Source organism: Manis javanica, chromosome 4, assembly GCF_040802235.1.
Source record: "Manis javanica isolate MJ-LG chromosome 4, MJ_LKY, whole genome shotgun sequence".
Classification (NCBI taxonomy): Eukaryota; Metazoa; Chordata; class Mammalia; order Pholidota; family Manidae; genus Manis; species Manis javanica.
In genome coordinates this window covers 13352204-13424004 of record NC_133159.1, presented here as the reverse complement: position 1 = coordinate 13424004, position 71801 = coordinate 13352204, and the positions used below count along the sequence as shown (strand labels likewise).

General features: G+C 46.7%; 1 protein-coding gene across 1 annotated transcript; it reads right to left on the bottom strand.

Moving 5' to 3' along the window:
* Positions 1 to 45511: 45511 nt before the first annotated feature.
* Positions 45512 to 49914, bottom strand: KLHDC7A (kelch domain containing 7A). The gene has a single exon (XM_017664024.3). The coding sequence runs from the start codon at positions 49694 to 49696 to the stop codon at positions 47327 to 47329; it is 2370 nt and encodes a 789-aa protein (XP_017519513.3). The 5' UTR covers positions 49697 to 49914; the 3' UTR covers positions 45512 to 47326.
* Positions 49915 to 71801: the final 21887 nt, after the last annotated feature.

The following is a 71801-nucleotide window of genomic DNA, read 5'->3' as shown; positions in this document are numbered from 1 at the left end:
GGCTCAGGAGGACCAGCGTCTGCCCAGCCCCTCTGCTGGCCCTGCCCACTCAGGGAGGGTGGCCTGGGGCCTTTTCAGACAGCATTAGGACCTGATCTTTGGGTGGTCTTTATCCTGTCGAGTGCATTGTATGGGGATTATGCTCAAACCAGATCAGGTTGTGTCTTGGGGCTCCTTTCTGCATCCCCCAAAACCTTGGCTAAATCCAGTGCATGCTTGATAAACACATCTCAGGACCAGAGACACTATGCTGTTGTTACCCCACCTTCCCCTCCTCTCTGCTCTTTCTTTTCCTCTTCCTTCTCCTTTTCCTCTTCTTCTCTGAGGGACTATTTTGTTTTTCCCTTCGTGAGCCCTGGGAATCTGGTTAATGAATACATGTGTCCTTCTTGCTTTGGCCACTAGGAAGCTCCAACCCAGGAAGAGCCCAACTCAAGTAGACTGTACAGGACATGACATTTTATAACTTAACTTCACTCCCTGTTTTATTTCCTACTCTCACTTTTCTTTGTCTTGACTGCACATCTATTTATTGTATCTGGTTACATGTATTTGAAAATTGTCTCAAGACTTTTTTTTTTGGTGGAGTGAAATGGTATTTATAAACAAATCAACAAAATCAATAGAACAAACATTTGTGGATTGATTTAGAAATAGAATGTTTCTGTATCGCATTGGTATTGAAAAGGAGTGGGCTGTTTGGAGGGTTTTGTGGTTAATCTTCCTGCAAGGGAAAGAGTTGTTCCTTAATTTATCTGTTGACTGAGTCTGGATTTTGGTCCAGAGCTTAGCAAATCAGCCAGATGTGTTTTGAGGACATACATTGAAAGATCCCATAAAAGGGTCTAAGTTGAACAAGTACATTATGGATACCAGCCCAGGCAGGGGTCAGAGCTGTGAGTGAGAAGCAAGTGGGGAACCGCATCTGCTGGCGTGGATGGTCCCCACTCTCCCAATTAGCTGGGGAAAGCCTTAAAGAGTTCAGGGCTAGGGTTGAAGCTGGGGTTGGCATCAGACCTTTGGGGATTGGGTCTACAGGCCCAGCTGTCAATCAGCCAGGATGTGCAGAGAGCGGACTGGGCACGCTGGCTGCATGACTGGGCTGCTGCCGCTCTGCTCATTAGTTGTCTCAGTGAGCAAATGCTCTCTCTGCTCATCTCTCCAGCTTTGCCACCATCTATCAGCTTTTCCTGGCTGGGCCCTGGCCGGGCCTTTGCATATGCTCCCAGCACGGGGAATGCCTGTTAGCATGGTGTAGAGGTAGAGAGCCCAGAAGCCAGAACCAGTTCTTGGCTCCAGCACCTACTGTCTCTATCACCTTAGGCAAGTTCTTTCCCCTCTCTATGCCTCAGTTTCCTGTCTGTAAAATGGGGATGGTGGGTGTACGTAGCTGGTTGGTTGGCTTTGAGTCCTGGTGAGTTAACCTGAGTAGTGCTTAGAAAAGTGCCCAGCATGGTGTTTGCTGCCACTGTCCTTCTCTCCTGGATGCTTCACCTGGCTGCTCTCTGTCCGTCTGCCAGCGCCCAGGGTCTCCCAAAGCCTTCCCTCACCACTCCCTCCCCAGGCCAGATAAGGGGCCCTCCTCCAGGCCTCTAAAGCCAGTCTTGCAGACGTCTGTCTTCTTTGGTTGTTTCTGCATCCTCCCCTCGACCTGGAGCCCTTCAGGGACTGAGGGTGAGTCTGGAACATCTCTGCAGGTGTCTGGTGTCCAGCCCAGGGCCTGCAGCAGCAAGGTGCTGGGAAGGGACGGAGGACCAGCAGCATGGCCTGGGGATGCAGGATGCCAACAACAACGGATGAAGAAGCAGTACTGCCAAGAGCTGGCATCACTCGGGCCCCTGCCATTCTGCCCACCTGGAGGTAAACGGTGGGGCATCTCCCTTCTCCCAGGGGCTGGGAGAGCAGAGGTTGATGAAGCCTGGCCTACTGCTCCTCTTGGTGGGAATATTTCCAAAACCAGGTCCATCGGGATATCCTCCAGATGAACGGCATCTGCCATATGGGGACCATGAGTAGGAAAGATGTTTTACTCTGTCTGGGCGAGGCAGTGTAGCACAAGGGTCAGAGCTCAGGCTCCAGAGCCAGGGGATGGGGTTCAAGTTCCTTATTGCCCCATGTCTCAGTTTCTTCAACTGATAAATGGAGTTAATAATAGTAGCTGTCTGCTAGGATTTTCTATGAGGATTGAAGAGTTATTATTTGCGAGTTCTGGCATAGTGCCAGGTACATAGACATCCTTCAATAAACAGCAGCCATTATAATCATTCCTGCTATCATCCTTCCATGTGTTTCGGTGAGGGCCTTCAGGAGCTCGTTTGGTCCTTTCTCCCCAGTCATTTGCTGCTATGTCACATGACAAAGCTGCTGATGACCACGTACACATATTTGCCAACTTCACGCTGTCTTCACACCATTGTCATCAGTTCTTATCTATTGAATGACAGTACATCCTGTGCCTTTTCTGTTATTAAGTCTTCATGGCCACTCTGCAGTGACAAAAGTGAGGCCCAGAGAGGTGAAGTGACTTGCCTGGGGTCACACAGCTTGAAAAGGTAGGAATCAAAAACCATTTGGTCTTGCTCCAAAGCCCGTACTCTTTCCACCAGCTCATGCTGGCTCGACGCCTGCCACGGTGGGTGATGCATAGCAGCACTTGGGAAAGAATGCATGTTGAAAGAACAGATTCACTGTGTTGGACACTGAGAATAGAAAGGGGACTTGGACATGGATCAATGGCCTTACAGTCCAGTAGGTTTGAATGTGTTGGCCATTCAGAGTCCAGTGGGCATTATGTCTGAAGGATGCTGTGGCACACTGTGGTGGCTGCATGCCCTAAAGCTATCACTGCCTTTTTCCTTTGATAATAGAACTGCCCTGCCTGTCTAGTGCTGGCTTATGAGGTGGAAGGGGAAGCCTGTTGGGGGAGGGAGCTTCCTCCTTGACAAGAGAGGGATAAACCAGGGAAAAACTCAGCCTCTGCCTGCGTGCTGCCTTTAACGTGTTCATGGCGGGTGGAGGGGTCTTATGCCTGAATAGCTTGACACCTTGTGATCCTGAGAGCGAGGTCAAAATATTGCAGAGGCTCCCTGTGTCTTGATCATCAGTGGACCCCTGACCCAGTCCCACAATGCCTCACCTCCAGGCTTCTGAGCAAATATAAGAGGATGCATGAGAAAAATACACCTGTATTTTTCTGCCCCTCTTAGTTGGGGGATTCTGTTACCTGCAACCAAAAGCATTCTCAATAGATACAGAAGCCCACTGAAGTGGGAAGAGTGGGGACTCTGACATCAGAAGACATGGCTGGACCCTCGTCACTGTTACGTAGCCAGCATTTTGGACTAGCCACGTAAGTGATGTGCCTCTTAGCTTGCTGTGAGGCTGCGGGGAGCCTAACACGAGTGAGTCACGTAAAAGGGAGTCACGTAAAAGGGCTTTTAAAAAGCAAAATGACCCATGAGAGCCACAGGCAGGGCCATCTTCCTGCAGCAGTGCTGGGGCAGGAGACTCATCAGCCATGGGGCACAGGGCAGCATGGCTGCACTAGAGTTTAGAGGAGTGAGAAGATGGCTTGGGTGAAAAGACCAGGGCAAAGCTCAGGTCAGGAGAAATCTGAGAAACAGCAGCAATAAAAGGATCATGAAGGAGTCGTAAGCAAAATGGGATATAAGGACGAAAGCTGGATGACGGGAGCACTTCTCAGGGTGTGGGCCCAGAACCAGCAGTGTCAGCATCATCTGGGGACTTGCCAGGAATGCAGGTTCCTGGGCCCAGACCGGCTGAATCATAAACCCGGAGGGTGGGCCCCAGAGTCTAGGCCTCAACAGGCCTTGCTGGTGATCTGCATGAACACACATTTGAGACCAGCGGGGGCTGTTCATGACTTGGTCTGTGATCAACCGGTAGGTACCCCACTGCCCCCTTGGCAAAGTGCCTGACCTCTGCTGGGGGGGACAGTGGGGAAGGGTTTAAGGAAGCCACACCAGGATGCTTATGGGGGGGTATTAAGTTAATTTGTAGAATGGGGCACAGGAAGTGCACATCCCGTGTTCTTTCTGCTGTGTGGGAGCCAAGTCCAGGGCTTTGGGTTAGAATGTAAAGTACTGAATGCTGTTCCAGCTTTCTAAGAAAGAACAGGAGAAAAGAATGTGGCCCGTGTGTGTGCCTACGTGTGTGTGTGTGTGTGTGTGTGTGTAGAGGTAGCTGGAGAGACTTGCTGACATCCTGCCACAGCTTGAGGCAGCTCTGTACCAGGATCCATTTCTCTTTCTCTCCAGCGCTGGCTCAGCTCAGTGGAGAAGCCACACACTGACAGCAGCCAGTGGTCTGGACCGTGTTCCCCCTCCAGCTGAGGTGCAGGCTCTATGCGGGGCATCGATGCCAACTGGGCAGGCTGCCCGCTGATGAGTGAAGATGTAAGGAACATCCTTACTGGGAGCCAGCTCCCTGCCTTCTGCCAAGCTCTGGGGTTCCTGAATGCCTGTGTCCCTGCTCTGGGGCGGAGGACTCTCCCGGGGACTCATTTAGCAGCCATGGGCTTGAAACGGAGCATGTTCCTAAATGCTTAACTCTTCAGGATGCTGGGTTCCCAGCGGGGCAGTTCCATTGGAGGGATGAGGAAGCAGCTCCATTTAGGCTGTAAATGGCCCCATTTAGCTTCCTTCTGTCTGTCTTCATTTATATTGCACGCGGTGCAGGAGGCAGAGAAGAGTCTGGTGGGAGGCAGAGGGAGTTCTCTGGGTGCTGGGCCTCTGCTCCTTCCCCACCTCCCCTCCATCCTCATACTTCCATTAGGACTGTCTGTGTTCACTCCAGTCCTGGCTCCCCAACCTTTTTCTCCCCTGCCCCAGCTTTTCCATGACCTTGGTGACAGGCATCAGTACCCGCCTGGTGACTGTTGTGATGTCTCCTGCATGGCTTCCTGTCTGTGGTCCCCAGGGCTGACTTCTCCATTAGCCACAGTAGGCATGCCTTGGGTCCACCATACTTCTGGGGGGCCCATGCAGATACTTTAATTTCTTTCAAAATCAGAAGGAAAAAAAACTGTTAGATCAAAGAAAATGTTTTAATATATAATATTAATAGACTTGCCTTTATACCAACTAAATACCAATTCAAATAGAATTTTTAATTTTTTTAGTGGAGGAAAGGGCCCACGAAGGCAAGCGTGCCTAGGGCATGAAAGTCATAATGTGGCCCTGTCCCCTTAGCCCCAGCCCATGTTTTACTTGATGCTAGGCTTTAAAAATTCAAGGCTGGCCATGTCCCCTTTGCCACTTGTAATGTGATGAGCAGAATGACCAAAGTGACATGGCAACAATCTGGAATGGCTGGACAGTGAGCCAGAGAGGACTGAGTTCTTCCCACCCCACTCTTCCCAGTGAGGGGCCTGCATCCAAGCTCACCTTCCCACGGGACTAGGGACTTTCTCTTCCTTGGTGGAGGGGCTGCAATACCCCCTGGATGTTGACGTCTCTAGTCACTGGACAGCTAGTGTTCCTGCGCAACTCCTGCAAGCTACTGGTCCCCCATATCTGGTTACCTGGCATCAAGTGGTCTGTTGTATCCCCCACTGACATGGTTCCTCAAACTGGCACTTTAAGAAGGGTGAGTGGCCAGGGAAGGGTCCCTCCACAGGAATGGCAGACCCACCTTAACGCATTCCATGTGGTGTGGAATTTGTTCTAAGTCTTGGTGCACGGTCCTAGGCCAAAGGGCCCCACCTTGAGGGATACTTAGCTCTGAGTCCCCAGTGCCCATAGATCAGGTCTGAGATCTTAGCTTGGCTCTGCAGTGATCTGGCCCTGGCAACTTTTCCTGTCTCCCTTCTCCAGATCTCCGTGCCCATCTTCATTCCTGGATAGGCATGCCATTTTAGGTTTCCGGGCTTTGGCGCACACTCTTCTCCCAGCCTAGAATGTCTTCCCTCCACCTTTCTCCCCAGTCCGCAAAGGGGAGTTTCTGTTCATCCATCAAAATTCCATTTAAGTATTACCTCCACAAGAAGGCTTTCTGGAGTCTCATCACCCTTGTTCCAAAGTATATGAAACAAGAGTTCAGAAACGATAGATTAGTTTTAGCTTTCCACTCTCCCACCCCAAGGAAGGAGAGACAATAATTAAAAATAATAAACATTAATTTATTAAATAATAAATTTAATTTATTTACTATTAGAAAAAAAATGAAGGAAAGGGAAGGAGGAGGCTTCCTCTACCTACCTGTCTGAGTGCATCAATGTTAACCTTTGTCCTCCGTGATTATATCCTTCTGTAAAATAAGAAACTTTGCAAATGACTAGTAAAGCTGGAGTCCCTTTGTCCCCCCTGCCCCAGTTCCCCTTCCTCATTGCATAGAGGCAGGTATGATCATGAATTTTAGTTCTTTCTGTTCATGACTTTACATTTTTACTCTGTGTGTTTGTACTTATCAACAATATGTAGTGACTTTGGCTTGTTTAGGCATTTTGTGTAAATAACACATCGTGTCTAACCTTCTGCAGTTTACTTTATTGATCCAACCCTACGTGTGTGAACTCCATCTGTGCTGGTGCTCGTAGGTCTAGTTCATTCATTTTAATAGTCCATCACAGCTTTATAACACATTTAAAAATGCTCCAATATGGAAGGGCATTTAGACTGTTTCCTTTTCTTTGCAAATACAATCAATGCTGTGCCTGAGTTTTGCTAGACTTAAACATACGTAACAGTAGATGTGCTGGCTCATAGAACAGACACATAGAATAGAATGTTTACCTGTCTAGATACCACAGAACTGTCTTCCAGGGTGACAATCCCAATCCCAACACCTGGAGAGATACTGCTGGGACAAGGATGGGAGGTAAAGTTTTTTTTTTTTTTTTGGCCCATGTGATCTGTATGCAGTAGATTTCAATTTTTCTTTTGAATTTCCTTGGTATTTTCTTTTATTCAGTTTTTTGGTTAGGTTACTTGTCTTTTCCTTTTTGAGTGACAGGAGTATTGTGTATTCTAAATAGTACTTCCATACTGTTTTGACAATCTTCTCCAAATGTGTTCTTCATACTTCATTTCATGATGGTTTTAACATACAGAAATTTGAATATTTGATGAAGTCAGATTAAAATTTTTTCCATTACATTTGTATCTTCTACTGTTTAGGAAATCTTTATCTGGCTTAGTTTCGTGAAGATATTCAATTACATATCCTTATAATATTTTAAAGTTTTGTTTGTGATCCACCTGGAATTTATTTATATGTGTGGTATGAGGTAGGGATTCCAATAAAAACATCCCTATAGAGGTACCAATTATCCTACACCATTTGTTGAATAATCATCCTTCGTTTGCTGATGCCTAAAGCCGCCTCTGACATATACCGAGTCCTCAGAAATACATGGGACTGCTTCTGAGCTCTCTGGTCTGTTCCACTGATAGATTGTCTATCCTGAATGCTTATCTCATTATTTTAATTTCACATGGCTTTATAGTTAGTCTTTATATCAGGTTGGGAGAGTCCCTTCTCCATGTTCTTTCATCTTGGCTCTCCTTTGCCCTTAACCGTTTCAAATGAATGTTAGAACAAGTTTGTCAAGCTCTATGAAGAGCTCTGCAGGGAATTGGATTGGAATTGCAATGAATTTATAGATTAATTTGGGGGAGAACCGACATCTGTATAGTACTGCATCTTCCCATGCATGAACATGTTATATTTCTCCATTTTTTTTCAGGTCTTCTCTTATGCCCTTCAGTAACTTTTCATAATTTTCTCCATAAAGGTCTCTCACATCTTGTGTTAGATTTATTCTCAAGTAATTTACAATTTTTCTTGCTTTTATGGCTGGGAACTTTCTTTCAGTTACATTTTTTAATAGATTGTTGCAGGCATGTTGGAACACTATTGAGTTGTGTGTCCAGAAACCTCTGCTGGCCTTTACGCTAGTTCTAATTATTTGTTGATTATCTTGGATTTCCTATGTAAACAATCACAGCACCCACCATCACCAATTTCTTCCTTCTTTCCTTCCTTTTTATTCCTTATCTGATTTTTTCTTCTTTTATATTGCTAGCTAGGTTCTCTAGTGTATTGCTACTGCTGCATAAACAGGTATATCAAACATGTTTTATTTTTGACTTTATAATACTTTTACAGTTTTGTCACTGCATATAATGTTTACTTTAGGTTAAATAACATAAAATGTAAGTAGATACATTTTATCAAGTTAAGGAATTTTGCTCTATTTGTAGTTTACTATTTAAAAAAAATACTAGCTTTATTGAGATAAAATTCATATATTTAAAATCCATCATTTAAAGAGTACAATGCAGTGGTATTTCAGTAGATTCCCAGGGCTGTACAGCTATCACCAATATGTAATCTTAGAACAGTTTCATTACCCTGAAAAGAAATTCCATAGCTCCCCTCTCTTCAGACCCTGACAGCCACTGATTTACTTTGTCTTTATGGAGTTGCGTGCAAATGGAATCGTACATTATGTGTGGTCCCTGTGTTCAGCTTCTTTCATTCACTGCAGTGTGTGTTAAGCTTCATCTACTGGTGTAGCATGTATCAGCACTTCATTCCTTTTTAATGCTGAATAATATGCATCTTTGGCTACATCACAGTTTGATCACCTGTTGATTGTTTCCGCTTTTTGGTTTTTGTGAATAATGCTGCCATGAACATTTGTGTACAAGTTTTTGTGTAAACATATGCTTTCAATTACCTCGGGTATATGCCTCAAGGGGAATTTCTGGGTCATATGTTAACTCGGTGTTGACGTTTTGGATAACTGCCAAACTGTTGTCCAAAATGGCTGCACTATTTTACATTCCCATAGCAGTATAGGAAGGTTCCAATTTCCCCACATCCTTGCCGATACTTGTTTTTGTCTTAAAAAAATATTATAGCCATCCTAGTGGGTGTGAAGTGATATCTCAGGTGGTTTTGATTTGCATTCCCCTAATGACTAATGATGTGAAATACGTTTTCATATTCCTATTGGCCACATTTCTATCTTTTTTATTTTTTGAGAAATGTCTATTCGAATCATTTTCCAATTTAAAAATTTTGGTTCTTTTTATTGTTGAATAGTAAGAGTTCTTTATATGGTCTGCATGTTAGTTCCTTCTGGATGTATGACTTGCAAATGTTATTTTCTATTCTGATTATATTTTTACTTTCTTGGTGGTATCCTCTGCTGCATAAAAGTTCTAAGTTTGATAAAATCTAGCTTATCTATTTTTTCTTGTGCTTTAGGTGTAACATCTAAGAAACTATTGCCTAATCCAAGGTCATGAAGTTTTACACCTGTTTTCTCCTAAGTGTTGCCTGGCTTTAGCTCTTACATTTAAGCCTTTGATCAGTTTTGAGCTAATTTTGTATATGGTGTGAGTCCAAATTTGTTTCTTCGCATGAGAATACCCAGTTATCCCAACAACATTTGTTGAGAAGACTGTTATTCCCATTGAATTGTCTTGGCAACCTCATAAAAAAGCAATCAACTATGGATATTTATTTCTGGACTCTCAATTCTATTCCATTGGTCTATACATTTATCCTTCTGCCAGTTCCACAGTGTCTTGATGGCTATAGCTTTGTAGTTAAGTGTTGAAATAGGAAAGTGTGAGTTTTCTAAATGTGTTCTTCTTTAATCAAGTTTATTTTGGCATATTTGGATCCCTTGTATTGCTGTAAGGATTTTAGAGTCAATTTGTCAATTTCTGTAAAAAGACAGCAGGATTTGATAGGGATAATCTCGAATCTGTAGATCAACTTAGGAAGTATTGCTATCTTAACAATATTAAACCTTCTAGTCCCTGAACATGGGATGTCTTTTTATTGATTAGGCCTCAATTTTGGAAATATTGCTATCTCAACAATATTAAGTCTTCAATCCATGAATAATGGATGTCTTCCCATTGATTTAGGCCTCCTTTAATTCATTTCAACAATGTTTTCTAGTTTTCATTATACAAGTCTTGAACTTATTTTGTTTCATTTATTCCTAAACATTGTATGCTTTCTGATGCTATTGTAAATGGAATTGTTTCTGCACTTTTTTGTGTCTTTGAATCTAAAATGTATCTCTTGTAGGCAACATAAAATTGGATCATTTAAAACATTTACTTTTCCAATATTTGCTGTTTGATTGAAGTGTTCAATCTATCAATGTTCAATGTAATTTCTGATAAGGGTGAATTTCCATCTCTCTTTTTTGCTGTTTGTTTTCTATTTGTCTTATGTCTTTTTGTTCCCCTAGTTCTCCATTAATGCCTTATTTTGTGTTAAATAGATATTTTTCTAGTGTACCATTTTCATTCCTTTCTTGTTTCTTATGCTGTATATTTTTTAGTTATTTTCTCAGTAGCTGCCCTGGTATTACAGTTAACATCTTAAATTAAAATAATCTAGTTTAGGTTAATACCAACTTAATTTAGACAGCATACAAAAACTTTGCTCCAGTATAGTTCCATTCTCTCTCTTCTCCTTTGCTCAATGATTGTCATACAAATTTTATTTTTATATTATAATCTCTTCAAAACAGTTTTGTAACTACTGTTTTTGCAGTTGACTTTCAAATCAGATAGAAGAGATTTCCAAAGAAATACATTGAAACAGTACTTTATGTTTATCAGTCCTCTTTATTTCTTCATATGAATTTTAGTTATTGTCTAGTATCCTTTTATTTTAACGTGAAGGACTCTGTTTTGTAATTCTTTGGTTTCCTAATGACAAATTCTCTCAGTTTTAATTTATCTGGAAAAATTTCTTAATTTCTTTCTCATTTTTTGAAATAGAGTTTTTCTGGATATAAAGTCCTTGGTTGACAGTCTTTTTCATCAGCATTTTGAATTTGTCAACCCATTGCCTTTTGACCTCCATAATTTCTGACAAGAAATAAGCTGTTAACCTAATCAAGGATCCTTTGTTGTGATGCTGCTTTTCTCACTGCTTTCAAGATTCTTTCTTAGTCTTGTGATAGTTTGAATATGTTTCTAGGTATGGGTCTCCTTGAGTTTATCCTGCTTGGAGTTTCTGAGCTTCTTAGATGCACAGAAAACCGTTTTCTTAAAAAAATCAAGTTTGGGGAGTTTTCTACCATTATTATTACTATTTTTATTTTTATTTTGATATTGTTAATGTACAATTACTTGAACAACATTATGGTTACTAGACTCCCCCTATTATCAAGTCCCCCCCACATACCCTATTATAGTCACTGTCCGTCAGCATAGTTAAGATGCTATAGAATCATTACGTGTCTTCTCTGTATATACTGCCTTTCCTGTGTCCCACCCAACTACATTATGTGTGTTAATTGTAATGCCCCTTTTTCCCCCTTATCCCTCCCTTCCCACCCATGCTCCCCAGTCCCTTTCCCTTTGGTAACTGTTAGTCCATTCTTGGGTTCTGTGATTCTGCTGCTGTTTTGTTCCTTCAGTTTTTCTTTCTTCTCATATTCCACATATGAGTGAAATCATTTGGTACTTGTCTCTCTCCACCTGGCTTATTTCACTGAGCATAATACCCTCCCTCTAGCTCCATCCATGTTGTTGCAAATGGTAGGATTTGTTTTCTTCTTATGGCTGAATAATATTCCATTGTGTATATGTACCACACCTTCTTTATCCATTCATCTACTGATGGACACTTAGGTTGCTTCCATTTCTTGGCTATTGTAAATAGTGCTGCGATAAACATAGGGGTGCATATGTCTTTTTCAAACTGGGCTCTTGCATTCTTAGGGTAAATGCCTAGGAGTGGAATTCCTGGGTCAAATATCTACCATTATTTTTTAAAGATTTTTTTTCTGTTCCTTTCTCTCTCCTATCCTTTTGGCCTTCCATTATTTGTATGTTGTTATGCCTAATAGTGTCCTATAAGTCTCTGATGTTCTGCTCATTTATCTTCATTCTTTTTTCTTTCCATTCCACAGACAAGGATACATTTAATTGACCTATCTTCAACTTTGCCATTTCTTTCTACTGTCAATGAAAATATGCTTCTGAGCTCTTCTAGTGAATTCTTCTTTTCAGTTATACTTGTAAGCTCCACAATTTTTATTTTTATTTTTTATAATTTCTGTCTCTTTTTTGATTTTCGTATTTCATGAAACATAGTTCTCGTACTTTCCTTGAATTCTTTACACATGATTTTATTTAATTATTTGAGCATATTTATAATAGATGATTTAATGGCCTTTTCTAGTAAATTCAACATGTAGGTGTCTTAAGGGACAGTTTCTACTGATTTTTTTTCCTGTGAATGGGCCATACTTTTCTGTTTCTTTCTGTGTCTTAAAAATTTTTTTGTTGCATAGTGAATATTTGAAATAATATAATGTGGCAACTTCGGAAATCAGATTCCACCACCTTCACAGAGTTTATTGTTTGCTGTTTTTCCCACTGTTTGTTTGTTTAGTGACTTCTCTGCACTAATTATTTAAAGTATATTCCCTATCATGTGTAGTCACCAAAGCCTCTGCTTGTTTAGCTTGTTAGTTGGTCTGCTAATGATTGGACAGAGATTTTCTTAAATGCCTTGAACCAAATAAATCTTCTACCCTTTGCCTAGGAATTCTGTATGTATCAGTTTACAACTCTGTTTTAACCTTCGCCCTAAGCTTGTTCAGAGTCCCAACATCCAGAGGTGAGAGATTAGGACCTTCTCTGGTCTTTTTGGGCATGTTGTCTTCTAGATTCCCAGGAATATGTTATAGGTTTTGAAGCCCCTGTGGACATCTCATTCCCCAGATTTTCCTTTCAAGTTCTTTGGTCACACTCGTACTTGTTCCAACTGTGTCACCACCTCAGGCAGCTGTGATGTTGAACAATTGCCACTAATTGTTTTTGGCTTTTTTGACAAATGCTCTGGCTTAGGGCTTTTCCCACTGAGCAGACTCTGGGTCAGATCAAATAATAACAAGCCTTGCAAATAGGGCTTTTCCAGGGAGCTGCCATACAAGTCAAATAGTGACAATTCTCTGGGGATGGAGCTTTTTAAGGAGTTTCAAAGCCAATCTGCCCCCTCCAGTGACTGGCTTTCAAACTATTATGGTTCTGTGACTGCTGGTTTTCAAGGACATGGAGCTAGGAAGAAAATAATGGAAACAGAAAAAGTTTAAAAAGTCACAAACTTTACTGACCTTTCCAAGATTAAGCTCTTTTTCTTGAATAAATGTTCCTTGGATTATTGTTATCCTTTAATTATTTTACAGTTCTGAAAAAGTTGATTTCAATAATTTTTGCCAGTGTTCTCATTGTTTTTGTAGAGGGGTAGAGTCTCAGAGGTCAGACATATACTTTTTAAATAAAAATCAGCAATCAGTTTTAAAATTTTTCAGATGATTTTATGCATCTATTGAGATGAGAAAATGATTATTCTTCTTAAATTGTTATTGTGATAAATTACTTGATAGGTTTTCTGATGTTGAAGTACCTAGCTGAGTTTCTAGGGCAAGTTACTTAACTTCTTTGTGTTCTAATTTCCTCATTTTCACAATTGAGAAAATAAGAGTATATTCTCATTGGTTCTAAGTATTAGGAATTTAGAACAGTGTGTGGCATGTAGTGAACCCTTGATGAAGGTCAGCTATTATTATCTTTACATTTCAGGAATAAAGTGTATTTAGTCATGGTGTATTGCTATTTTAAATATACTACTAGATTCCACTTGCCAATATTTTACTTAGAATTTTTGCATCCACAAACATAAATGTGAGATTGGTTTAAAATTTTGTGCCTTTTACTGTCCCTGTCCAGTTTTGGTATCAGGCTTGTTTTGGTCTCAAAAAACCAAGTTGGGTGAATTACATTTCTTATGCCCCATTATGGGGATGTTATTAATGAAGGGGATGAGTGGGTCTTAGAGAGAGGAAATGGGAGAAGATTTGGAAAGCTTCCCCCAGGGCTAGGAATGGCCCAGAGATTGTTATGGAATTCCAGATAGAGAGTAGCAGAACCCCAAGCTCTTGCAGTCACTCCAGAAAGATGGGAGATATGTAGAGAATGACTATGTGGATGGAGCATCAGTCGTACCTGCTTTTTTGAGGCCACTATGCTCAGGTTTGACTTGGAAACAATGCAACTGCCTAACTCCAAAGGATGGTATGGACTTGGACAGAAGTATATGCGATTGGTTACCTCCCCTTTATGTTCTGGGCTATAAGACCCTGGCATCTTGACTCAACCTTTGGGGACAAACAGGAATCCCAGTAATGGCTGAGATTGTATTTCTGTTACTGAACCAAACAAACCTGGGTCCACTGGCCAAACATGCCACTGACATTGGGATGTAGTGAAAGAAAGTGGTGTTTATTGCCGGGCACCAAGCAAGGAAAATGGGTAGCTAATGCTCAAGGGCCCAAACTCTCCATTGGCTTACAAGCAAGGGTTTTTAAAAACAAAATTTCGGTAAGGGTTGCAGGGTGTGTGATCAACTTGTGCATATTCTTCTGATTGGTCAGTGATGAGGTGATGGGATTATTTCAGGAATTGTAGCTATCAGTTTTCTGGTTCCACCCAGTCTGGGGTCTGCATACTTGTAGTCAGCAAGTAGCTCATCTGGTAGGGGTCTAAGTTTCTGTAAAAGATCTCAAAGATACATAAGTCAAGAATTTATAGCCTTGAGGGGGCACTGAGTCCTGTGTCTGTTTAGTTTGGTTTACCTTGGTTTACAAACTCCTACTTTCTTTAATCTCTAACTACCCAGTTTAATTTTCATACTCTGGGTCATGATTAAGAGACTTGGGTTTCTCTTGTTCATGAGAAGTCTGAGGAACTTCATGAGAAGTGATTACCTGTGCAGTTATATTTCCTGCCCACCCAGCAGGTTGAGACTTGGAAAAGGTTGTCTGATTTATAGAGACATAAAACCAATAGCATGTCACATGCCCCATGATATGGAATTAACTTCATTTCCACTGCCTCTACTCTATATCTTCTCCAGTTTATTTTCTATTTCTATATGACCCTCTTTAGACTATGAACTTGGACAGGACTGGAGCCTGGCTTTAATCATCTCCAAGTCTACAGCTCTTAGCCTGGGGCCCAGCACTGATGGGTTCCCTCAAACTCCTTGGTGGAATGGAATGGAGATGGAGATAAAGGTTCTCTCAGTGAGTTGGAAGCACATTTCTGAGTGAGGCTTTCAGGACAAGAATTATTCAGATCTGCAGAAATTGGCTGTGTATGTGATGATGCTATGAATTCACTTGTCCAACATCTTTTCCAACTTCCACCTAGTGTGCCTTCAGGTACTATAGAGGCTGGACAAATGAAATTAATTTCCCAGACTCCCTTGCAACCAGTGTTTCAGATGTGATTTACATTCCGTCAGTCAAAATGTCTTGTGCAAGACTTGGATTTGGAGCTTAGGAAGGGAAAGGGGCAGTGTGCTCAGCGTCCCCGTTCTGCTGGCGCGGGTCATGAAGAGGCAGTGATGCTGAGCGGCTTCCTGGGTTGTTGGTGTCTTTGACGGTGGGTGAGAAAGCCCTCTGATCACAGGAGAGATGGAAGGGTTCTGGAGACTGGAGGTTTTCCCTTTGAGCTCAGCTCAGAGCTTGCTTCTCCTTTTCTTCCAATGGTCCATAAGCATTCTAATATTTGGTGATAGATCGCCTTCTGCCTTAGTGAGAGTGATTTCTATTATCTGTAACTGAATCCTAATAGGTGGTAGAATGCAGATTTCTAAGGAAATGGACATCCATCAGTTTCCTGACCTGGTTGTATTTGAAGGCAGTGAGGAGCCTGTTGGCAGAGAGGGTAGGACCTAGATGTCCAACTGTCCTACTGGAGAGAGAGTCCTGCTGAGGGCCATGATGCCAGACGTGGGCAGGAAGGGCCAGCCTGGGGGGTTACAGCCCTCACTGCTGGGCTCTCACTGTCCACCGTCCCTGTCTAGTCCGGATACTTTTCTCCCCAAAGCTACAGTTTGGACGGCTGGGTTTGGTTTGACGGAGGGAGAAGCTACATCCTTGTACAATAGATATACCATGGCTCACACCCTGAAGAGAAAACCATGGATAGGCTAAATCCTGGTGGCTGGGCAGAGGAGTTTAGAGTTCACATGCCAATCAGAGTCCACCTGTCAGTATGCAGTCCATGCCCACACAAAGCCAAGGCCAGCAGATGACCAGTTTCTCCCAGTCTCCTGGGAGGCTGTGCTGTGACTGTTACTCTCCCTTACCCACTGTGATGGGGGAGAGGCCCGGCCAGGGGTTGCCAAGTTGCCAGCATGGACAGCAAAGGCAGGAAGCCGGAGCTGCCTTTCTCACCTCATCTGAGATGATGTGGACAGTCCTAGAAAGTCATGGGCTTTCGAATGGAAAGAGATGATTTAGTTCTGGTTTTGCCCCTTTTTGGCTACAGTGGTCTTTGCATCCATTCCTCCACCACCATCCAAGAGATTTTCTCAACTGAGAGATGAACCCCCTTAGCCCTCAAGATAGCTAGGGTGGGTGGGATGGTCAGAGTCCCCAGGATAGCCACGTCCAGAGAGATGCACAAATATCAAGTTTGGTGTAGGGAGCACCTGCTTACGGCATTCGTGATGACCCAAGTCCCCTCACTAGTGATCCACTTAGGGATGGACATACAGTTCAATCTTGGCCAAGAAGGAGTGAGAGGAAATGTGCTGGGGCAGGGAAAGTTTTCTCTCTTCTAGAAAGGACACCCAGTCAGAGATGGCCCTTTTCCTTCCCCAGAATGTTGTGTCCAAGCATGATGCCCTGGACTTAACCTCTGTAATCCCTGTCTGTGGCGAGCCTGGAAATGACATGTGTAAATTACTGATGCATGGTCTTCACTCAAGGTGTAGCTATTGTTTTTATTACTCTGATGAGATATTACTGGGTAAACCCAAGTCCAATATAATTCATGCCTGAAAATGATGCAACTCAATTTCTAGTCTCGAGGATGGACAGCTACCCTCAATCCCTTCCCTTCCGCTGGGCACATGCCTCTTCTCACGTCCAGAGGTGCAGCTCACTCCCTTTCCCTTTGAGTGGGGGCTGGCCCTGTGGCTGCTTTGGTCATAGAATGTAGCAGGTGTGATGTTCTGGGACATGTGAGCCCAGGTCTTAAGAAAATTGGCAGCTTCACTTCCCTCTATTTCATAATGCTACTCTTGAGGTCCTGTCTCTCAGAATTCAGCTGCCCAGCTGTACAAGGCCTGAGCCACATGGAGAGGCCACGTGGAAGAGAACCGAGGCCCTCCAGCTGAGATCTCTGCCAGCCATGGAGTGAGCTATCTTCTGGTTCTTCTCAGTTCTCCCCACGGGATGACTGCAGCCCAGTTGACATCACATTGAGCAAAAGAGCTACCTAATGTCCTCTTGGCTTCCAGGATTGTGACAGAAAAGAAAATAGATGTTGTTTTGAGCCACTAAAGTTTGGGGTGGTTTGTTCTGCAGCAAGAGATACCAGAAACAACTTTAAATGTACTTTAGAATTCTGGCTGTTGACTGAGCTCATGTCAGCCCTGCCGTTTGCTTTGTGAGCCTTGGAGGTCATTGGCCATTGAGGCCCACTCTCTTTCTGTCTCAGGTCTCTGTCTCTGGAGCTCCTATATTGATGAAATCCATGTTCTGGAAGCACCTCAGTTAATGCTTTATGCTTGTCTCCATCCTCCCTGAAATGCTTGAGAACCAAGATTTGGGCCACAGGAAGAACATCAGATGTGTGGCCACAAGGCTCAAGTTCAGGAACTGGCTCTTTTACTTACCAACTGTGGGACCTTCAGCAAGGTTCTCAACCTTTTGAGTCTCATTTTTTTTTTTTCATTTGTAAACTAAGGATAATAAAAGAAGGGTTCCCATAGAACAGGGGAATGGTGCAAATAATATAACTCATGTGAAAGTACTTGGGAAAAAGTATCCTGCACACGTGATCATCATTCTTCTGCTCCCATGTGTAATAAACACCAGTGCCTGAGGTCACCGACCAGTAGCCCCTCTGTATGGCTTCTAGTTGAATTTTCCCCAACACTGAGGGGAGGTAAACTCTCACCCTCATCGTCGCTTCATGACGGCCATCACCATCACCACCACTGGCAGCAGCATCCGATTATTACCATCACCACCTTCAGGCCCCATTTCTTGAGCATTTACCAAGCTACACCCTTGTCACAGAGTCTCACAACAGTCCTTCCAGATGTAAAATCCTCTTTTACAGATGAAGAAATCAAGGCTAGTCCAGGTTAATCTCCTTGCTCAAGATCATACAGAAGTAAGCGTGGCTCACTGGCAAGGTAAAACCCAGATAAAAAGGATATTTATTGCTGCATACATGTGTCTCCTTCCCCCATCAACCTCAGAACTAATGCTCTTCTTAAGTGGCTTTGGGGGGATTTGGGATATCAACAACATTATTAAACTGCAGTCCAAATGCCATGATGCAAATGGCACTTTTTTTCAAGGGGGAAAAACACCCTCTGGCATTGGAATAGTGGCTACGAAGGCTGAATCTGAAGCTGTCGACATCTTGAAAGTCCATGGGCTGGAGCTAAGGGGAAGCCAAGCGTCGCTGTTTATTTGCTGTGTGCAGCCGTCTCTGAGAAGCTGGGCAGGCACTAATTAGATAGCCACTCGGAAAGTTGCTATTGTGCTCTGGAAGCCATCCAAATTGCTCTCTTTGTTCCAGAAGCTTCAGAAGAGGATGCCCCCCTCCCCAGCTCTCTTCCTACCCCATCCTTGCTTGCCAAACCTCAAGGACCACAAATATAGCTAACTATGTCAGCTTGGTTTGTCACTGGTTTTCCAGATAGCATCTTTCATTAGCGTTGACCTTCCAGATGACTGGCTGCTGTTCCTTTGGGGGTTGTGGATGATGTGATGGTTACCCTGGTGACATAGGAAAGCAGTAGAGGGGGAGGAGGAGGGTGTGGATGACATCTCAAACAGGCCCCAACACTATGTGTCCTCTTTCTTCCATGCCTCCTCTGCTTTCATAAGGTGGCACGAAGTCCTCTAGGGGTGCCAGGGAAGAATCTGGTGTCCATTTGTTAGCTGTCTCAGTCTTGAGTATCTTCAAGCTGCTTTGTGGGCCCCCAGAGGTAACTTTTGGAGGGCAGTCACTGTATTTTATTTATTATCCCTGTAGCTCATCCCCCACCACACACAGACACACACACACACACACACACACACACACACACACACACACACACACACACACACACACACACACACACACACAGAGCCCAGCAAGTTCTAGCAATTGCAAGCTCTTAGGTAGGATGTGTGGAATTGAAGTTGCATCATTTTATGTACCAACAGCATGGGCCAAAGACAGGCGGGTGGGGGTGGATCTCCTTAAGAGAACAAACTGTTTGCAAGTCCTTTAACACAGCACTCAAGGTGATTTCTGGGTTCAGGAGTCATGCTCAATGGGATTAGGTACTATGATTTTGAGAAGGGTTTTGCTTACTAAATTTCCTATGAAGTGGGGAAGTGTGTGGCCTTTTATGAGATAGAAGCTCTACAGGCATCTACAGAAACAAGTGTGACATTGTCATCTAGACTATTTCTGAGCAGGCAAGCTTTTGTCTTGCCAGGTATATCCATACCTGGCTCTAATCCCTGCCCCACAGTGGCCAGGTGGGCAGCTGACTGAAGGAAAAGCAAAGAGACTTATATGTGCACCAGTCCCTTGATCATGGGAGAGTGAATAATAACTTTTCATTCTATCTCTGGCTTTCAAAAATCCTTTTTTATTCTTGGTATGACAAAGGCCACAAGGAGAAACCTATTGCAAATAGTCGACTTTTTTGCCATAAATTGTGAAACCACCAGTCCCTAACATCATTTACCTTCTTGCTTATCAGCCTTTTGGGAGAGGTGAGATGTATCCCAAACCCGGAGAAGCCAGTGGTGAGGGGCAGTGGTCATCTAAAGTGGTCATCTCAGCAGGAAAGCATAAAATAAATCTTCATTTACACAGACAATAATGTTAACGACACAGAGAAAAAGATTTGGAATTATGATGGACATCCCCCCAAACCAATAAAGTGTGGGATTCGGTAGGGATCATTATGAAATACACAGGACCGAAGGCAGACTGGTTCCAGCAGACAACAGAAAAAATAGTCCTTTTTCATTCTTAACCCAGAAAATTTATCTAGCAGCCTGGTTGACTGCACTATATAGAAGTCAGTTCATACACAGATTTTTCCTCCTTTCCTTGTTTGCGAGAGTTGCTTGCAGAAAACAGCCAACAAGCCAGGCAGCCAGATGAGTTCCTTCCTTTATTTAATCAGAGAAAGTGTTTCATGTAGTGCAGTCCATGTGGGAACTAACTCATGTGCTAGGTGCCGAAGAAAAATTTGAATTTGTTTGTTTGATTATATAAACTGTGCTGAGGAAGCCCAGAGGCAGAAAGTCTCCATTTACGTCCAAGGCAAATCTCTACGGTGCAGAATGATGGAGAGAGAGAGAGAGAGAGAGCTTATCTGGTCACAAAACTGGTGAGTGGGAAGCCAACATTTGAGTCCAGATTTTCTTTAACTCAGCTCATAGTGTACAGATTATTTTAGGGGTAAAGTATCTGAAGTATTGAGGACTGTATTTTCCTCATCTGGGTGGGACTTAACTTATGATCCATCTTCTGTGAGGAATTTAGGGTCAAGGATCCAAGCAGCCCAGCCTAATGCCAGGCAATGGCCAGGGGACAAGCCCTTCAGGGCGGGTCAGCTGACCCAGAATGCCTTAATTGTGAACGCCAATGGTCCCTTTTGCAACAGCATATTCTTGTTCAATATGATCTCTCTCTCACCCCCACCATTTTAATAACAAAGAAGTAGGTATTGTGAACTTTTGTTTTGGGCAGCTTTAAAAATAGGGTCACTTAGATCGAATGGGGGAGAATTTAGGCAAGTAGATGCTGCTCACACAGGACAGGTGGGGTGCAAGAGGGCATGGGGGAGGTTCAGCATGGCTGGAGCCACAGGTGAGCCAGATCCCAAAGGGCATTCACTGCAGGCCATGCAGAAACCTGGACTATACCCTGAAAATGGCCAGTTACCAGTGACGTGATCAGCATGCAAAAAAGATTAATACCAAATGAGAACTCTCGGTTCTGATTACCTAGAAACCAGACTTTCTCAGATCCTATTTTCTTCACAGGGTAAATGGAGACATAGGTGTGCCTTAGACAGGCCAATAGTTGGGTGTTAACCTTTTTTTCAAGGAGAAGCTGAATTCTGGGAGTAAGCAGAGGAAGATTCCTGGTGGTGGTACTTAGTCTTTGTTCTGAACAATCTATTTGGGACTCAAATTTGCAAACCCCATTCAACAATGCAAAAGTCCTGCAGTGAATAGAATCTGCCTCCTTAGAAGTTATTTAGTGGCCAACTCATTTGTCATTGTCCAATCCAATATCTTGGATCCTCATCTGCCAACTCAAATAACTTACTTTGGTGGCTTTTAAATTTGAATTCTGCTTATAGCCACAGTGGAGAATCAGGGAAGAGAGTTAACCCCTCCCTCCTTAAACAACTGAATTATCAGGCAAAATATATGAAGCAAAGGTTTTCAGATACTGGAAACAGGCAACATGGACTGTCCCTTAAGAGAAGGGAAATTAGTGAGGTGAACCTTACATTATCTGAAATAAAAAACAACACTGGATGAGATTAAAAGCAGATTAGATACTACAGAAGAAAAGATGAGTGAATTTGAAAACAGCAATTGAAACTATCCATAACAAAGTACACAAAGAAAAAAACTAGAAGAAAATATACAGAACATTAGTGACCTATGAGACAATAACAGGTGATCTAACCTGAGACCCAGAAGGAAATGAAAAAGATGGAAAAAAATGCAAAGAAATAAAAGCCAAAACACTTCCAAATTTAATGAAAACTATAAACCCATAGATTCAAGAAGCTCAGTTAACTTTCCCAAAAAGAATACACATTTCCCTAATGACCACTGATGCCAGACATCATTTCCTGTGCTTATTCACCATTTGTATATCTTCTTTGGAGAAATATCTATTCGAACTCTTTGCCCATTTTTAAATTAGGTTATTTTGTCTTTTTATTGTTGAGTTATAAGAGTTCTTTATATATTCTGGATACTAGACCCTTATCAGATATATGATTTGGATTGTCTTTTTACTTTCTTGATAGTGTCTGTATCAGGGTTCTCCAGAGAAACAGAAGTCATACAGGCAACAAAAAAGATATATATTTTAAGGAATTGGCAAGTCTGAAATTCACAGGGCAGGCCTGCAGGCTGGAAACTCAGACAAGATTGATCATATATCCTTGAGGCAGAATTTCTTCTTTTCCCAGAAACCTCATGTTTTGCTCTTAAGTCCTTCAACTGATTGGATGAGACCCACCCACATTGTGGGGGTTAATCTCCTTTACTTAAAGACAATTGGTTACAGATGTTAACTACAGCTACAAAATACTTCCACAGAAGCATCTAGACTATAGTTTGCCTAACTAGGTATACTATAGCCTAGCTATGTTGGCACATAAAATTAACCATTACAATGTCACTTGACACATTTTAAATTTTGATGAAGTCCAATTTATCTATTTTTTCTTTGAGTACTTATGTTTTAGGTCTCACTTATAAAAAACCATTGATTAATCTAAGGTCACAAAGATTCATGCATATGTTTTCTTGTGAAACATTAATAGTTTCAGCTCTTACATTTAAGCCTCTGATCCATCTGAGTCAATTTTTATATATGGTGTGAGGTAGGGGTCCAATTCATTCTTTTGCCTGTGATGTTACCATCTTTTTCAGCCACTCAGCTTAATTTTCTCCATCATCTTACTATTCCAGTGATGGCCTCAAGACCCTTAGGAGGTTTGGGCCCTTGACTGACCAGTTTGCCCCTTAATCCAGTTCCAGATCTCAAACTGGAAGAAAATTTAGGGCTTTTCATCTCATTTTCCTGAATTACTCCCTGTTTAGTAAAGAGGTCCTGTTAGGCCTTGGAAGACAATGGGAAGAGCTGGAACAGGTTAACCTTGGTGTTTTAGAGGAAGTATTAATCAGCAGGTCACTGTGAAGTGCCTGGATTTGTTTGGACTCATAACCTGGCAGGAGAGGCTACAGGGCTCCTCAGACGATGGCCCGTGGGCCAAATATGGACCTCTGCCTGTTTCTGTAAATAGTTTTATGGGATCACCACCACACTCATTCATTTACATATTGTCTATATTGGCTTACAAGCTAGAAGGATAATTAAATAATTGTGATAGAGACCATATGGTCTTCAAAGCCTAAAATGTTTACAATCTGGCTCTTTAAAGAAAAGACTTTTTTTTTTTTTTTTGAGAGGGCATCTCTCATATTTATTGATCAAATGGTTGTTAACAACAATAAAATTCTGTATAGGGGGGTCAATGCTCAATGCACAATCATTAATCCATCTCAAGCCTAGTTCTCATCAGTCTCCAATCTTCTGAAGCATAACGAACAAGTTCTTACATGGTGAACGAATTCTTACATAGTGAATAAATTCTTTCATGGTGAAGGGCAGTCATCACAGAAACTTTTGGTTTTGATCACGCATTATGAACTATAAACAATCAGGTCAAATATGAATATTCGTTTGATTTTTATACTTGATTTATATGTGGATCCCACATTTCTCCCTTTATTATTATTATTATTTTTATTTTTAATAAACTGCTGAAGTGGTAGGTAGATGCAAGATAAAGGTAGAAAACATAGTTTAGTGTTGTAAGAGAGCAAATGTAGATGATCAGGTGTGTGCCTGTAGACTATGTGCTAATCCGAGCTAGACAAGGGCAACAAAACATCCATGGATGCAGAAGATTTCTCTCAAAACAGGGGGGGGGTGAGGTTCTAAGCTTCACCACTGTTGTTCCCCAATTTCTCACCTGATGGCCCCCCTGCGACTGTGCCTGTCTTAGGTTGTTCCTTCCTTGAGGAATCTTACCCGTCTCTGGCTAACCAGTCATCTTCCGGGGCCATACAGGGAGATGTAAAGTTGGTAAGTGAGAGAGAAGCCATATTGTTTGAAAAGGTTAGCTTTTCACTTCTTTGCAGATTTATGCCCTGTGGCTTCTATGCCCAGCACTTGTCTCGAGGTATCTTTACCACCTGGAGGAATTATGATACTCGGTAAATTCAAAGGAAGAAGAAAAGCTATAGAGGTAGCATATGGAAGAAAACATGGGAGGATTGATTATTTCTTTGACATATCTTCTTGTAGAGTACCTTAAGTATGTATAGGTTTAAACTACTAACTAACTTGCGCACACATATTAACATAATAGGAATACGGTGACATAAACAAAGCAAATCTATAATTACCAGCCATGTCCAGTGAAGCCAAGAAAACCATTTAGGCACCCTAGGCATTTGTGAAAATTAGTCTATGATATGATGGATATTGTCCAACTGTACTTGAACAGTCTGAGAGAAATCAGACAAATTAAAGCAACCCATTTCTGGGATCTGTTCATATCCCATATGTTCTTTTAACCATAGATAGTCTATAGTTGATTTTGGAGCGCTACAACTTGCACCCCTCCCAACTCCTGATTGAGTTCCAACAGTACAGATCTGGTCAAATTCGTTGTCTCACTGTATGCACATGCCAGCCTAGACATCTCCCTCCTCATTCCTACGGCAAGTCCAGGAAACGATGGGGTGGACGCAGCCACAACCGCAGCATCGCCTGGATCCCTGTGGAGGCTTTTTGATGATCGTCCCCCGGCACGAGTCCTCCAGAGAGTGCTGATCCCAGAAGCTCCTCCTCATATCGTATCTTAGTTCATTTTCTGGGTAGCCAAGCTAGGCCTTGATCTTCTGCATAGAAACAAACAGACCCTTTGCCCACACTTTGACATGCCCTCTATACCACTGTGTAGAACTCACTGGAGGTCAGCACACAGGAACTGCTTTTTTTTAAATTTATTTTTTATTTATTTTTTATTTTTATTAAGAGAAAGGAATATTATCAGAAAAGAGTACCTCCATAGCTGATCATCTGACACCCTTTAAGTGATCAACATTAAGGATATTTAAAGCATGCGTTTATCTTTGATTTACCAATTGTTTTATCCTATCAAGGAGTAATCCCCCTTTTCTTTCTTTCTTTCTTTTTTTTTTTTTAATCTTCAATCTACACTTACATGAAGAATACTACGTTTACTATGCTCTCCCCTATATCAGGTCCCCCCTAAAAACCACATTATGGTCACTGTCCATCAGCATAGCAAAATGTAGAATCACTACTTGTCCTCTCTGTGTTGTAAAGCCCTCCCTCCCCTTTCTCCCTCCCCACCATGCATGCTAATCTTAATACCCTCCTTCTTCTTCCCCCCCTTATCCACCCCTGCCCACCCATCCTCCCCAGTTCCTTTCCCTTTGGTACCTGTTAGTCCATTTTTGGGTTCTGTAATTCCGCTGCTGTTTTGTTCCTTCAGTTTTTCCTTTGTTCTTATACTCCTCAGATGAGTGAAATCATTTGGTATTTCTCTTTCTCCACTTGGCTTATTTCACTGAGCATAATACCCTCCAGCTCCATCCATGTTGCTGCAAATGGTAGGATTTTTCTTCTTCTTATGGCTGAGTAGTATTCCATCGTGTATATGTACCACATCTTCTTTATCCATTCATCTACCGATGGACATTTAGGTTACTTCCAATTCTTGGCTATTGTAAATAGTGCTGCGATAAACATAGGGGTGCATCTGTCTTTCTCAAACTTGATTGCTGCGTTCTTAGGGTAAATTCCTAGGAGTGGAATTCCTGGGTCAAATGGTAGGTCTGTTTTGAGCATTTTGATGAGCCTCCATACTGCTTTCTACAATGGTTGAACTAATTTACATTCCCACCAGCAGTGTAGGAGGGTTCCCCTTTCTCCACAGCCTCGCCAACATTTGTTGTTGTTTGTCTTTTGGATGGCAGCCATCCTTACTGGTGTGAGGTGATACCTCGTTGTAGTCTTAATTTGCATTTCTCTGATAATTAGCGATGTGGAGCATCTTTTCATGTGTCTGTTGGCCATCTGTATTTCTTTTTTAGAGAACTGTCTGTTCAGTTCCTCTGCCCATTTTTTAATTGGGTTATTTGTTTTTTGTTTGTTGAGGTGTGTGAGCTCTTTATATATTCTGGACGTCAAGCCTTTATCGGATCTGTCATTTTCAAATATATTCTCCCATACTGTAGGGATCCTTTTTGTTCTATTGATGGTGTCTTTCGCTGTACAGAAGCTTTTCAGCTTAATGTAGTCCCACTTGCTCATTTTTGCTGTTGTTTTCCTTGCCCGGGGAGATATGTTCAAGAAGAGGTCACTCATGTTTATGTCTAAGAGGTTTTTGGCTATTTTTTTTCCAAGAGTTTAATGGTTTCATGACTTACATTCAGGTCTTTGATCCATTTTGAATTTACCTTTGTATATGGGGTTAGACAAAGGTCCAATTTCATTCTCCTACATGTAGCTGTCCAGTTTTGCCAGCACCATCTGTTGAAGAGACTGTCATTTTGCCATTGTATGTCCATGGCTCCTTTATCAAATATTAATTGACCATATATGTTTGGGTTAATTTCTGGGGTCTCTAATCTGTTCCACTGGTCTGTGGCTCTGTTCTTGTGCCAGTACCAAATTGTCTTGATTACTATGACTTTGTAGTAGAGCTTGAAGTTGGGGAGTGAGATCCCCCCTACTTTATTCTTCTTTTTCAGGATTGCTTTGGCTATTCGGGGTCTTTGGTGTTTCCATATGAATTTTTGAATTATTTGTTCCAGTTCATTGAAGAATGTTGCTGGTAATTTGATAGGGATTGCATCAAATCTGTATATTGCTTTGGGCAGGATGGCCATTTTGACGATATTAATTCTTCCTAGCCATGAGCAGGGGATGAGTTTCCATTTGTTAGTGTCCCCTTTAATTTCTCTTAAGAGTGACTTGTAGTTTTCAGAGTATAAGTCTTTCACTTCTTTGGTTAGGTTTATTCCTAGGTATTTTATTCTTTTTGATGCAATGGTGAATGGAATTGTTTTCCTGATTTCTCTTTCTATTGATTCGTTGTTAGTGTATAGGAAAGCTACAGATTTCTGTGTGTTGATTTTGTATCCTGCAACTTTGCTGTATTCTGATATCAGTTCTAGTAGTTTTGGAGTGGAGTCCTTAGGGTTTTTTATGTACAGTATCATATCATCTGCAAATAGTGACAGTTTAACTTTTTCTTTATCAATCTGGATTCCTTGTATTTCTTTGTTTTGTCTGATTGCCATGGCTAGGACCTCCAGTACTATGTTAAATAACAGTGGGGAGAGTGGGCATCCCTGTCTGGTTCCCAATCTCAGAGGAAATGCTTTCAGCTTCTCGCTGTTCAGTATAATGCTGGCTGTGGGTTTATCATATATGGCCTTTATTATGTTGAGGTACTTGCCCTCTATTCCCATATTGCCCTCTATTCCCATATTGCATATTTTTATCATGAATGGATGTTGAATTTTGTCAAATGCTTTTTCAGCATCTATGGAGACGATCATGTAGTTTTTGTCTTTCTTTTTGTTGATGTGGTGGATGATGTTGATGGATTTTCGAATGTTGTACCATCCTTGCATCCCTGGGATGAATCCCACTTGGTCATGGTGTATGATCCTTTTGATATACTGTTGAATTCTGTTTACTAATATTTTATTGAGTATTCTTGCATCTACATTCATCAGGGATATTGGTCTGTAATTTTTTTTTTTTGGTGGTGTCTTTGCCTGGTTTTGGTATTTAGGGTGATGTTGGCTTCATAGAATGAGTTTGGGAGTATTCCCTCTTCTTCTATTTTTTGGAACACTTTAAGGAGAATGGGTATTATGTCTTCTCTGTGTGTCTGATAAAATTCCGAGGTAAATCCGTCCAGCCCCAGGGTTTTGTTCTTGGGTAGTTTTTTGATTACTGTTTCAATTTCTTTGCTCGTAATTGGTTTGTTTAACTTTTGTGTTTCTTCCTTGGTCAGTCTTGGGAGGTTGTATTTTTCTAGGAAGTTGTCCATTTCTTCTAGGTTTTCCAGCTTGTTGGCATATAGGTTTTCATAGTAGTCTTTAATAATTCTTTGTATTTCTGTGAAGTCTGTCGTGATTTTTCCATTCTCATTTCTGATTATGTTGATTTGTGTTGATTCTCTTTTTCTCTTAATAAGTTTGGCTAGAGGCTTATCTATTTTGTTTATTTTCTCAAAGAACCAGCTCTTGGTTTCGTTGATTTTTGCTATTGTTTTATTCTTCTCAATTTTGTTTATTTCTTCTCTGATCTTTATTATGTCCCTCCTTCTGCTGACTTTAGGCCTCATTTGTTCTTCTTTTTCCAGTTTTGATAGTTGTGATGTTAGACTATTCATTTGGGATTGTTCTTCCTTCTTCAGGTGTGCCTGGATCGCTATATACTTTCCTCTTAGGACTGCTTTTGCTGCGTCCCACAGAAGTTGGGGCTTTGTGTTGTTGTTGTCATTTGTTTCTATATATTCCTTGATCTCTATTTTGATTTGTTCATTGATCCATTGATTATTTAGAAGCATGTTGTTAAGCCTCCATGTGTTTGTGAGCCTTTTTGTTTTCTTTGTAGAATTTATTTCTAGTTTTATACCTTTGTGGTCTGAAAAATTGGTTGGTAGAATTTCAATATTTTGGAATTTACTGAGGCTCTTTTTGTGAGCTAGTATGTGGTCTATTCTGGAGAATGTTCCATGTGCACCTGAGAAGAATGTATATCCTGTTGCTTTTGGATGTAGAGTTCTATAGATGTCTATTAGGTCCATCTGTTCTAGTGTGTTGTTCAGTGCCTCTGTGTCCTTACCTATTTTCTGTCTGTTCGATCTGTCCTTTGGGGTGAGTGGTGTGTTGAAGTCTCCTAAAATGAATGTATTGCAGTCTATTTCCCTCTTTAGTTCTGTTAGTATTTGTTTCACAAATGCTGGTGCTCCTGTGTTGGGTGCATATATATTTAGAATGGTTATATCCTCTTGTTGGACTGAGCCCTTTATCATTATGTAGTGTCCTTCTTTATCTCTTGTTACTTTCTTTGTTTTGAAGTCTATTTGTCTGATATTAGTACTGCAACCCCTGCTTTCTTCTCACTGTTGTTTGCCTGAAATATGTTTTTCCATCCTTTGACTTTTAGTCTGTGCTTGTCTTTGGGTTTGACGTGAGTTTCTTGTAAGCAGCATATAGATGGGTCTTGCTTTTTTATCCATTCTATTACTCTGGAGGATTGGTGCATTAAGGAGGATCCATTCTATTACCAGGAGGATTGGTGCATTAAGTCCATTTACATTTAGGGTGACTATTGAGAGATATGTACTTATTGCCATTGCAGGCTTTAGATTCATGGTTACCAAAGGTTCAAGGTTAGCTTCTTTAGTATCTTACTGCCTAACTTAGCTCGCTTATTGAGCTGTTATATACACTGTGTGGAGATTCTTTTCTTCTCTCCCTTCTTATTCCTCCTCCTCCATTCTTCATATGTTGTGTGTTTTGTTCTGTGCTCTTTTTAGGAGTGCTCCCATCTAGAGCAGTCCCTGTAAGATGTCCTGTAGAGGTGGTTTGTGGGAAGCAAATTCCCTCAGCTTTTGCTTGTCTGGGAATTGTTTAATCCTGTGATCATATTTAAATGATAGTCGTGCTGGATACAGTATCCTTGGTTCAAGGCCCTTCTGTTTCATTGCATTAAATATATCATGCCATTCTCTTCTGGCCTGTAGGGTTTCTGTCGAGAAGTCTGATGTTAGCCTGATGGGTTTTCCTTTATAGGTGACCTTTTTCTCTCTAGCTGCCTTTAAAACTCTTTCCTTGTCCTTGATCCTTGCCATTTTAATTATTATGTGTCTTGGTGTTGTCCTCCTTGGATCCTTTCTGTTGGGGGTTCTGTGTATTTCCGTGGTCTGTTCGATTATTTCCTCTCCCAGTTTGGGGAAGTTTTCAGCAATTATTTCTTCAAAGAGACTTTCTATCCCTTTTCCTCTTTCTTCTTCTTCTGGTACCCCTATAATATGAATATTATTCCTTTTGGATTGGTCACATAGTTCTCTTAGTGTTGTTTCATTCCTGGAGATCCTTTTATCTCTCTCTATGTCAGCTTCTATACGTTCCTGTTCTCTGGTTTCTATTCCTTCAATGGCCTCTTGCATCTTATCCATTCTGCTTATAAATCCCTCCAGGGATTGTTTCACTTCTGTGATCTCCTTCCTGACATCTGTGATCTCCCTCTGGACTTCATCCCACTGCTCTTGCATTTTTCTCTGCATCTCATCCCATTGCTCTTGCATTTTTCTCTGCATCTCTGTCAGCATGTTCATGATTTTTATTTTGAATTCTTTTTCAGGAGGACTGGTTAGGTCTGTCTCCTTCTCAGGTGTTGTCTCTGTGATCTTCGTCTGCCTGTAGTTTTGCCTTTTCATGGTGATAGAGATAGTTTGCAGAGCTGGTACGAGTGACAGCTGGGAGAGCTTTCCTTCTTGTTGGTTTGTGGCCTTCCTCTCCTGGGAGAATAGCGACCTCTAGTGGCTTATGCTTGGCAGCTGTGCGCAGACAGGGCTTTTGCTTCCTGCCCGGTTGCTATGGAGTTTATCTCCGCTGTTGCTGTGGGCGTGGCCTGGCTGGGGCTGCTCCTCCAAAATGGTGGAGCCCCATTGGAAGGGGAGCGGCCGGGAGGCTATTTATCTCTGTAATGTGCCTCTGTGCTCCCTGTTGTCCAGGGAGTTAGAGTGCCCAGAGATCCCCAGATTCCCTGCCTCTGGGCTAAGTGTCCTGTCCTGCCCCTTTAAGACTTCCAAAAAGCACTCTCCAAACCAAAACAACAACAGCAACAATGAAAGAGGAAAAAGGAAAAAACACGCGATTTTGTTTGTCCTCAGGTGCCGGTCTCAGGCACCCGCTCACCAGTCTTGCTGCCTTGTTTCCCTAGTATTGGGGTCCCTGTCCCTTTAAGGCTTCCAAAAAGCACTTGCCAAAAAAAAAAAACAAAAAAAAAACCCCGCTCCTGTTTCTTTCCACCTGCCGGGAGCTGGGGGGAGGGGTGCTCGGGTCCCGCTGGTCCAGGGCTTGTATCTTACCCCCTTCGTGAGGCGCTGGGTTCTCGCAGGTGTGGATGTGGTCTGGATGTTGTCCTGTGTCCTCTGGTCTCTATTTTAGGAAGAGTTGTCTTTATTATATTTTCATAATTCTATGTGATTTTGGGAGGAGAGTTCCGCTGCCGTACTCACGCTGCCATCCTGGCCCCGCCTCCTAGAGAAAAGACTTTTTGAGTCTTGACACACATTCCTAGTGTGTCCAGAATGGAAATCTCTGCTCTCTTCAGAATATGAGAAAATGGATGTGGGGTAGATGCTGCTGTTGACACTCCACTCAGATCCCTGGTATTCCTGGACAATGAGGTTGCCCACCCCCAGGTCTCTGCTATTTCTGTGAACGAATCAAACTACAACTTTCTTTTGGCTCTGGGTGGCTTGGTTTCTTTTGTCCCTCCTGCTTGTCTTACCCACTTGCTCATTTCTCCTGAGAGCATTTCCTCAGTTTGTCACAGACACACACATTCTGCTCTCAGGTGCTGCTTCCAGAGAATTCAACCTAAGACAGGATGCATTACCAAAATAGAATTCCAGTTCACATTTTCTTTTTTTCCTATCTGTCTGCTTGAATAATGTAGTTCAAAATCCATCGGGTTGGGGCAAGCAAGGTAGATCTGTCTGCAATGGGGGGCAGGATTTGTGTTCTGGCAACTGGTGGGAGGTGTTGGAACCTGAGCAGAGAGAAGAGGGTGTTTGCATAGGTGGGTGCTTGGCACGGGGTAACAGCGCCCTGGCAGGGTGAAGAGGGTAACTGCTTGCATGGGCAATGGTGGTAATGGGACATTGTTAATACAGGGGAGTTGATACAATAATTACATATATTGAGGATAATGGGAGTCAGGTTTCTCCTTGTCTGAAGGGTTAAACTATGGCAAGAGAGAAAAACTAGAATAAACTCTGTGGTATTAGATTGGAATTGGAGGTGTCAGTGTGATTTTATATTTTCAACATACAGAAATAAAGAAATAAATATAGAAGTAAATGCATGTGGTCACTGAGAAGGCCTGGAAGTACCAACACCCCTAAAACAATGAACACCCTTAAAACCCAGACTTTGGTTTCAAAAATACCTTCTGAACTAAAAAGAATAAGGACTCCTCAAGAAATGGTTGATTTCAAAAGTGGGGCAGAGAAAGTCTAAAGTAAGCTAGACTATCTTGTTATGCTAGAAAGTCTGGAAATGTTCAAAGTATAAGGAAAAGATGTCAAAAAGGACACAGAAGCTAGCTTGAAGGGGCTCCTACTAGCCAGATCTGGGACAAGTTAAGCATCAGAATAAGTGATGTTAGTAACATTATAATCCATTGACTAAAATGGGATTCCCTACGTCTACACTGATATAAATAAATGCATGAATAAATAACTAAGGGGAAAAGAAAGGTCTTACAGTAGAAAGCCATCTAGTAAATGTAGAAGGAATGATGGAATTAGAAAAATCATTTGGCAACCATCATCATAATAACTAATTCTGCCAGAAAATATCCATGGATGCTGACACTTGTAGGTGAAAGTTTGATGAGAAGAGGAGATTTACACTGTCTGAAAGTACAACACACTGACTACTCACAAAGGGAAAAAGAATAACTTTACATGGAGAAACCTGTCAGCGACCACCTTAACTGAGTCATCAAATCTCCAGTAATGGGACAAATCAGGTGTAGTGCCAAAAAGGATGCATGGAGAGCACAGCAGCACTTTGGGGCTATTCCTGCCAAAATGCATACCTTGAATTTAATTATGAGAAAATACTGGACAAACCCAAATTGACAGATATTTTTGGACATAACAGACTCAAAATTGTCAAAAGCATCAAGATCATGAAAGTCAGAGGGACTGTTCCCGATTGGAGGAGACTAAAGAGACATTCAGTGGTGTGTGCCCTGTGAGGTCCTGTTTAGATCGCTTTGCCACAAAGGACGTCACCAAAACAACGGGCGTTCTGTGGGATGGATGGTTGTAATGTATCAGTGTTCGTCTCCCACTTTTGATGGTTGTATTGTGGGTGTGTGGGAGAATGTCCTCGTTTGCAGGGAATAAACACATACTAGAGAATTTGGGAGGGACAAAGCATCTTGTCAGGAGTCTATTCTAAAAAAAACACTCAGGAAGAGAAAGTTTTTGTATTATTCTGGCAACACTTCTATAAATGTGGAATTACTTCAGAAGAAAAAGAGGAAAAAATAGTCAAAAGCTCATGGCTCACTCTGCCCCTGTGGAATGGAGTTTGCAAACTGGAAGAAAGAATTCCAGTTGAATTAGCAATTGAGTTGAAGACCCATGAGCAGTCACCCTCTTCTCGCGCTCTGTGGGGACACCATGACTTCCACATAATGGGTTTAGCCATTTCACGTGTGTTGGTGACTTCGACGGCCAGCACCTTCGACTCTGCGTGAGGACTTCCTCTGGTTGCCAGAGTGGCGCTGCCCATGTGCTGGAGGCCAAAAATGTCAGAAAATTACTGACCCCAAGAGCAGCCCTCAAAGAATGACTGATGGGGTTTAGTAAATAAATAGCCCAGTCCCTCACCCTTCCGGTGGGATAATGAGGAGACGTGCTCTGGATGGCTGCCTGAGTTCTCCAGCGGGTCCTGCCCCGTACACACAATTTACTGCTTTTCTTCCCTTCCTTGTCCCACTTCACACTCCCCATCCCCATTGCCCAGAGTCACTTCCTTAACGGACTATTGGTGCTCAGTTCCTCTTCGTCAAGTCTGCGTCTTGGGAGCACAAAGAAAGACCTTCTCTATGGTAACACCCTATCTTATTGGCTTCATAGCATTTCTTGTCATCCCAAACCATCCTCTTTATGATTTATTTGTTTTCTGTCATGACTAAAATAGTACTTACCTTGTGCAGGGTGCTCAGCAAGTGTTTGTGGAGTGAATGACAGAGGAGAAGAATGTTTTCCCATCTGAGTTCCCACATGGCGTTACTTCAGTGTTTCACCCCATGTCAAGAGAGAAGCTCAGTCGGAGGCCCCTCTGGACTGGATCCTCCCAGGAAAACTCTGGGCCGTACCTGTCATGGTTCCTTGGAATTGAAGAGGTCAGAATACACCACACTAAAAGATGCCATTTTGGCATAGGGATTATTTTGAGCTGAAGATAACTGAGAACAGATGCAGGAAGAGTTTTCTGCCCTCTCCTTATCTGCCTTAAAGCAGGACATACATTTCCCTTTGGGGAAGCCCACAAGTCCCAGGGAGAGAATAGCAACTCTTATCATTGAAGAAGGACACGAACACCAAGATGAATTTGCATAAACAGACCGTATTAAAATAGCCCTTATCGGCTATTGGTTCCCCCCATATATTTCCTCATCATTTACCCACAGTTTATTGTCCTCTGAAGTCCAGGCCCCCTTTCCTTTGTTAAAAGAGCATATAAGAGCCAGAGTCTAATTACTTCTTTGAGTTTCAGTTCTTTTCTGTGAAGTCCTGTGCGTGTACTTATTAGTAAGAATTCTGTGCTTTTTCTCTGGTTAATACGGCTTTTGTTAGTTTAATTTGCAGAGCCTTGTCACACCCCTAAGAGGGGAGAGGAAAAGTTTTTACTCCCAGAGACAATGTAAGCAAGCCACGAAGCTTATTTGTTAAACAAATTTTAAACCGCAAAGCTAATTCACCCAGCTCCTTTGAAGAGGGGTGGTTTGGCCCCAAGTTGCCTTGCTAGTTGGTGGCAGAGCCCAGATGGAAGCCCAGATTCGCTCCATGAATACAGTGGCTGCTGATCAGTTAGCAGGATGCCTAGTAGTTCCCATCAGCAGCTGAGCCCAGAATCTGCCTCCTCCTTTGACCAAATCTGGGGGAAGGCCAGAGTGAATTTAGCTGCCACTTATGGGCATAAACATACTCATTAGCTCTTCACAACAGACTTATGAGAGAGGTATTACCCCCATTTTATAGATACGGACATTAAGGCCTAGGGAGAATTACTGAGAATTACTTAGAAATCTGCATATAGGGGATTGCTTTCAGTGAATTACTGCATTATTCATTTCAAGAACATGTGGTGTACTAAGTAACCGTTAGCAAAGTGTTGCCGCATACGGGTCCTGCCGATCCCTCTTCACCGTAGAAATAAGGCTTATCTGCAATTAGCTTATTCATTGTGTGCAAATAATACTAATTGCTTGAAAACAGTGCGTTCTCTTAAGTAGTTAAACATTCCCTTCTGAAATCTTGTTTATACTATTAATTTGAGCAACTAACTCTTCCTTTCTGAAACGAGGCACCCTCCAGCCCAGCCAGGCCAGGAGAAGGGTCACAAATTCTCACTTCTTGAGTTGGGACATGGGTGTAAGTCATCCTGTGCCTGCCAGCCTGTGCTAATGCGAGCCCATTGAACAGAGGGTCCGTCAAATTCAGCAGCCTCCTACATTATTAAACATTTGATAAGAAATGAAAATTACTTCTTTTCTACTACCAGAGAAACTCGAACTCTCTGCCAACAAAATCTGCCAACTGGAGATCCTGCTGGGCTTACTTTAATGAACAGATAAGCCTCAATTTTAATTAGCACACTAATTGTTTCCATGCAAATGAATGTGGGGAAGGAACTTGCATACAGTTTATTTTCTTAAGTGGGTTACCAAGGTGCCCCCTGTCGCCTGCTCCATGGCGCTCCCTGGCACAGCCAAATGTCTTGCTCACTGAATAGCACAAATCTAGCTCAACAAACATTTCCTGAGCCCAGCCATGTGCCAGGCTCTGTACAGGAGTTGAGGGATGGTAAAATAAACCGGCCAGAGCTGTCTTCCAGGAGCCCACTGTAGAGGTCAAGGGTGAAATTGCTGAACTCTTATCAGTCAGGGTTCCTGGTTGTAAACAACAGAATTCAACTCAGGGTAAGTGAAGAGAAAGGGAATTGGACTGAGTTGGAGGAGTTAAGAGGTTAGAGGTAGGCTGGGCAGGGGGCTGAGGAGAGCCGGCAGAGGTAACCTGGTGGGTATATTGCCATTACAAGGACTCCTCTCTGAGTGACCTTGTGTCATGTGTCTTTTGGGCCACTGCCTCTGTTGGGACGGGAAAACCTCTTAGGTTCAGTACCTGGCAGCATGCAAATTAAACTGACAAAAGATAGATGACCAGGAGGAAAACACACAAAATTTATTCATACATATCCAGGAGCTCACAGAAGTAGCTCCCTAAGCAGCTGAAGTTTGGGAAAGGGGAGAGAAGAGGCTTCTAATGGAAAAACCAACTAGATTTCTAGGGGAACAACCAGGAGATAAGAAAAGCTGTGATAATATTTGTTTATTCAGGTGTGAATGGTCTTTTCCATCTTTTTCATAGCCATAAAATTCCCCTAGAGAAGGGAATTCATGACAGTTTCACTCCTAGAAATTCCTGTTTTTAGTGAGACAAAGGGAGCTCTGAGAAGGCTTCTTTCTGCATCTATTAATCTCAAATGTTTTTAGCTTAAAATAATCTTCATATTAATTCTGAGGGTCCAAGTGGGTCCCCACACCACTCACCTGAATGACCACAATACCCTACTAGCTGCTATCCCAGTTTCCTCTCCAGCTACCCACCAATACATTCTCTCTCCAGCAGCCAGAGGGACACACATAAAACCAATATCAGATAATGGCCATCCTTGTGCTTGAAAACCTCTGAAGACCCAGTGCCTGATCTTGGTTCCTAACACCATTCTCTAGTAAAAGGAAGTAGGGCTCCTTGGAGAAGTGGTGGATTCTAGGGCTGGGCAGGGTAATACAAGATAAGCCAGGAGCATCTCAAAAAGGAAATGGAGCAAGTGCAGAAGAAACCAAGCAATGGGGGTGTGTCAAAGGGACACGACAGGCGACTGAAAGAGGTCCTAGTAGCCAAAGCTGGAGTGATCTGGGCAGCAAAATAAACAATGCAGTATTGGAATATATACAACCCTTCCGATCCCTTGGTGACTCCTTCTAAAGGGCAGAATATGGAAAGAGGGAAGAGAGAGTAATTTTACAGTAGAGAAGCCTGGCAAATACTACCTCAGGCAGGCAGGTGGTCAAGGTCAAAGTCAACACTGATAAGTCATGTTGATAGCAGTTAGCCTTGGATATGATGTGACAAGAGTAGCTCTGTGCTTCTGTGGGCTTCCTCCCGCGATCCCGATCAAGTGCCCCATGACCCACGAGAAACACATCAGATGGAACGACCCTGAAGGGCCGTCTGTAAAACCCCTGAGCGGTGCTCCTCAAAACTTCCAAGGTCATCAAAACAAGGGAAGTCTGGGAAACTACCAGCACAGAGAGGAACTGCTAACTGTGACGTCTAACTGTAATGTACATCCTGGAACAGAAAAAGGACGCTGGGAAATCTGAATAAAGCACGGACTTCAAGTAATGATAACGTGTCGGTGTTGGTTCCCTAGCAGTGATGAATGTACTATATTAATGTAAGATACTAACAGGGGAAGCTGGAGGTGGGGCATTTGGGACCTCTCTGGACTGTCCTTGCAACCTCCCTGTACATATGAAACTCTCCCCCAGATAAAACATTTATTGACAAACAAAACAAAACAGAATATTCCGAGGACTTTGCATTGGGCTGAGAATAAACCCAAACTTCTTATTCTAGTTACAGTCAAAAATGTCCTGCGTGACCTGGTGACCCCCAGCACCTTTCCGGCCATGCTGTGTCCCTCCTCCCAAATGCTCTTCCTCCTGTGAGTGCTCCCTCCCACTCTCATGGTTCTCTCTCTCTTTCCCTCTCTCCATCCAGGCCAAGCTCTTCTCATCTTTTATGTCAGCTTCAATGCAACCTCCTCCAAGAAGCCACCTTGGGAAGTTTGAGGCATGTCCCTCTTGTCAGTCTCCATCATCCTACATTTGTTTCCTGCACTGAGCTTAGGCAAATCTGCCACTGTTTTATGTAGCTGTGCACCTGTGTACTGCTGGCGGCCCTGGAGAATGTGCCCAGCCTGCTCACAACCAGGATCCTAGCCCTTGCCAGGGAGTAGTTTAATAAGCATCTGATGTGTGAAGGGCACAGCTCATGTCTGTCAAATTGCGCTGACTTGCCGGCCTTGTCACTCTGTGTCCTGACCTCCCCGCCTCCTGGAAGGGGAACCTTCCCCCTTCCACCCCCAGCCCTGGTCTTCTAGCCCTCCATACTCCTCTGGCTCACCCCACGTGTACCTGCAGCTCGACGATTCTTAAATCCGGCCCCTGACCTGGCCGTGCCCACCTTAGCAGAGGTTCTCTCTCTGTACTTAGAGCAACTCAGTTCTTCTACATGACTGTAAGTGCTCATAATTACGTGATTAGGACCCACAATGTAACAAAATCATTAATATGTTCTATACCTTAGCCTTTTCCAAACTATATTTTTGTGAAAGCACCGCAAGTAATTAGTTCAGTCTGACGCTGAAGTTCATAAACAACAGGGAGCATTTTTCCCTTTGTCTTTCTCCATGGTAATGAGGACTGAATGTTATGTCTTTGAGAAAGAAGCTATGGGGTTCTTTTGCCCCAAAGCATCCCACTCAGCAGGGCTCTGCCTCGTTTGCAGATCTTCCCAGAATGAATGAAAACCAGTGTATCTTTGTGCTTAAGGCACAGTCCCAATTATCTGTGCTGATGGAGAAGAAAACGTCCTTATCTTTGTAAGGGATGTTTTCCAAGTTGAAGACAACTTTTACTTACCAGGGGTGGGGAAAGGAGGGGAGGAGGGGGTGCAAAGTAGTGGTTAATGGATACAGTTTCGATTCAGGCTGATGAACAAGTTCGGGAGATGGCTTGTGGTGATGGTTGGGCAACAATGTGAATGTATTTACTGCCTCTGAACTGCACATTTAAAAATGGTTAAAATGGTAAATTTTATGTTGTGTATATTCTACTGCAATAAAAATAAACCCAGTGATATATTTTACTTGAAAGTAATCACAATATTCTGCTAGGAGAAAAGGTCGGTTACACAAGTATAGAGTAAGATCCTATTTTTTATTTTAAAACTTATGGGTAATAAATAAAAGACTGGAAATAAAGAAGTCAAAACAATAACCAATTATTTCTGAGTGGGAGTGATTTCTACTGTCTTCTTTGGGCTTCTCTGTATTTTTCCAACTGTACATTCTACAACCGATGTTTGTCTGTCTTTTGTAATCAGATAAAACATAGACACACAGCATTGTGAATGTATTTTATGCCATTGAATTGTGTACCTGAAAGTAGTTATGATGGAAAATTGTGTGTCATATGTATTTTACCACAATAAAAAGTATGCTTAAAAAAGCCAAGACAACTTGTGCAAAGACATGACATGTCTGGGTTTTCTTGAGGTCACTATTGCCCCAGTTGACCCACATCCCTGACCCTCATCCCACGGTGTAGTCAAGGGGAGAAAGACCAGGCATGGGATGTGAAAACAAGTGGCTGAAATATACCAGGTATAGGTTTAAATGTAAATCTAAGTACAACCTAAGGTTTTTGGCTTCTTTAGAACAGACTGGAGACATTGTGTAACAGGAGTCATTTATTTTCTAAAGATTTCACTCAGAATTTGTTATGATTCAAATTGAGGCCAGGTTAAAGCTAACCCTCATATTTTCTACAAAGTCAAGACTGCCGAGTGTGATAGTATAAACATGCTTGCAGGAGAAACAATCAGAAATCTTTGGAGGGTAAACTGTTTTCAAGAACACAAAGGGACCGCATCACTCTGCCACTCATTACAAATAAAGATACATTATATTTGCTTAGTGTTTTTAACCTTCTAAAGTGAATTCACAGTTTTTATGTATTACACTATCAGGGAAATCACAGGGAAGTGGCTCTTCTTTCAAGATGCGAGGTGTTGGAGCTCATTTGAATGCTGCTTGGACCCATCCAGGAGGTAAGGGGAGGTGGCTGATGCCTGAGCAGGGCTGTCCGGGGTATGACGTCCTAAAGAAGGTAAGAGGGGATGTGTTCAGGGGGAAGGAGGGCCTGCCTCTTCCGCAGTCTCTGGAAGGAAGGAGGAGCAGGTGGGAGGATTGGAGTCTTTTTGTTAAAGCGACATTATCAAGGGAGGCAGGCAGAGCATGAGGCTGAGTTACCCACTGAGGACTGGGGGAGAGCAGGGTGTTTATATACCAATGCCTGATGGTCGGGCTCCTCCCAGGGGCATTACCTCCCTAGGCAGTGCCAGCCTGTCCCTCAAAGGGGTGGCCCCAAGGGCTCTTGGGCAGCGTGCCGAGCAGTTGTGTTCAGCACTGTTAAGAACAGAAGGGCTCTCTGAACCCAGATATTCTATGCCAACCTGGGGGGAGTTTGAGGAAAGGGCAGAAGACATGAAAACAGTCCCTCTTGGGGACAGGAAAGCAACCCAGCTGGGCAGCACCCAACACCCAGTTGTGGTACCCGACGGCACATTTCCAATGAGGTCGCAGCTCAGCTGTGGCTTCCTGTGTGCTGGGTGGCTGCTCTGTGCTGGCACTGAGGACTGAGGCAGACAAGATGTCCTCACTGCCCAAGGGGAGCTCACCGGGGCCCGCAGGCCTGCTGTGGAGGCTGCAGTGTGAGGCATGGGGGTGCTGTGTGTGCAGTGCGGGGTGCCCTGATGGTGGGGTGAGGAATGTGTGTGGCGGGAAGCTGTGGCCACACATAGAAGGCCGTGAAGGATGGCTGTTGACATCACAGATGTGAGATCCCTCTGAACCTTACTTACCTCATGTGTGAAATGGGGCAATGATAGACCTGAAAGCTCTGTATAAACTTCTGCGTGAACACAAGTGCTGGGTATGCGATGAGAAGGGTCGTGGCTTTTGGTGAGTGGCCTGGGCATTTTGGATTTCCAACCCTCATCCCCAGGACCCAGCCCACGCCATGAGGCTCTGGGGAGTCCACCAAATCAGCAGCAGGGCAGTAGGCCCCTAAAGATCAAGAGGGGGTCTGAGCAGCCCGAAGCTGGGCGAGCTCACCCAGCGGCACTCGCCACGCTGATTCTTTCTTCAGTGAAGTGTCACTGAGCTCCCGTCCTAGACCCTGACCCTGGGGATGCGGTGTGAGCCGGACCCAGTGAGCACGACAGCCGAGGTCTCTGACTCCACCGTTTCAGGGGGGTGGGGAGGGCAGGAAGCCTCTGTTCTCAGACCTGTTTCATCACTTGACCCTGGAGCGGCCCTGGAGTTTCATGGGCTCCATCGCGCATGGGCTAAGCAACCATGGGCACGTTACTTAAAATCTCTGTGTCTCAATTTCCTCACCCACAAAGCAGTAAAGTATCTAACAGAGAGAGTTGTTTTTAAAATTCAGTGAGCTATTTCAAGCCAAGTGTGTCTACAACGAAGCCTGGTCCTCAGTAGGTGTTAGTGGTTATTTTTCAAGGAGCTGATCATTCTGAGCAGATCCTCCTCAGAGCTGGCTCAGAGCAGTCCCCCCACAGACCTTGGGGCCTGGGGCCTGGCAAAGACCTAGTCCTTCTGGGAATGGCAGGTGGCTGGAGCACCAGGCTCATGGCCAGGCCGCCGGGAGGGACCCCAATGCCCTGGATGCAGGATTTGGAGTCAGGCAGACCAGCGTGGGGCACTCCAACTTCTCTACCTTGTAGCTGTACGATCCTGGAAAAGTTACTTCACTTTCTTGGATTCCAGTTTCCTTTATAGGAATTATTTATAGTTTCTGACTATGAAATGGTGATAATGCATACATCATAGGACTGTTGTATCGCTTACCTATTACTGAGCTCAAATCACCCCAAAGTTTAGTGGCTTAAGATCACACCCTCAGTTTCGCTCATGAGTTAGTGGATTGGCTCTTTGGGCTGGGTTGTTCAGTCAGACGGCCTGCTGGCCCTGGCTGTGCGTCTGTGGTCAGCTGCTGGCCAGTGACTCAGTGCTTGGCTGGCCACCGTCTGAGGGAACTGTACCTGGGTCACATATCACCTGGCAGGCTAGCCGGAGCTTGTACCCGTGGCACAATCTCCGGGGGTTCCTAAGCGTCACAAGAGAGTAAACCCAGTCCCCACCCTGTCTAATGCAAGTCCCACAGCCAGGTTCAAGGGGTGGAGAGATTGATGGGGAACAATGTGCCCAGCTCTGCTACTTACCAGGTGTTTGGAGGATGAAATGAGATCATGTACGTACAGCACCTATTAACATTGTGACTGCTCAAAAAGACAATGATTACATTTCGCTCTTGCAGGTTTTTAATAATAAAAAGGTAGATGTAATAGTTCTTTAATAGCAATTTTTAATTTTTATGAAATGTTTTGACTTGGCTTCTTCTCCTATAGCATGAGGCTAATCAATTTCAGACAGGGATGCTTGCTAGGAATTCCAAGAGGGAATGACAGTAAAGTCTTCACACAGCCCCTGGGGCCAGAATGCCATTGTTATTGTTATAAGATCCGTGACTCCACCTCCTCCCTGCACACCAGACGGCCTCCCAGACTTGATTGCTTTTTCATTTTTGTTTTATTTTGACCCACATCCCACTTTTCACAAGCCCAGAGGCTCAGAGCTGTTTGTGAGCCTTCCCTCCGGGCTGTCCTTTCTTCCTGCCCCTGGCTGCCTCTCTCCTCATCTCCAGTTCCCTGACGGCACCGCCTCCCTTTGAGTTTCATGCCTTTACCTCTGCGGAGTCTGCCTAGGGGGCTCCTCCTGGCTGGAGTCACAGCTGCAGGGGATTCCAGGGCATCCCTGGGGCCACAAGGCAATTCCAGGTACGGATGACAAAGGTGGGGAGTGCTGGGCGCCTGTCACAGCAATAAATATCTGCAGGCCAGGCAGTGCACACTGCTCCCCGTGGCTCTGGGTGGCTCTTATCCCCCACCTGTAGAAGAAAGGAGGCCCCTTCACCTCGCACCTCCTCAAAGTTCCTAAGAGCACCGAGCAGCCTCTGAAATCCCCTCAGTGGGATAGCCTGGGAAAAATACTTAATGCTTTGAGCCTGGGGAAACTCAAATTAGGAAGGCACCTACCCTGGAAAAGGAGAGCAGAGGCTCCGTCTCCAAATCTGGACGCTGATGGTCTGAAGTATGAATAACTTGAGAACCCTTCCCCACCCAGATCTTGTCAAACCAGGTGGGGCCCCTGCAGACAACCTTCTTCCTCCGGGGTCACTGAGAAAGGGGAGTGGGAGTTTCAGAAGACCCTCCTCTGAGCAGGCTCGGGGCAGCCTCCCTGCGGGAGATGACGTTCTTCTGAGACAGACTTTGAGGGATGACTTTGGAGCAGCCCCCAGGCCAGGCGCTTTATACATGGTTCTCGTTAGTGCTTACGCTCGGATGGTAGAGCACAGGGGTGTGTAAACATCAGCAGGATGTGATTGAGGCTGGCAGTGACAAACCCATTTTAAAGATGCAGATGTTGAGGACTGGAGAGTTTAAGAATATTTTCTTTGAGTTCCAAGTTCAAGGGTAGAGTATAATAGATTGGCGTGGGTGGAGAAGGGGTGGGGGCAGCCCAGGAGACGGCGGATGCCACGTCCTTGGCTCCATTGCCTAGTGAGAGGGGAATGGAAAAGCACCATGCTGGGAGTGGGCAGGGCTGGTTCAGGGGTGCTTTTAAGGATACAGAAAGGGTCTTCGGACTCTGCCATGTCTCACGTCTGGATCCAGGAATGCCACAGGGCAAAGCACCCAGGGTGGTCCCTCCAGGTAGCTTGCCTGCCTGGCTTGGCGTTTCCAAGGGCAGCCCTGTGCCCTACAGTCTGAGCAGGGCCCAGGCTGAGCCTTAGACAAATGCTGTGGCTTCTATGGTTGTTCAGCAACCCTGCTCTGCTAGAAAGAACCTAGACTGGGTTTCTCTTGCAAATAATGTTGGAGGCCCCAGACAGAGAAGAACAAGGAAACAAAGGATGTTTTATTTATGATAGAAAAAGAAACCAACAGAAAAAAGTATCTATAATCCTGACAGGAGGGGGGAATGTTTAAGTGGTGGTACAGCCATTTGATGGAATATTGTGCAACCACTGAAATGATGTTTACCGAGGGTTTGTAATAACACCGGAAGATGCTTATTCTAAAAAGCGAAGTGAAAAAAGGAAGCAATTGTATATTCAGCATAATCACACCTAGGCAAAAATCAAGCCAAACAAAAATTATGCACAGAAGAAACAGACTGGAGGAACACACATCCCAGTTGGGCGGCAAAATTGGGGAGATTTTTTATCCTTTTCTTTATTCTCCAATTTTTTTTTATATAACAGCATAGTTGGCCTAACATGGAAAGCAACCCAAAGTTAAGGTTTTTTTTTTCTAGAGAAGAAAGAATTCTTAATGGGAAAGCAGGACAGATGATCCGGGGAGAAGCCTAGGGTGACACACAGGCCACTCTGAGGATAGAGGAGAGACCAGGCTCTTTAACAAGGTCAAATAATAAGGTGAAAATCCTAGACTCTGACCCCATGGAGTAACATGGGCAGGCTGGCACCCAGCCATACATGCAGGTCTGGCACCTCAGTGTGATTTTGACTCTTGCCCCTAAATGCAGGAACTCTGCTTCTCTCTTGGGAATGGAGCTTATCTCTGTGCAGGGAGCCTCTTTTATAAATGTTGGCAGAATGGAATTCTCTCTCTTGCATGAAAGACTAGAACAGAAGAGCTGGTCTCCCACCCTCTTTATGCACTGAGATGGAGCTCCTTGGAGGCAGTCCTGCCCTCCCTTGCCAGTGTGATAAAGCCCTCCTGGCAGCAGGGCCAGCCTTCTGTGGCCTGAGCCAGTCCTGGTCTAGGCGTCCCCAAGATTTCTATTCAGGTCTTTGCCCAGTATCCTCTTACCAGGCAGGCCTGATCCCATTATCCAGCTTCCTTGCCTTATCTGTCTCTATAGCACTTATGCAACCTGAATTCTATTTATTTGCTTTTTTAAATCGCCTGTTGTTCCTTTGGAGTGCAAGCTCTGTTAGGGCGGGGAACTTCTGTACCCCCAGCACCGGGAACAGTGCCCGGCCTAAATGTTCTGTGAATGAATCCTGACCTCATGGCCCCAGATGGTCTTTGCAGGTCCCCTGAACTACCTTGTTCCCCCATGACCATCCCATGATGGGCCCGACCACTCCCATCCTCAAACCCAGTTCGGAGACCCAGGTCAGCCATGAGAAACACAGCTCTAGTCCATCAGTAATGACTGCCTGGAGCCTTGTGTTGAAACCAGTTCTGAGGTCATTAGGACTCAATAGGGAAAGACATGCCAATCAGTTAGTGATGTCTGCAGGGGACCAGAGGGAGGGTGATCAGATGTGCTGTGTACTGCCCAGCCCAGCCCAGCCCAGGCCCAAATCTCAGCTCTCCTTCTCATCACAAAGACCACACCAGCCATCAGTGGGTCTAGAAAGAATGCTGCTGCCTTATCCCTGGATTCATTTCCCCAGTCCCTATCCTGTACATGCAGTGGGTTTCTGACAGGTTTTCCAGAGTGACCCCACATCACCCTTGGCTTGGAGCCTTCCCCCACAATTTACCCAGCTCAGCTGTGGTCTCATCCTCTGCCCAGCTCCTCACTGGAGGCCTGCCCTTGGGGACTGGGTCTGGTTCCACCTGCCCCCCCCCGCCCACCCCCTGCTCCCAGGTGGAGTTTGTCTCCCCAGCAAACTGCAGCTTGGCATCACAATGCTAATGCCACTGCCAGTCATGCCACTGAGGCACACTCCACCCCACCATGAGTCCCTTGGAGGTTCATGCCTGAGTGTTGACTCTGAGCTTGAGCATAGTTTTGGGGGGTAGGTGACTGTCCTCCTGCACTGGCCACAGTCCCAGCTAACTCTCCTCCCCCAGTTTCCAGTGTAGGACGAACTAAGCGACCTCACTTTCCTGGGACCTGGAATAGGAATGGGGGCCTCAAGTGGTGTCTGCTCATCTCCATGCCAACATGCTTCTCATTCTTTGGTCCAACCCTGCATCTTCCAAAAAGACCCCCAGCCCAGCCCCGGCAGCTGCAGGGTACACAGGCTCCTGCTAAGACCGCCCAGAACTAGGGAAGAACTTTCTCCAGGGGATCTCATTCGTCCCCAAGGCAGAGAAGGGCATGAATTGTCCAATCCCATTTTCAAGGTAGGGATGCTGAAGCCCGAAGCTTCCTTCCTTCTCTCTCCTCTTGTCAGGCTCTGCCCTGGGGTGCCCCCGTCTCCTCCAAGGGCGTCACTGCTTTTCTATCTGTATATGTATCCCCCTCAGCGTGGAACAAGGCTATGCTGGCAGATTGGACCTGCCTCCCTCCCTTCCCTCCAGGAAGAATGAATAACTTCTTGAGGTTGGTGTGTCTCCTCCCTTTGGGAATTTACTAAACCTGATGTGAAAGATCCCAATCTCTTGATGCACCACTAGAACCTTCTAGTTTCTCAGCTCCTTCAGGGTCCTGCCCCTCCCTGGTCCTCTCCTGTCTGATGAGGCAGACCAGGTGACCACATGGCATGAGGAGGGCAAATTATGCCATCACCTCTCACCAGCCTGGTCGAGTTGACTGGTAGTGGCTGCCCACAGCTCCCAGATGTGAGGACGGGGTTGCTGGGAGAGCTGCATGGTGGAGGGTCCTGAGCCCCGGGAGAATGCAGTGGTCAACTGCAGAGGGTCTGGACAGGGGCCCAGGAGGGTGGTGCACTTGGATCATATCTCCCCCTCCCTCTCCTATATCAAATCAATTGGATTCTTAGTAGACCACTAGAAGATGTGCCTTTTCAAATGGCTGCTAAAAATGGAGGTTTCTCCTTCCAGTATCCTAGAATTATAGATAATGAGAAAAAGTGAAGCAGGCAATGGTAAATTTACTCTGCAGACAAAGGTCCCCACTGGCACCTCCAGCTTTAGCTGTTCTACTTTTCTAACCATCTCGCCTTCTGGCTGGGCACCCTGGAGCTCCTCTGGGCCCCTTCCTGGTCCTGCCAGAACCTCATCCTTCTATTTTTTTCCTACCTTTCTGTCCCAGATGCTTCTGGGAAACTTGGAGGTAGGGGCTCAAGGGACACTGTTTAGAAAGGGGGCCTGGTAGCTTATAGAGAACTGGCCCATCTGCAGTGGGGTCAGCTTGAAGGGTTATTGGGGGTCAAGTAGCATTCGGAACCATGGTTGTGATGAGGCCGTGCCCCTGATCTTTGCTGGGGTCCTGGCATACCTCCCCACAAGAGTTCAGATTTGAAGCAGGTGCATACATGGCTGCCCTGGCCTTGGAACACCTGTCCCTACTTCTGTTTTCACACTGGGCCTCTGCATCTCACCGCAAAGACACACCCCAGGGCCCTGGCCAGTGGAAGAGGTAGGATTGGAGTTCCCCTAGTGCTGGCTCAATTTCTGGGCCACCTGATTTCCCAGACATGGCCCCAGGAGTGGTGGGTAGGGCATGCGATTGCCTGCCAGTTTCACAAGAGGAGCCCAGCAGGGGCATCTAGACCCTGGTCTGAGGCACATCAGGAATGGGCAAGGTCAGGACGGTGGGCAGGAGTGTGCCCTGTGGGGAGGGGAAGCTCTGCAGCTCCTTGGGCACAAACCTGGGAGAGACACTGTCAGCCAGGAAGCAGAGTGTGCGCTGGCGCCCCACGCAGTAGATGAGATTGTCCACCACGGCGCACTGAAAGGCGTCTGGGTAAGGTGTCCGGTATGTGGCACACTCATACCACAGGCGGGTGCTGGCACTGCAGCGGTACACGCTGATGCCCAGGCTGCGGTTCAGGTCAAAACGGTAGACAATGCCGTTGACTGCCACCATCTCCACTGTGCGGTCCTTGCCGCCTCCTGTGGGGCTGGCCCGCCAGCACCGCTCCTGGGCTGAGAAGCGGAGCAGCAGGTAACGCAGTGTGCCACCCGTGACGAAGATCTCACCGGCACACGCGGTGGCTGTGTGTGCCAGGGCAAAGGTGTCATTGGGGAGCGGTGGGGCAAAGGTCCAGCGGTCCAGGCGAGGGTCATAGCATTCCACTGTGTTCAGACACTCACCCCCAATGGCGTACAGGTGCCCATCCAGGGCCACTAGTTGGCAGTGCGGCCGGGCCTGATTCAGTGGGCACACCTCACTCCAGATCCCAGTCAGTGGATTGTAGCAGAAGACACGGTTGGAAGGCTGGCCCCAGGACCGCTGGCAACCAGACACCACAAAGAGATAATTGAAAAGACTGCAGATGGTACAGCCACGGGACACGGCCTCGGGGGGCAGAGAGGCCAGCGGGCACCAGATGCCCTGCTCATTATCATAACAACAGAGGCGGCCAGAGTCTTCCTGGGGGCACACGTCAGCCACCACCAGGTGCTTACGGCCCCGGAGCCGTCTCTGGAGGATCAGGTCCCTCTCTGTCCCGCTCAGGCACCCGTAGATGTCTGGGCTGCGCAGTACCTGGAGGTAGTTGTCACTCATCACCTTGTAGGCCGCCTCCTTTAAGGCCTCCAGGTTCTGCCTCTTGGCCAAGGTCAGTACCTCATAGCAATTGCCCAGGTCCAAGTGGACATCTGGGGCTGAACTGGAGGTGAGGGGGAGGTGGAAGAAATTGGTCCTGGCCACAAGCTGCACGTGGGGCTCACCACTACTTTCATCTGTGCCTGACCCGAGAGAACCCCTGGAGGTGGGGCAGCTGGGCATGGCACCCTGGTCTGGACAGGACGGATCCGGGGCCCCCAAGCCATCAAGCTGCAGCTGCAGCTCTGGGTTCTCCACAATCTGGAGAAGGCTCCCCTTCCTGCTGAAGCCTTGCGGGGAGGACAGCGCAGGCTGGGAGGTGGTGACTGTTTGGGCCCCATCTTCTCTACCATCAGCATGGCTTCCCAAGGCTGCCGCTGTTCCCAGGGGCCCTGGCAGTGACGCAGGAGGTGGCACCTCAGCCAGGGCTGCTGCTTTGGGGGCCTGCCTGCCCTTGGAGGTGGCCCAAGAAATGGATTCAATATAGTAATCATACACCTTGCCCTTCAGCCTGGGCCTGATCCCCTCTACCTTCTCCCGTATGAAATTCTCCTGCACACGAACCTGGGCCACTGATGAGAAGGTGTAGGAGGCATTGGTGGCCCCCTGCTGCCGACGCAGGGCCAGGCCCATGTCTGAGGCAGCCTGGAGGGTCCCAGCCTCCTCCCTGTAGGCCCCTGTCATGTGGGCAAAGACCCAGCCCTTGTTCAGGTCACTCTTGCCTTCCATGTGGGCCATCTGGCACTGGCGAGGGGATTCCTGCTCCCCAGTGCCAGGCTGCTCAGAGGGTCTGCTGTCTTGCCATGGAGGAGGCTCACCACCCACACGGCTGCTGTCTGCCACAGTGAGGTTGGCTGGGGAGCTTTCGGGTTCACTGCCAAAATGGGAGTGGTGGGGCTGCTCAGGCTTACCACCAGCAGCTGTTCCGGCTTCCTGGCCACTGCAACGCGGAGGCGCCAGGTCAGAGTCTGGGCACTGCCCGCCCCACTCCTCACCAGTGCCTTTCTCCTCAGGCTTCTGAGTCACTTGGGCTTCGGAGTCCCTGGCAGAGGCCCCCGTTGCTGGGACCCAGGAGCTGCCTGGGTGCTCCCGGCCACAGCCCAGTGGCGCTCCAGCTGCCTTGCTTCTCCTCCGACGCCTCAGGTCCCAGAGTGACACCCAGGGAACAGCCCCCTGGGAGGCAGGCTGCCCAGAGGAGCCCTCTCCCTTCTCCTCAGCCCCAGGCAGGGGGCCCCGGGCAGGCCTGGACTTGTACAGCCTGTAGGCTGCGGTCACCAGGAGCAGGGCAGCGGCGGACAGCACCACCTTGCCTGTCAGCTGCATGTCCAAATGCCAGGCCTGGGTCTCTGCTCCTCCTCCAGGGAGCATGCTTCCGGAGCCAACCTGGGGCTGAGGAATGTCAAGAATCTGACCAAGGATTGCCCAATAAGGGCCGGTTCCTGGTTCCTGCCGAGCTGAGCGGGAGGGGGTTCTGGGCTGGCTCTGGCTGGCTAGCAGAAGAGTTGAAGAAAAGGTGACTTTGAGCTGGCACAGGGTGGCTCAGGGGCTCAGGGCTGGCAGAGCTCTGTGGCTGGCTTCCTCGGATCCCTCAGTGCTTTCCCCTGGGGGCGGGGGTGGAGGTGGGGTCTGCCTGGGCGCTGAGCTTGTGATCAGCCACCTGAGCCAGTAGCAGCTGGAGGACGTCTGGGTTGTCCAGTGGGTACACAAAGAGGGAGGAAGCTCTAGACCAAACAGTCGCCCGATGCCAGGAAACACACGGGGTTGGTCATTACTTGTGCGTTTTATTTTCTCTTTTGCAAATCCTCTGGGCTGGGAAGGTTGGGTGTGGTGAATTGTGGGACAGGTGGAGCCACTGGCAGGTGTGGCGTGAGACCCTCCCGGGTCTGTTTTCTTCCTGGTGGGGTCTGCTGGTCCCCGTGGTGGGGTCTGCAGGTAGCAGCAGGGGAGGCTGAGCTGCAGGGCACAGCCAACCTCCCGACCCATCTTTTCAGTGCCTCTGTCCCCCTTCCCTGCCTGATGAACAGTCTGAGAGAACCCGCCCTCCTGAGAAGGGAAAACAGGGCATTAGTACCCAGACGGGGGAAAGACGTGGGGCACAGTTTTGCCCTCAAAACCACACAGCCCCGTACGGTGAGAGGCTGGCCGAGGGAGATGCCCCCTCCCCCTCTCACCAGCAATCCGGTTCCAGATCCAGGTTATTTGGATCTGCTGCTCACCAGCTGTGTGACCTTACGCAAGTGACTTTAATCTTTCTGTGCCTCAGTTTCTTCATCTGAAAAATGGAAGGTCAAACATATGTGGTGAGAATAAAATGGGTTAATGTGTGTAAAACTTACAGGGCAGCGTCCCCCGCATATGAGCTCAGTAAATGGCCATTTTTCTTCCTCTTCCTCCTCCTGCTTAGCGTCATTACCACCCACATTGATTGTTGTCAGCTGGACATTCTGGAGCCCCTCCCCTGACCGAGGTCCTTTCCCGGCCCCCAAAGGCCAGGGCCCACCAGCTGATGGCGTCTCATCGCACTGTTTTGGAGACGCTCAGAGTCTAGGACACAGTGATGTGATCACTCTCGATAGTAAATATTGACATCTAATTAAAAAATGAGAATAAAAGGCACTCTGTGGGCCACAGGAAACACATGCCTGGGAAGACTTTGGCCCTGAAGCCTTGACTTGAGGGAGAAAACCCTGGCTCTTTGCGCAGATGTCCACAGCCCTCCACACTCCAGCCTCAGTCTACTCTTCCCAGTTTCATCTCCTGGCCGTTGCCTCGAATGCTGGGGCTCAGGCCAACTCCCCTTGTCTTTTCTGGCTGTTTAGAGTCAGGTCGAAGGCTGTGCCTCCTGCGCCTTCTCCCCTGGGCCCTCCATCCGGCCAGGACCATCTTTAGTTTCTTTGGGGCACAGTTGCGACCAGGGCCAACATGGGGGATGACCCTCAGGACGGGTCCTCTCTCATGTCACCATTGGAGAGAGAGACGATTGTCATCCCCATTTTATGGCAGCTCCAAGGTTATGTCAATTTGCTTATAAGCGGGGGCCTCTATCCCTGTTTCCCGAGTCCAGAGTTTGACAGACCTGCGTTTGTCCAACAGGTGTGACTTTCCCGGGAGGGCGGCCTCTTCAGCCTGACCCACTGGTTGTCCCTTTCTTTCCATCACGGTCAAAATAGTGATTCTGAATTTAACAAGCACTGAAGTCCCTGGGGAGAGGTTAGGAATGCAGGTTCCCAAGCCCTGTCTCCTAGACTTTCTGATTCAGTAGGTTGGGGGTGGCTCCTGGGAAATCCCACTTAAACAATCCCTCAGGAGTTTTCAGTGGGTCTCGGAATAAGAAGTAAGCCAGCTTTCCTACTTGTCTGCTGAGAATTCCTCTCCTGGGAATGGGGAATGCTTAGCATAAGTAAAATCATTTCATCTCCCCAGTGATTCGGAGACATGGGTATTGACATCACCCTTGTTTTACAGGTGAGGAAACTGAGGCTCAGAGGCATGTGCCAATCAATGTCAAATGGATTGTGAGTGGCAGAGTCTTGATTTATATCCAAACCTCTCTAGGTGCATGGCCCACCCATCTTCCTCTAGAAGAAGAAAAGGCACAAAGGGCAATAGAAATGATGTGTCCAGTGGTGAAACCAGGGCTTGGGGGCTGTTGTGGGGCCCCCTAGTGGCCAAGCTACCGTTTCAGCAATAGGGGCAGCTCTGGGATTCCTATACCCTTAGAGAGGGGGAGACTTGTGGCATTGTCCTCTGGTGTGCTGTGACCTGGCATTGTCCTCTCAGATGCCACCAGGAGAGCAATGTCCCAGCCCCTTTGGCCTGCTGTGCCCAGAGCACTGTCCCTAAGGCTCCAGCCTAAAGCCTTTGAGTCAGACCACCGCTCTTTCCATTTGGAGCCATGCTTCTGGGCACTGGATGTGGCCAAACCAGGCCCCGGGGCAACAGAGGGAGGCAGGAGGTCCACTGGGGGCAGAAGACACAGCCTCCCCCAGGGGTCTTAGGTCCTGAATTGGAAGGTGGCACCTAGACATGAGATATGATCAAGCCACAATATATCACAAAGGGAAAATTAATTAGATGGTTTGTCAATGGGTGCTTATTAACAAAGTACAACCAGGTTGTTGGATGGCCAGGGAGGCTGGAACAAGGGGCCTCAAAATAGAGGCCAGGACCGGAAGATGACTGGTTAGCCAGAGACGGGTAAGATTCCTCAAGGGAGGAACAACCTAAGACAGGCACAGTCGCAGGGGGGCCATCAGGAGAGAAATTGGGGATCAACAGAGGTGAGGCTTAGAACCTCACCCCCCCTGTTCTAAGAGAAATCTTCAGCATCCGTGGATGTTTTATTGCCCTTGTCTAGCTTAGATTAATACTTAGTCTACAGGCACAAACCTGATCATCTACATTTGCCCTCTTCCAGCACTAAACTATGTTTCCTACCTTTATCTTGCGTCTACCTACCACTTCAGCATTTTATTAAAATAATAATAATAATAATAATAAGGGAGAAATGTGGGATTCACATATAAATCAAGTATAAAAATCAAACGAATATTCATATTTGACCTGATTGTTTATAATTCATAATGTGTGATCAAAACCGAAAGTTTCTGTGATGAATGCCCTTGTACTGTTCACCATGTAAGAACTTATTCACTATGTAAGAATTTGTTCATCATGTAAGAACTTGTTCATTATGCTTCAGAAGATTGGAGACTGTTGAGAATTAGGCTTGGGGTTGATTAATGATTGTGCATTGAGTCCCCTATACAGAATTTTATTGTTGTTAACCATTTGATCAATAAATATGAGAGATGCCCTCTCAAAAAAAAAAAATAGAGGCCAGGAGAGGATTCCAGAAAGAGGTGTTCAGCATTGAGTATTGATAGAGGAAGGAGGGGGCATAGACTGATTGATTGATTGAGCAAGTATTTACTGGGTGCTTATCATGCACCAGGCCCTGTGCTGGGGTGTGATCACATAGATTAAAGAAACAGGTGGCAGATGGCCAGCTCAGGGGGAAGAAGGTGCTGAGCAAGAAGATGGTGGAGTGTGGCAGTGCTTGCTGCTGAGGGTTTGGATGGGAGAGTGACACAGAGGCCCTGCAGCAGGCTGGGAGTGGAGGGCATTTGACGTGGCAGCAACGGGGGAGGCCAAGAGGAGGGAAATAGATGGTGTGAGGACACAAGGCCCAGGAGAGCCGTGGCGGTGCATGAAGACCTCTGGAGTGACCTCAGCTCTGGCTGCAGGCCGTGTGTGGGGCGTGGGGTGCGTGACACTGATCTGAATCCTGGCCTGGCACTTCCTGCGACCTTCCCTGGTCTGAAGGCAGTATGCAGCCCCCGTGGACAGCTGAACACAGAGGAGGCCTTCATTAAACGAGGCTTCGCTGTCCACCCACCATTCCCGTTCCCAGTGAACACAGCCACCTGAGGTTGTTTGAAAAGGTAGGCTTTATCAACTCTAGTCAGGAGATGCCGCCATTGGCAAGAGGGTTTGTCACCCACTGTTCCCAAGAGGCTCCCCCCACCCTTTGCAGGGCCACGCGAGAAGCACCAGGACCAGTCAGGCAGCAGAGAGAGCAAAGGCAGAGCAAGAGTCTTTATTGTGCTTTTCATGGGAAGGAGCGGGCAAGGTGCAGTACACAGGGTGAAGGTTGGCGACCTTGAATTTCAGGGGGCCCAGGGCTGTCTTTATGTGACTCACACCTGGTCCTGGAGTGATGGAGGCAGAGGCATGTTGGCCCTGGTGCATAAGAGCTTTATGAGAGCCTGACAGCGGAGGCTAGAGGGGGTGTGGCCTGGGGCTGGGTCATTTCTGCAGGACAGGTGGATGTATTCTCTGCAGGACAGAGAATAAGAGGATGTAGTTATTACAGACAGTTAGACGACCAGAAGGCAGGAGGCCGGGGCCTTCGCCTCTGAGAGCGGCCCTGCGGGGACTGAGGTTTTGGCTCTTGACATGAATATCTCATTCCAGCTGGGAGTGAATACGATGCTCCCACTAGCTGGCTTCAAACTCCATAAATGACAGCTTTTTTTTCTTTCAGTCTGTTTGGAAAAAGTGAAATGAACAAATGAAGGCAGGAGTGAAATTAAAAGATAATTGAAAGTCTATATCTGGCTTCTGTGAATGTGCGTGCTCGCCGCCAATCTGGTCTCTCTGTGCCGGCGGGATAAATTGAGAACTCCTCGGTCGGCTTGGGGTGGATAAAATAGTCAGAGACAAATGCGTGACATGCAAACAAACAGGCCCATCTTCCAGTGATTAGCTTTGAATTCCATCGTGCGGGCACCTTCCCTGTTCTGCTCAGCGCAAGGGTCTGCGTTTTCCAAAGTGGGGACTGTTATCAGGTGGGTGTGGCAGGTTAAGGCCGAGTGGAGGGTCTGAGGCTGGGAGGAGGTGTGTATAGGCACCTTGGGAGGCTATGTGTGTGCAGAGATGGGGTGGAGATGTCAGAGAGGAAGACATGGGAGAATATGGCTTTTTCTATACACATGCTGGTACATGCTTGCGTGTATACATACATGTAAACGCACACACATGTTCACGTGTGCACACACACACACAAATGCATAATGCACACACCCACATGAACACATGAGCACACACATGCATACAAATGCTCACACATGTGTGCATATACCCCACAAACACATATGCACACACATGCAAACAAATGCACATGTATGCATACACATACACTTGAGGAAAAGTGTAGACCTCTTATGTCCAGAAAGGCCAGCGATAAATGGATCCTCATTTGACTGATGAGGAGACTAAGGCTTAGAGAGAGAAAGAGTCTGTCTAGCTGGGGCTAGAACACAGGGCACCTGAGTTGATCAAAGGGGTGGAAGAGAAGGTAAAGGATAAATTCTTGCTCATCTAAACGGTGCTCAGAAAGTATCTGGTGGTGCGGTGGCAGTTCTTTACACCAACTCAGGGGCCTTTCCTGGATAAGCTCTCCCCTCAGTGCTTTATTATGCTCAGACTCCCTGGCTGCATCCCAGCTGATGTGCTCTGCCGCGTCCACAGCAGTTGTTAAAATGCTGAACTATTTCCATTCTGGTTGGTGAATAGCCACTATCCCAGTACCATCAGCCTGGCTGCCGCCCCCCAGGACTCATTACTTGAAGTTAATGCAAGTATTGCAAGGGCCCTCCATCCTGCACCACGCATCTGTGGCAGTGCCAGGCCTTACCAGGTGGTAAAATATTGACTCTTCCCCTGGGCTCTGCCTCCCATCAGGCCCCTGTTCTGCCCTGGCTAGGGTTAGGCTGGCACAATAGTTACTGGGCTGAGGGTGCCACCTCAGTCAGGAATCTGAGACTGCAGAGGGGAGGCCACACCGGGACCCTTGTGGACCCTCCATGGTGAATACCGCTTGCCAAGCCCCTCAAGCCAGCTCACCCACTCCAGGGCAGCCCATCAAGCCTTCTGTTGCATGACCTCAACAAATAGCTGTCATGGTTGTTACCAGCACAGCCTGAGACTGGGCACTTCTGATTGACACAATCTGTGCAGTTGGCGTCATCCCCACTTGATAGTTGAGGACACTGAGGCTGCCAGGAAGCGAGGTATCTTGCTCAAGGTCCTGCCACTTGTGCGTGGTATACAGGTGGGGCTCAATTCAGTCTTCTCTCTGACCTTGGGCTCTGCACCTGTCCAGCCCACCCTGCTGTCTGCTGCCAAAGTCCACCTCCAGACAAACCCAAGGGAGGCCCACATTGCTCTCCAAAGAGACATGCCACTATCGTTCTTTTGTGATTGGGGATGAGCAGAGGCCAAGGGCAGGTGATGCCAGAATTTTGGAGAGGGCAAGACATGCTGTAGCCACCAGAAAGGAGGGTCTGGCCCAGAAAGGGAGTTTCAAAGAGTTGGGAATGCCAAGGGCATGAAGAAATGTCCTGCTTACAATTTCCACCATACAGACCATTAGGAAATGGAATAATGGCCTGCGATACGTGTCTGTGAATTTGATGGGGAAATTGAATGTGCGATTCATGGGTGCTGTTAGCGATGGCAGAGTGCATCCTGAGGTTTTCTCCTGGGGTGGAATGAGCTGAAGCAAAGGGAGCATCCTGAGGTTTGAGGGTATGGAACAAGCCTTTGCGTGCATGCAGAGACAGCTTTCACAGAGGGCTCGGGACCAGCAGGAGTAGGGACAATAATGATAGCCGAGACTTACTGGGCACCCACCCCATGTCAGACTTTGTGTTCTGCTGAGGCTGCAGGCATAATTCCTTAATCTTCACGCCAGCCCTACAGGAGAGGTAAGACCCATTCGATATATAAGGAAGCTGAGGCTCAGTTCTTGACCAAGGCCAAGTCTGTTTTGCCCCATAAACCATTTTCTAGAAACCCTTATTAGCGTGCAGGATCTCCGGCCCCACTCCGGCCTCAAAGAATTAGAATCCTCAGGTTAACAGATCCCTATGTGAAGCACCATAAACAAGTGAATCAGTACCCTGTCTGCCATAATCCCAAGGATCAGTCAATTGTGTGACCTTGAACATTGTGGAGAGAACATGTTTTCTCCTACCCTAGGTCAGAGAGAGGCCCCACCTTTGTCCCCTTGACACCTGGGCTCCCTCAGTGACCTCAACAGACACTATTACTGATTCTGTATGGATTCTGATTGTGAAAATCTCTGTGCCTTGGTTTCCTTTTCTCTCAAATAGGTGTGATAGCATCCTTCTATGGGGTCATTGTCAAAAAACATGTCAGGATGCCTAGGAGGTCACCTGGTACAGGGGCATAGCAGGGATTGGTAAGTGTTTAGAGAATAAACTGATGGATCATAATAGAACCTGTCATAGCCCAGGCTGGAGGAGTGCCTTGCCCTGAGCTCAGTGCTGCAGAGGCAGTTTCTCATGTAAGTGAATTTTCAAAATCTTATTGTAGGCTTGGTTATCCCGTTTTACAAGGAAGAAACCCAGAAAGGTTAAGTTATGTGTCCAAAGCCACACAGCTAGGAAATGGCACATCAAGGTCCCAACCGGGCCCATTTCTCTTCGAGGACCTTGCTCCCAGCCAAGTGGTCCTCCTGCTGTTATTGCTCCCTCCTCCGCCTACAGCGTTCCCTACAGTCGCCAGCCCTTCCAGGGCCTCATCCTGGAACTCACCGCTGCCCTCCACTCTCTCCAACCTTGCCCGCAACCTCTGTTCCCGGGCTGCCACTTGCCAGCTGCAGGATGTCCCATGTCTCTCCATGGCCTCTCCTATAAAATCTAAATGCTGTGGCCCGTTCTCCAGGGTCCCTTTGGTGCCCCAACCTCATTTGTCACTGTTCCCGAACACTCGTTCTGCTCCAGCCAAGCTCATCCATTTACTGTCCCCTCGCCCCTGCTGTCGCACGGGCCATTTCTCCTACTCATGGTGCTCTTTCCCGCATCTCTGCTGTTCAGTTTGCATTTGCAAAACCCCAGATCAAAACTGGGGCTTCTCTGCAGGGGCTGAAGCCAGGGCAGCAGTTCTTTACTCATTCTGGGTCCCAGGCCCTCTGAGGATCCCCTGAAAGTTATGGATCCTCACTAGAAAAATGCACATGCACATAATATTTCACATGCAAATTCTAGAAGTCCCAGTGCCTTGGAATCTTGGTTAAGAAACCCCTAAGCGAAGAGAAGGTACATTCTGGGCTTTTGGAAGTATGCGTCAGATTGGCTTTGGAGATAGGAAATAGGCCAGCAGAGGCTGGTATGTTTTGAAGTGTGTGCTTTGAGTTTATTCCATGAAAAAAAAAGGTTTCCTGGCCAGATAAGTTTAGAAAACACGGCCTTATAATCCTTGAGTTCACTTTCTTCATTTGTAAAATGGGGCCAATAAAACCTGCCTCTGTATGCGTCATCATGGTAACTGGATGAGTTAAGGGGCATTAAGGACCACCCTTTCTTTGGGCCCCCAATCCTGTGCTCCTTTCAAGAGATCGCCAGGAGGCAGAGAAGCAGAGGGTCTTTCTTGCCCATGCCCAGTAGAGAGTGGGGTCCCTGAGGGGCTGGGAGCCTGGTGGGTGTGACTGTAGCCCCCAGCTGCTTCCCCAAGCCAGTGGGGAAGAGCCGTGGAGAGAGCACGCACAGGCCTTGCTGGACAGGAGCTCCTGCAGCCCTGAGTCTGCATCTGACTCTCTCCCAGAGATGGGGGTGCGAGCCCAGAGAGGCAGGGCAGGTTTGTGTTCCACAGCCCTGAGCCTCTAAACGGAGCTCACTCAGCACAGCCAGGGGCCTCGCTGGCCCATTAGAGCTGCTTTGGCCGACTGCAAATCAATGCTCTGAAAAAGAGATAGCCGTCCAGGTGCAGAAGGTGGAGAGCAAGGCCTCAGTCAAGCTGCAGAGAGCCAGAAGGAACGGGGGCTGCAGGGAGAGCAGCCCGGGGAAGCTGAGCCAGGGGTGGAAGGGGCTGCCCTGAGCCTAGTACTGGGCATGGAGAAACAAATGGAGGACAAGCAGCTTCATTGAGCACCTACTATGCACCAGCCATGCGGCTAGGAACTCCACATTCTTTGTCACTTAATCCTCATATTGTGCTGTGGCAGAGATAAGGCTATACGTTCCCCCAAATCCTGGTTCAGTTTCCTCTTCCTGGGTACCCGTGAAAACTACATTTCCCAGAACCCCCTACAGTGGTGGGAGGCGTTTGCGGGAGTGTGGTCTAGGAAGGGCAAGCTAACTGCACCCAGGGGCTTCTGGGTTGAGGCAGTGAAGAACCAGGGTGCTGCCCTTCCCCTCACTCCCTCTGCTGTGGTGACCACAGAGCCACATGTCCCATGGGGATGAAGATCCCCCATCCCTATAAGACTGTGACAATGAATTGGCATTGGGTTAAGCCACAGAGATTTCAGGATTTGCTGGTTACAGAAGCCCTTGTCAATTTCCTGGGCTCATATAAAGTTCACTGCTATGAAGCATTGTTCCCACTTGGCAGATGGGGAAACTGAAGTTCAAAGAAGCTCAAACTCAACCCAGCTAGCAGGCTCAGCCTCAGACCTACACGGATCCTCCCCTTTGCCCATTTAGACCCACTCACAGTCTAGTCAGGGAGAACCATGTCAGAGCAAGTCATGATGAAACATGGGAGCACTGGGTGCTTTGGAAACAACAGGGAAGGAGCCAGGGCTTCAAGGGAGGGAGGTTCCTAGGGCTGAGTCTTGAGGCATTAGACAGGTGGATAAGGTAGAGAAAGGGCAGGTGCAGAAGGGCCCCCTGGGGCAAAGACTTTGAGGCTGGAGCCCATAATTAATAGCTCTATGTTCAGGGACAGTTCTGAGTGCCTGAAAACATAAAGTATGTCAAAGTGGCCAGAATTAACCTCTAACCAGGTGGGAATGATGTGGGGACCAAATGAATTCTAAGACTTTAAACAAGAAAGATTGGGGCAAGAACCAAGGAAGTAATTCTCTTGATAGGGACACTCCACATAATGCCAGGTGGGGGGTGCCCCCCATCAGCGGTCACCAAGAACTGGGGGGAAATGCAAGAGGCGACAGTTCAAGTCACCAGAGAAGTGGGAGCCCAAACTGTGTTTCCTTGTCCACATCCTCCAGGTATGACTCCGTTATTTCTGTCCCGCCATGTCCCAGTATCACAGTTCTTTTCTGTGTTCTGAGTTCTAATTTAACCACGTTCTATAATTTAAAGACCACTCCAAGCCTGTACGCTGGTCTCTGTGATGCAGGGTGGTGGGGCTGTTTGCCAAATGGCTTTGTCTTGCATTCCTCTAGTTGCGCACTATGTATTTGATTCTCCATCTTTGGAGGTGTTGTGTTTCCATTCCCATGCTGTCTGAGAGCCTGGGGGGACAGAGGAAGCACGAAATTTTCAGGGCTGAGCCTCAGCGTCCACTGTTTCTAGGCAGCAGGCCTGCTTTTCCAGCAGTCAGAGCTATTCAGAGCTGGAAGGGACCCGGGAGGGCCTGCAGTCCAACCGTCTCATTCTACGGGAGAGAGCAGAGACTGCACAAAGGGAAGCGACACCCCCAAATCCACGTAAAGGGGACAGACCACCAGTGCTACTGCATTAAGCACTGAAGGGCAGCATGAGCCCTGCAGCGGTCATCACAGCCCCCGTGCATGCAGGCTGCTGCCCCCACCCCACTACAAACCAACGAGCTGGGTCCCCCACTGCTGTTTCACAACAGGGAAGCTGAGGCACAAGGGAGAAGTGGCCCAGCTCAAGTCCCTCAGCTCAGAGGTGGCAGAGCTGGGCTGGCCATTCGCCAAACCCTGCGGCCGCCCAGTAGGGGACACGGATGGTTCGGAAGACTTGAGTCCTCATCTCCAGGCAGTGTCAGGGCAGGTGGGAGGGGCTGCTTCCTACCTGGTAAGGTGCCTGAGCGGAAGTCACCCTGAGGCAAAGGCAGGGCCCTGTCAACCCCCCTCCCCCGCACTGCTAGCCACGTAAGGAGGCCCCTCCTGGGGGCTGCGCTCCCCATGGGTGGGTAAGCAGCTGGAGGGCAGGCTGTGCACGGAGTGTCCAGCTCATACACGGTCCTTGGCAGACATTTGCTGAGTAAATAAATGACTGAATCAGAACAAATTACAAGAGCAGTTTTGACAGGAGCAAATGAATATGGTCCAGACAGAGCTTCACTTAAATTCTGAGGGGCAATGAGCTGGTGTCTTTGGGGCGAAGAACCCATCAGGGAGGTTGGAAGGTGCCACGTGGAGGAGGGATGCGGCATCGCAAAGAGATTGGGAGGAAGGGCACCCAGGGCGGGGGAACAGCTGTGCGAAGGCTCCGAGGCAGGAATGGCCAGCTGCACTGCGATGCAGGTAAGTGATGGTGGCTGGGGCAGGGGACAATGTCAGGTGACAGGAGTGGACGCAGGGCAGTGGGGCTGGCTCTCTGAGCTCTCTGAGCTCAGCATCCATTATTTGTATAAGCTATTTTTAGGGCTACAGGGACAAGTCAACTGTTTGGAGTTAAGTGTCAGATAAGGCTTGGAGATAAAAGAAAAGAAAGAAAAACCTATTCCTAGGATAGCTGAGTGATTGGAAGATTTGTAATCTCCAAAATCCAGTGGCCAATCATCCAATCATTTCCTTCAACGTCAGGGTAGTCTGGGTTTGGGGGCTGACACTGTTAAGAAGCCATTGTGCATCCTTGGACAAGCGACTCACGTTCTCTGGGTCTGTTTCCCACCTGTAATATGGGTGGGGAGTTCTCCCTGTAGTGCCAGATCCTGAATGTACGTGTACGTCCTCCATTCATGCAGTGGGAACCTGCAGACCACAGTGGGTGGAGATCTGACATCCTTCTGGTGCTGGAGGCCACAGTGGGGTGTCCAGGCAGGGCCCCCTCCCTCTGCTGCCTCTCTGGCTTGGCTTCTGCCCCGGTGCCCTTCCTCAACAAGGCTGCCCTGGTCCTTCCAGCTGAGCACCTCCGCTTGGCCTTCAGGTCCAGCTCAAGCACTGGCTCCTTCATGCTCCACAGCTAATCTTTATTAACGGCAACAGTGAAAATCACATTTATTTATTTTGCTTTCACCACGTGTCATGCACTGTGCTAAGCGCTCTTTTAATCCTGAACAACTATAGTAGGTTCTCTTATCATTCCTAGTTGGGCCAACTGAAAATCAAGGGGGATAAATGATATGGAGTGAGAAATAGCCGTATGGGGAGTGGGGCTGCAACTCCGTGGTATGAGGCCTGAACCCCAGGCTCAACCCAGGGCTCCCAGCCTGGGCACCGAACTGCTGCCTTCCCACTGCAGAGTTAAAGTGGGGGCAGGAAGGTGGCCCTGGGCAGCCCCAGCCTCCTGGAACCGGTTTTTCTTGCTCTGGGCCTGAGCTGTAGGCAGCCCCTGTGCCACGTCTGCACACTGAGGACTTGGAAACTGCTCTTGCAGATCCTTCCAGGCACACAGTCTTCTTTGGCCTCCGTGGGCTGGGGGAGGACACAGAGAGGCCCCTCCAGCTGTGCCTGACATCTGTGATCAACTGCATAGAACACACGTGGGCAAGGTGGTGGCACAGGGTTGGGAGTCTGGAGAACTGGGCTGGACTGCCGGCTTTCCTGGAAGTCTGCTGAGTGGCTTTGGGTCAGTCCTTTTCTCCAACCTCAGTTTTCCCATCTGTGAAATGAGTGCACTGGGTAGATCCTAACCAGCTCAGACATAAAGAACAGTTCACGGAGCATGACTAACACTGCATGCATGATGACAGGGAGAGGGGTGTGTCTGTGGGTAGGTGAGTGTGTAGGTGCAGGGTGGGGAGGACCTGGGATCTTTCTCAGGTCAGATGGGTTTGCACAGGAACGAGGTGGGTGGGGAAGGGCCTCAGGTGGACAGTCAGGAGACCAAGTCCTCATCCTGGCTACAGCACTGACTTGCTGTGTGTTCCTGAGAATGATACACCCCTCTCTGGGCACGTGGATCCTCATCTATAAGAGTCTTGAGCCAAATAACCCCTAGAGGCCGTATGGCTCTGAGTGTGATGTTGCAAAGAGCAGCTTGGATGCTAATGAGAGGCAGGTGATTGGTAAAGTGAGCACTGTTCTAGCATCCGGGGGATCCCAGGAATTACCCTGGCTCTGCCTCTTACTGGCCATGTGACCCTGGGTGGCCCCTTTGCTAGTCCCCAGAGTCTGCTTGTCCTTCTGGCCCAACGGGCCCAGTGCTGTGAACCCATGACACTTGTAGGGGCCCATGAAATGTTTTAAGTTCTTTGTAAAATCAGAAATTAAATAAAGGAATATAATCGACCCTGGTTATACTCATGTTTATACTGATACAGTCATCCAACCTACTTTTAAATCTTTTTTTATGACAGAGACAAAAGTGCCTCTGCCCCTGACAGTCATATGTGGCCCGGCGCTGGCAGGGTCTCTTCCTCAGTGAGGAGTGTGATGTCCCTGACTTCCCAGAATCGTTGGGAGGAAGGAACAAGGTGACTGTGTGTGAAAGTGCCTGGCAAACTGTGGTGGGTCTTGGTAAGAGGTGTGGTAGCAGCGGAAAGGCCCCCAGATGCCCACATCCTAATCCCTGGAACCTGGGACCCATTAGGTTACATGGCAAAGGGGCATTAAGTCTGCAGGTGGAATGAAGGTTGCTGATCAGCTGCTGACTTTGAAATAGAGAGCAACCCTGGGTCACCTGGGTGCGCCATGTGAGCACAAGGTCCTTATAAGTGGGCGAGGCAGGCAGGACAGTCAGCGTCAGAGTGGCGCTAGGTGAGAAAGACCGGACTGGTCATGTGGGCTCTGAACATGCAGGACAGGGCCACCAGCCAAGGAGTGTGGCTGGCCTCCAAAGTCTAGAAAAATGCCAGGACACAGATGCTCCGCTAGAGCGTGCAGAAAGGAAGAGAGCAAAGCTGACACCTTGGCGTGAGCCCAGGGAGAGCCATGTCTGACTTCTGATCTCCAGGACAGGGTCGTATATTTGTCCCATTTAAAGCCACTTTGTCTTTAGTAATCTGGGACAGCACCAACTGTCCCAGAAATAGCAGCTGTGGAGCGACTTGGGCCCCACCTGAGGCCTCAGCCTCTCTGTGATCAGCTCCCACCTTGCAAAGGCATCCCCTTCTTGCATGGCACCCCATCTGGGGAGGAGCAGCCTCCCGGCCTGGCACGAAAGGTGAAGGGGGTCGTGCAGGACCTGAGGGTCAAGGGAGGCATAGGGCAAAGCTGCTCACGTGTGTGTTCTCCTATTTTATTCTGCCCCTTTGTTTCAGGCTCATTTTATCTAGAGAAGCAGAGACTCAACTTGGCGATGCCAGCTCCTGTTTCCATATCACTCCTCAAACCCCAGTCCCCACATGCACCCCTGCCTCCTGCCCCATTCCGCAGAAATGGTGTATTCCCCTGAAGCTGACTTCTTAGATTCTGAAACCCGCTGCAGGGCCTTGTCTGCACCACCCAGGCCTGTCATAAGCCTCCAGGAGGACTGAACGTGACCTGCTTTCCCAGGATTCCCCAGGAGCACTTCTCCTGCTCTTTTGGCCCATTCCAAACCCCTGCCAGAGAACAGGCTTCTCCCTCTGCACGCTTTGGGGTTTGCTTATCACTGCCGGTGACTCTAGAGGACCCCCCACCCCAGCAGGCCTCTCCCTCAAGGCTGTGTGTTCCCCATGGGCCCTGCCAGTGGCTCAGGTGCAGAGAATGATGAGAAGCTGACAGTTCTGTGGGGAGAAATGCAAGCAGAGCGGTGCCTTCCTGTCCCTCCCTGAGCCCTGTGCTGTTCAGTGTGGTAACCCCCACACCTGCCTGCAGCCCCTCAAGGTTGAGGAATTTCTCTTTCATTCTTGGATAAGCTACTTGACCCCACCGTGCCTCTCTTTCCCCCTCCATAAAATGGGACTAATTACAGCACTGATCTCCTGAGAATTCTACGCGTTAATACCTTAGAAGCGTGCCAGTCATGGGAACACCCGGAAGGGCTAGTCAGTCAAAGTTATTGTTCAGCTATTCGTGTCTTGGACATTATACTTTCTCTGGGAGCCCCTGGCAAAAGGTCTCCAGGCTGGGGTGTAGAAATGAATAAGACATGACTCTGCCCTCAAGAGGCTCACGGTTTAGCGGGAAAAAGTCACAGAACCATCCTGTAGGGCACAACCAGTGGTACAGCTGTGCTGTGGGAGTGTGAGGAGAAGGCACAAATCTGCCCCAGCCAGGAGGGTGGAGGAGGGCTTGTGTTCAAGGCCTTGAAGGCTGTGAAGAATTTCCCACAGATGGAAAGGAGGAAGGGCATTCTAGGAAGAGGGAACAGAAAGAACAAGATATGGAGGCATGGACACCTGTAGGCACAGGAACATATTTGAGGGGTAGCAGTTGTCCTGTTTATTTGTGAGTGGGGGGCATGGCTGGTGAACCTGCTGGAAAGATAGGTCAGTTTTAATTCAGTGAGCATACTGATGAGTTCCCATGCTGGCCGTTCTGCTAAACACTGGGGATCCAGAGGTGAAGACACAGTCTCTACTTGTGGGGATCACACAAGTAGCAGACACAGGCAGACTTTCATCCACCAGCTCAATAAATGTGTACTGAGCACTACGTGCTGGTCACCGGGAACACTGCACGAGCACAGTGGACCTCAGCCCAGCCTTTGTGGAGCTTATAGGCCAGAGGGAAACAGAACTTCATCAGGTGTTCATACACCCAAGGGGAGTGCCAAGTGGAATACATGGCACCATGAGAGGGGAGAAATAGGAGGAAGCCCCTGGTAGACTGGGGCTAGAGGACTGGGGTTCAAATCCTGGCTCCCCCACTTGAGGTGTCTTATTCTTACACAGAATTTCTGACTTAAAGGGATGTGCAAAAGGCCCCGAGGCAGGAGCATAGCTTGTGCAGACAGGAAAAACCAGAGTGGCTGGAGGCTAGAAAGAATTCTTTCTAGCTAAATAAAAGCTGAGGATAGGATGCAAGGCCAAGCAAACTTTAAATAGGTCGTGATGATCTTCAAAGCAGAAGGAGGAATGAAAGGAGATATTAACACAAACTGAGACTTAGTCTCTCTGATTTGCATGGAGGTGGAGGGAGGTTTTGTCAGAATCAACCTAAGAAAGAATTCATCAGTATAATACAAATATGATCTTGTGCTTACAATATGTGCTAGGCACCAATCCAAGTATTTAATTCTCTCAAGAATCCCTGTGCTAGGTATTTTTATGGTCAAGAGTCTACAGATGAAGAATTGAGGCTTATGGAATTCAGCTTCTTACTCAGTGGTACACAGCTCATTAATAGTCAAGCTAGGATTTGAACCTAGGTAGTCTGGTTCTGGGACACTCACTCTCAGCCACCAAGCTGAGAGAGACCCCAGGCAAAGGTGACAGCCTGGGAAAGATTCACAGCACCCCCAACCATATTGATGGTACATATCCAGTGGTGAGCCATCATGCAACAAGCCTCAGCAAGTGGCCTCCTGGGATACCCAAAGCCCCACTCTCAGGGTCTTGGGAAGACTGCAGCCCTTGAAGAGGACCCAGAGAGCATCTCCCACTGTGTGAAAGCCGTTCTGAACATCTGCGCTCCGCTAACGGAGAAGTGCACTGTGCTTGTGGTGATGACAGAGTGTGGCTGTTTTAGCCCGCAGTCCTGATCCTGGGCTGGGTTCAGTGTGCATGTGTGCATGTGTGCATGTGTGCAGGCGCAGGCTGGGAGGGTATCGGAAGGCCTCAGCCACAGGAGGGAGCAGCACCGTAATTCAGTCAACGCCGGCCCAGCCTTGCAGGGAACACAGGCTCCATTGAGCTCAGCTTAGTGACTAGAAGCCTGGGCCTTGGAGTCGGCCCCAAATCCTGGATTCGGCACTCTCAGGACGGGCTACTTTGGGTATCACTTTGCTCCTCTCAGCTTGGTCTTTTCATCAGAAACACAGGGGAGCAGTAGGTACCTCATTGGAGAGCCCTGGGCATCCAGCAAGAGGCCCTGGCACATAGTACATGGTATGGACGGTCTACAAGAAGTGAATTCATCTGTGGGTGTGGAGCAGGAGAGTGGCGCCATCTGACTTTTGGGTTCTGTTGTGCTTTGTGTTATCATGGTCGGCGCGGTCAGACCTGGGAGAATACATGCTTGGTCAGAGAAATGGGGGTCACCTTGATGCTACCTGTTTCTGCATATTCCACATCTAATCCAACTCAGCGAGTCCTGTCGTCTCTCCCTCCCAAATGCCCCATGCTGACCGCTTTTTACCTTCCACCGAGTCCAAGCTTTCCTGAGTGATCTTTACAAAATGGGTTCATGCAGATTTGCATCGGTCCTGGGTTCACAGCTCTCCAAAGGGTTCCTTTTCACTTGGAGTAAAATCCGTGCTTTTCCGCAGTCTCCAGACCCATGTTTCTCCCAAACTACTCCTTGCTACTTCCATTCCAGCCTCTGCGTCCTTCCTGGTTTCCCTCCAATGCCCCCAACTTGTTCTTGACCCAAGAACCCCAGAACCACTCTTGCTCTTCCCCCCAGAAACTTGCGTGGTTCCCTCCTTCACTTCACTTTGCCTGTCCCTCAGCCCACGTTTGCCTCCTCCTCAGAGGACTCTCCCCTGATCATCTATGGCAGAGATGGTTTGATATCCTCCAATATCTTCCGCCTTCTTAACATGAGGTGAGAGAACCCCTGAGTTTTGGCTGGACACCTGGCTGGGTACCAGAGTAGAGATTCTATTTGCTAGTCCTCCTTGCAGGCAGGTGTGGCCAGGTGGCTAAGTGCTGGCTGATGGGATGGGAGAGCAAGGTGTGCAAGCAACTTCTGTATTTCCCGAAGGGAGGGTGTGTGCCCCTCGTCTCTTCCTCTTCCTGCAGCATGTGGTGTGCACACAGATGGCATGGAGGAGGGCTGTGCTCTAGGGAGGGCAGCGTCATGATGCGGAAGGAGTCTGGATGCCATCAAACCAGCCCTGAAGAGTGCTGAGTGCGAGGGAGGAGACTTTGATTTCGCTTAAGCCACGTTATGTTGGACCATGGGTACATTCAGGCAGACCTTTATTCTAACTAACGAGCACCTTGTTCAGAAGGCTCCTGGCCTCTCCTGGCTGCACTTTGTCCCTTCTCCTTGCTGTATTTTTCACTTGTCACTCCTTAACATTATATTCTACATTTATTTCATTATCTGTATATTGTCTGCTTCCTTCTCTAGAATGTGTGCTCCATGGGGGCAGGAACTTGCTCATTTGTCTTGCCCCTGCCGTCCCCCTGCAGCCCCAGCAACCATGCTCAGCACAAAGCAGGGATCAATAAGTACTTTGGAGCAAATGGAAGATGAGCCCCTCCTACGAGCGGATGCTTTGCTGCATTATTGCAACTGCTGTGCACCATAGTCCTTCAGCAATGTTATCACCACTTCTCTGTGACAGAAGAGACTGGAACAGAGCGCGTGGAGGGCACTTGTTGGAAATCCCAGATCCTGAAAGTGGCAGAGCCAAGATTTAAACTTGGATCTGTTTTCCCACCAAATGAGCAACTCTCTCCTTGAAACAATTGCAAGAAAGTAGCTTTAATAGGAAAAAAACCCAACTCTTACAACTCAACATCAAGAAGACAAATAACCCAATTAAAAATGGGCAGAGGTTTTAATAGATATTTCAGTGAAGAAGATATGCAAATGGGCAGTAAGCAGATGAGGAGGTGCTCGGCATCGTTAGTCATTAGAGAAAGGCAAATTAAAACCACACTGAGGTACTCATCACACCCCGTAGATTGGTTGGAAAAACAATTAAAGAAACAGACAACACCAAGTGTTGGTGAGGATGTGGAGAAATCAGAAGCCTTATACACAGCTGGCAGGAATGTACTATGGTACAGCCACTTTGGGAAATAGTTCAGCAGTTTCTTAAAAGCTAAGCATAACTTTATCACATGACCTAGAAAGTCCAATCTTAGAAATCTACCCATGAGAAACGAAAAATGAGCTCACTCGAAAACTTGGATGTGAACATTAACAGCAGCATCATTATTCATAATAACCCCAAACTAGAAACAATCCAAATGTCCATCAAGTGGTTAATGGATAAATGAAATGTGCTATACCCATCTGAAGGCATCCTATTTGGCAATAAGGAGGAACAAAGGGCTGATGCATACTGCAGTGTGGACCTAAAAGCACAATGTAAGTGAAGGCAGCTAGATACAAAAGACCATATGGTGTATGATTTCATTTATATGAAATGTCCCCAAAAGGCAAATCTATAGAGAGAGAGACTTAGATCAGTGATTGCCTGGGGCTGGTAGTGGGAATGGGGAGTGACTGCTGATGGGCACGAGGTTTCCTTTTAGAGGGATGGGAATGTTCTAAAATTAGGTTGTGGCAATTGTTGAACAACTCTGCAGAATTTGCTAAAAGTCTGCATCATATGCTTAAAATGGGTGAAGTTCATGATGTCGATTATACTTCAATGATGTTAAAAAAGATATCTTTCTGGCCCATAGCATGTCTTCAAAGGGAAATTATTACAATACTCTTGGATATAGTACCCAGCCCTCTGGCAGGGAGGTGACAGAGAGGAATGTTGACAGCCCAAACTTAGGGTTAAGCCCCAGGTTAAGTCCCCACTCTGTCACTTGCTTGGCAGGTCACATAAGCTGTCTTAGCCTCAATGTCCTCATCTGTAAAATGCAGGCAGTAACACCTATCTTCTAGGCAACTCCCAGGAATTAAAAAGAGTTGTAACAGTTTTAGCAGGTTCTCAGCAGAGACACACTCTCACTACACGCTCTGGCGTCTTCTAGAGGAGCCACAATTAAGCCTTGGCCTTACTGGTGAGCAATGATCTCTGGGAGGGAAGTGAGATTAACTAATTCATCCAACATCTCCTTGAGCACCCGCCCTATGCCAGATCCTGCCTGGGGTAGAGTGATGTGAAGACAAACAAGACCAAGCCCACGCCTCCAGGAGCTCAGGGTCTGGGGGTGATGACTGTCATTTCCAAGGCGCTTATACCACTGAGGATGCAGAGGGGAACTGAGGGAGAGGACCCAGCCCAGTCAGGACAGAGCAGTGAGGTTAGGGAAGCTTCTAGAAGGGGGTGATGCTGTGTGGAATGCCAGAGGACACTCGGGATTTGAGAGGTAGAGGAGGGGGTGGGCATCCCGGACTGGGGCAGGAGCTGGCACAAGCCCAGTATAGCCCACTTTACCTCTCAGATAAGGTCATGACAGTGCCAGAGTGAATCTCAGATGCTCAGGTTGGAAGGGACCCTTCAAGTTCATCTCGTCCACTCCCCCTGCATGCGGGGCCAGACTTCAAAGGCGCTCAGCAAAGAAAGCAGCTCCTCCCTAACTGCATGTCCCTTTGAAGATGAAGCTGTGGGTAGCAGCATCCCTCGACTTGCACAGAGAGCTGCGATCAAGTTTCCAGAGCCCAGGGGTCTTGGGAAAGCACTCATGATGCAGAGACTGGATCCCTGTTGTGGAGAAATAATGAGCAAGGGATATGCTGCTCATCCATCCCAGGCATGAGGCCTCTGCAGCAGTTGTGTGTCCTGATCTGGGTGGTGGGGAGAACCCCCACCCCAGAAATACCTGCAGGATGTAGAGAAGGAGAAGGGTTAGCATCTACGGAGCCCCTGCTCTGGGCATCTCCTTTGTGCCAAAGATTTTGCCAAGTGGCTTAGGTAGGTCCTCTGGGAAGTGGGAATTCTCATCTCCATTTGACCCTGGGGCTCCGAGACTGTAAATGATTTGCCTGAGGTCACACAGAAAGACAGAGGAAAAGGAGTTCAGCTCTCCCTCACCTACGGGGCTTGCAGCTTCCTAGTCCATGCCTGGCTTGTCCCGACCACATCCAACGTCTAACAGCTTGATCTTCGACAGGCTGTGCATCTGGCACTTGTGGAAATTCCACGTTCACATTTTTTTCAAAGGGATAATTTTCTCATCATAATTTGTTACTTTTAAAATATGAAATTAAGAAGATATGTCAAAGAAATAATCAATCCTCCCAAGTTTCCTTCATATGCTACATCTATAGCTTTTCTTCTTCCTTCCTAATTACAAACTTTAAATAGAATTCATGCCTCATATCGAATTTACCAAGTATCATAATTCCTCCAGGTGGTAAAGATACCTCGAGACAAGTGCTGGGCATAGAAGCCACAGGGCATAAATCTGCAAAGAAGTAAAAAGCTAACCTTTGCAAACAATATGGCTTCTCTCTCACTTACCAACTTTACATTTCCCTGTATGGCCCCGGAAGATGACTGGTTAGCCAGAGACGGGTAAGATTCCTCAAGGGAGGAACAACCTAAGACAGGCACAGTCGCAGGGGGGCCATCAGGTGAGAATTTGGGGATCAACAGAGGTGAGGCTCAGAACCTCACCCCCCCTGCTTTGAGAGAAATCTTCTGCATCCGTGGATGTCTTGCTGCCCTTGTCTAGCCTGGATTAATACTTAGTCCATAGGCACACACCTGATCATCTGATCATCTACATTTGCCTTCTTACAGCACTAAACTATGTTTTCTACCTTTATCTTGCATCTACCTACCACTTCAGCATTTTATTAAAAATAAAAATAATAATAATAATAGGAGAAATGTGGGATCAACATATAAATCAAGTACAAAAATCAAATGAATATTCATATTTGACCTGATGGTTTATAGGTCATAATGCATGATCAAAACCGAAAGTTTCTGTGATGAATGCCCTTGTACTGTTCACCATGTAAGAATTTATTCACTCTGTAAGAATTCGTTCACCATGTAAGAACTTGTTCGTTATGCTTCAGAAGATTGGAGACTGACGAGAATTAGGCTTGAGATGGATTAATGATTGTACATTGAGCATTGACCCCCCTATACTGAATTTTATTGTTGTTAACAACCATTTGATCAATAAATATGAGAGATGCCCTCTCAAAAAAAAAAAAAAAAAAAAATGAAATTAAATACAAGAATAATTGAAATTGCAACATAAAATCAACATAAAACTAAACACAACTTAAAAGAAAAGGGTGCCGACGCTTTGGAAGACCCCGACCACGTCTGTCCTAGGCCACGGCACTCTCGGTTTTGAACAGTTGATACCATCTTGCATATGCCATATT

What these genes read in the sequence shown, in the direction of transcription:
- KLHDC7A (XM_017664024.3), bottom strand. Translation starts at nt 49,696, where the DNA reads ATGCTCCCTGGAGGAGGAGCAGAGACCCAGGCCTGGCATTTGGACATG.